Raw genomic sequence first — 72,089 nt, forward strand, 5'->3', positions numbered from 1 at the left:
CTTCTACATATAGCCGACTTGTTCAATTTTCTCATATAGCAGAACATATTCATAACTTCAGTGATCTGGCCAAGGTTCAATTTCCATTCTACCTTCCCACTCATCTTACACAGTTTGGCTGACATCATTTGCATTACGTTTACATGTCCCGTAACTGCCAGCTTCACGAAGGACATGGTTCACTATTTGTATTGTGCAAAGTTTGGATGTTTTATATTCAGTTATGAGTTACTTGAGGGAAGGTATTGTATTGCAGTCATCTTTGTATCACTTGTATTTAGAAAAATTTCAAGAATATAGCAAATGCTCGGTAAACACATTGAAAGAAGGAAGGAAAGAACAGTGTGACCATTGCTTGGGGGCGGGGAGCAGAGGAGGAGGAGTGTATGGAGGGGGGACATACATGGTGATGGGTGGAGATTTCACTAGGGGTGGGGGATGGTGAACACATGATGTGTTGTGGAATTGTGCACCTGAAACCTGTATAATTTTGTTAACCAGTGTTACCCTAATAAATTTAATAAAAAAGGAAAAAAAAATATAAGTAGTAACTTGGGAATAGTTGGGGGGAAATGTAATTAGCTTTTAAGAATTTAATTTAAAGGGCAATTATTTAGCTGAGGAGGAAGGTGTAAAGGATGCATCAATACTTGAAAAGATCTGCATAGATTTGATTATTTATAGATGAGCAGACAGAGCAGCTAGCTGGGAGGAGCTTGCAAATGGCTGTGGCTGCAGGCCAGTAACCAACAGGCTCTGGGAGGCACTGCAGCATTTCAACCAGAAGGTGACGCCTGCTGGAGCAGATGATGAAGAACCTGAAAAATAGCTGATGGATAGAACTAAGTGAAAACTAAATGATCAAATATCTGAAGACCTGAAGCTTAAAATGTAACAAAATCATTATAGGTTGAAGAAAAGAACTTAATATTTAGCCTTTATTCCTAAGTCTTAGGCCATCTATATTATTTTTGGTTTATAGGTATGATTTACAGAACTTTTGATCCTCCTCTTATTTCTTAAAAATTAACGGTTCTAGTGTCACAGACCTAGGTTTTCCTGTAACCCACACTTGAAGTAAGTTCTGTTTCAAACATAATTTTGTGGTGTGATAAATCGACATTCTGTGGTGAATGCAGTTTGCCTAGTATTATCTAATCTTTACACAAAAATGTGGACTGCGTTGGACTGACAAGCACCAATCAGTCAAGATATCTATGACAAGAAATAAAAGTATTTTTTTTTTCAAGTTGTGATGAAATCTTTCTTCATTTTGTTATTCAACTATCATGAGCTCATCCTCACAAAACAACCATGATACAGAGGTGTTCTGATATCAGTGTGAAGTCCTTCTCACACAGCCTTGCTGTGACTAACATTCCTTTTCTCTGCATTTCTTTTCTTGGAATATTTTGTGTTCTGGATATTGTTCTTGTCCTGTGCTGTCCCTTGGCCACTGACAGTTTACACAGAAAGGTGTCCTCATATATCATGGTTCTTACTCCCATGCTTTGCTCATGCAGCTTATTCAAAGTTTGTTTTAAGTATAGTTTTTATCAATTTTATTGTCAATAAGAGTTTCTTCTTGCATTGTGTTCTACAACATGTCTAAGCTATTTACTTGCTATTTCTGAATTTATATCGGGTGTGTGTGTGTGTATCTATCTAATCTGAGTGTCTTATTGTCTTGAACTGCTAGAGTGTTGAAGGTGAAAAAGCAATTACTTTTTATTTATTATCTTAAATGATGGTCACAATAAATTTCAGAATGTTTCCTTAATATTAATACAGAATTGCTATTGGACAGAATGTAGTTTCCCTGACATGTTCTATGTTAAATTTTAAATAAATTCTCACAAAGGACCTTGCTGTTTAATTATTTCATGCTCTCTGTTGTGTAGGATATACTTGCCCAACAACTGTAACAGGTGTTACCAATCACCTGAAGGACAGCTGCCCAAGCCATAGGCTGCATGATTAGAAATATTGATTCCTTCTATAATTTGAATCACCATTGACTGATGGAAGTGCCATGATATGACATATGAAGGGTGGCACAGAACATTCACAAAGAAGGTGGACTATATATTCTGAGCTTTTCAGTAATACAAAAGTCCAGGCAGTGGAGTGGCAAAAAAAAAAGGGGGGGAGGACTTTAAAGTATAATTAACCCACAGGGTAAAATATCCTTTAGCTTGGGGGAAGATAAAATGCTAAAATGCATGTAATCAGAAGACTATCTTAGTGAATGTTGAGCATTGCTGCTTGGGAAGAAGTCTTCCTCTGTCGCCCCTGATTTTCCCAAGTGAACCAACCCCGGATATGTTTTAAGTGAGTAAATAAAATAGTGTACGTTGCTGGGTTTTCAATTATCTGAAGAGAAAGCAGCAATCCACCTGCAGTTGTTTTTTTACCACCTGCAGTTAATGTAATGAGATTCCAAATCTTTCCACATTGCCTGCACAAGAACAGCTTTCTAATAGACTCAATTTTTCAAACTAATTTGGATTTGTTCTATATATCCACAATGAAAAGACTTTCTTACATTGTCCTGAGTTTTGTACATATTTTTGTTGGCCTTAAAAGAGTTTATCTGTAAAAACACACCTTTTAATATAAAAAGCAGTAACACCACCAGCATCGCTGCCATTTAAAATGGGGTGTTTCCGTTGTGGATAGGGAAGTTTATAAACCATTAGCTTAACATATATTATATGTCTTCTGTAAAACAATGATTTCCTGTGATTACATCCGAATACAATCACAGACGGTGATAACACCCTAAAAGTTATTTGAAACTTGGTGCGCTAATATAAGGAACAAAGGATCACAATGCTTTGAGCAGAATGGCTATTTCTGTCTGTCTTGCGATGCTCTCTGGTGGAGAGGCTTCCGCTTTCTGTCTGAACGGAATTGATCTAAACTTGGTCAGTCGGTAGGATTCTTGGTAGTTTAGGATTAGTTGGGAATCAAATGGTTGAGGGTCATTAAGGTTCGCAGAATTGTTTTTGGCCGAGTGTTAAATTCTACCTGTGCCCTTTTAAAAAATGGAGCTACTAATCTGGGGAAGACTCGGGTTAACTTTTGACACTTATAGCACGGGTCCCCATCATGATTTCTATACTTTGTGGCATTTCAATTTATCTGAGCTCTAATCAAAACAGCACCCAGTGCTTCTTGCCCAAAGGCAACTCATCTTCTTGACAAGTTCCATTTCCATTTACCTATTACCATCCTTCTCTCTGGAAACCTTATAATTATCTTTGACACCTCCTCCTCCCTCACCCTGAGAATCAGTCTGTGGCCAACATTTGTAGTTTCTCCCGCTGTCATGTCTCTTTCATCTAGTCTGTCTGTTGGTTTTCAGCGCTAGTACCCAGAGGAGAACCTTATTATATCTTGCCTGGCCTCCTCGGACCCATTTAATTTATCCTCCTGACAATAACCAAATAAATTTCCTGCAATTCAGCTCATATTTTATTACTCCCAATTCAGAAAGCTTAAAGGTCTCCCTTTCTTAAGTTCTCATGATATATCTCCAACCTTCCTTTTTGCCTCCTCTTTACTACAGTATTACTAGTTTCTATACTTCAGGTCATTTAAAGGACTGATTTTCAAAATAGGATCAGAATCCTTCAGTTTATTCTTTCTTCTCTTCTACCCAAAATGCCATTTCTACTTTTAAGCGTCTCTCCAGAACATAACCTTAAATCATAAAAAATTTCTCAACATATTAAGGGAAAGTTAAAATGCCACATTGTAGATATTTCTAGATTTCAGGTACCACTTATACTCAAGTTCAAGCTGCATACATGCCTTTTAACCTCTGGCACATTTAATTATAATTTTCTTTGGCACTTACCCTATACCTTCTTTATTATATTTTAATTTATTTTGAATTTGCTTACCCCCAGGCTTTCTATTTCTCACCTGAGCAGGAAGCAAATTCTTCTTGGGAATCTATTAATATCATGTGGTCCTTTTACAGTAGTAGGATGTAAAAATATATATATTTTCCACTCAGTGGAGGTGTTTCTACCAACTTACATATTTCCTTGATAGAAAGAAACATTTTATTCATAGATAAAGATACATCACTTACATTCAGGACCTACTATTCTTCATTTTGTTAATTTGGCTTATATAGAAATTCTAATAGTACTACAAGATGGCAAAGTCTCATATCTGTTCTTGTAAAATTACTTTAAAATAACTGTAAATGCAAAAATCAATGAAAATAATATGCTGTTTCCATAAAAGAGAAATGATGGATATCACTCATGATTTTCTCAAGGGAAAATAGCATTTAGGAACCTCATTTTCTCCTGATATTTATAATAGAAATGAGCTGAATCCAAGCCATGGAATTCAGAGTAGACACTGCTTCTTTAAAAACACTGAGCAGTGCTATATACATTTTTTTGGTAAAATTTACCTATTGTTTTAATGTTTATTTTTTAATGTGCTACTCATTGACATTTAAGTTTTGGAAATTTAGAAACTGAGACTTACATGTATTCAGTAATCAGGCAAGCTTACAAGAAAAGAGACTATCAGAAATAAGACTTAAACCCTGATCTTCTGTGAAAGAATATATGTTTGTTCCATGCCACTATGGGACCTTCCATGCAAGCCAAAGTAATGCATACGGAAGTAATAGAAATTGTTGACATAAAGCTTATTGATTTCCTACTAGAAAGTACTTTTATTTCAGATAAACTTCTCTTTCCAATAATTCTTGTCCAATAAGTTGAGATTTCATTTCTTCCCATGCTACATTTCCTTCTTCATTCATTAATTTTTTTTTTCTTTGCCAAGTGTTTATTAATAGCTTACTATATGCCAGGAACAGTGTTGGGTGCTACCTGGAATGAAAAACAATGCAGACAATGGGGTCTTTACTTCTTATTTTCTTTTTTTGTTAATCCTCACCCAAGGATATTTTTCCACTGATTTTTAGATAGAGAGGAAGGTAAGTAGGGGAAAGAGGAGAGAGAGAGAAAGAGAGAGAGAGAGAGACAGACAGACAGACAGACATGTGAGAGAGATGCATTAATTGGTTGCCTCCTGCATGACCTCAATTGGGGCCAGAAATCAAACCTGCAACCTAGCTGTGTACCTTTGACCAGGAATCAAACCCGAGACCCTTCTGTCTGGGGACCAGTACTCTAACTGCTGAGCCAAAGTAGCCAGGGCCAATGGAGCCTTTTTTTTTTTTTTTTTTAGCAGACATTATAGTTTGCAAGGAAGGCAAAGAATAATTAGTCTATTTATGGAAGTATGGGCAACCTACCCACTGAAAACATTAAATATGCTGAAAATTTTATTTCAAATTTTATATTAAATAAAATTTACTATGAATGAAGACATACTCAGAGGTCTCAAATAGAGTGAAAGAAGCAAACCATATAGTAACTGTTCCCTTAAATTGGCTTCTATTTTGAGACATTTACTGGACTCAGGAACCGTTGAGATTATATTTTTAATGAACGCATGTGATAACACATGATTAAGAAAACCAAGATAGTGAGCTTCATAGGAGACCCAACTCCAATTTGTTTCCCCAAATAACTACACTCTCAGATTAAAGGTATATTATAAATAGAACACAAGAGAATATTTTTTAAGTATGTCTCTAACTGGGTAGAGAGAAAGCAAAACTTTCTCAGCATTTGAACCAAAAGTTAGTCCTTCCATAGGTTTGCAGCATAAAAGCTCGCTACAGGTTTCCCACAGGAACAAGAGAAATATAAATTAAACAAAGGTAATATTTGCAGCCATTCCACAGGCAATAACTTAAATATTTTAACAAGTACTGATATCAGCGTGATAAAATTGTGGTAGGATTAAAGTTGGTACAGCCACTTTTGAGAGTATAAAGTCAGTACTTTGTAAAACTGAAAATGCCCATATTCTATGGCACAGCAATTTTGCATCCAATTTTTTATCCTCGGCTAAAATCCTATGCCTGTAAATAAGACAACTTACACTAAAATATTTATTGTAGCACTATTTGTAATAGAAGAGAAACTAAATAATTCAACTATTTATTAGTAAGAGAATCAGGGGTGGGGAACCATTTTTTTGCCAAGGACCACTTGGATATTTATAACATCATTCAGGAATCATACAAAATTATCAACTTAAAAATTAGCCTGCTATTGCCCTGGTGGGTTTGACTCAGCCGTTAGAGCATAGACCCTCGGACCAAAGAGTCACCAATTTGATTTTGGTCAAGGGCAAGTACCACAGTTGTGGCTTGGTCCCCAGCCCTGGTCAGGTCATGTGGGAGGTAACCAGTTGATGTCTCTCTCTTTCTCTCTCTCTCTCTCTCTCTCTCTCTCTCTCTCTCTCTTTCTCCCTTTCTCCCTCTCTCCCTCCTGCTCTATCTGAAGACAAATGGGAAAGTATCCTTGGGTGAGAATTAAAAAAAAAAATTAGCCTGCTATATTTGGTCAGGCTAATTTGGTGAGGCATGTGATGTGATGCTAGCTGGTATTGACTTCACAGATCTTACGTGGCCTGTGAGCTGGACGTTTACCACCCCTGATTCAGGCTTGAACACATAAAGGAATAATATAGAATAAAAGTAAACAAAGAAAATATATATGTATATAAATACATATATATGTATGCATATGTTTATTCCTATGAATCTCAAAAATATATTAATAAATAAATCTCAAAATAGCATAAATCAAAAATAGAGTATTAGTGGAGAAAACATAAGTCAAAAAAGAACAGAGTGAACCTTTTATGTAAGTTAATATATTGTTTATAAACACATATATATGTAGTGAAAGTATAAGATATACTGGTGATTGATAGACAACAAATTCAAGTTTGGGAAGGAAAGAGGAGTAAAACAAGGGAATTTATACGGCATTGTTTCTCTATAAATGTCACTTAAAGATGGCAAATATTATCATTCATTAATATTATTATGTAATTTTGGTGTTTTCTGAATATTTGAAATATTTACCATTAATGTAAAATTTTGAGAAGAAAATCAATAGTTAGAACTCATCACATTGATTGATTGTGGGAGAAAAATACTATGATCAATGCAATAAAAACCTTGGATGAGGTTTGATCTCTACTTGTGATTTTAAATATCCTAGCAAATGAAATATAGATTGGAATTTTCTTTGCCTGAGAAAGGGATCTAAAACACTACAACGAACTTTATATTTTATCATAAAATTTAGAATCACTTTCTGAAGTCAGTAATAAATTAAGGTGTGTGCTATCAAGGTGTCTATTCAAAATTATGTTGAAGGTCAATAAAAAGGATAAATTAAAGTTATAAAGAATGGAAAAGAAAAAATTATTATTTGCAGGTAATCAGTTGAATCTAATGACAATTCTTAAAATTAAAAAAAGGTCTGGTCAGGTTGATGGTTATAAAAACAGCATATAAGTATTAGTAGTATTTCTATATAGCAACAATAACTTACTAAAAAAATGCAATAAAAAATGATGCCATTTTCAAAAGCAACACTATTTTACAGTACTGAGGAATAAATTTAACAAGCTATGTTTAAGAAATGTAATCACAATATTATAAAATGCATCTGAAAGGTACAAAAATGACCTAAATATATAGCTATTCTGTGATCTTGAATGAAAAATATAAATATCACAAAGTTGTTAATTTCCTAAAAGCCAAGAAAGTCCCACCAGTGTTTACTGTGGAAAATTAATGAATGCTAGTGGTTCCACATTCTTGCCAACATTTGGTATTTCAGGGTTTTGAATTTTGGCCATTCTAGTAAGTATATAGTGGTATCTCAATATTGTTTTAATATGCAATTCCCTAATGACATATGATGTTGCACATCTTTTAATGCTTACCCGCCATCTGTATGTTTTCTTTAGTGAGGTTCTGCTAAGGTCTTTGGCCATTTTTTTTTTAGTCCAGTTGTTCATTTTCTTATTGTTGAGTTTTGAGTTCCTTGTATATTTTGGATAGTAGTCCTTTATCAGCTATATCTTTTTCAAATGTTTTCACCTGGTCTGTGGTTTTTCCTCTGATTCTCCTGATATTATCTTTCAAAGAGCAGAATTTTTATCTTTTAATGACGTCTAGCTTATCAATTCTTTTTTATGTGGATTGTGGCTTTAGTGTTGTTTCTAAAAAGTTCTTGTCATACCCAAGGTCATCTAGGGTTTCTCCTGTTTTATTTTCTAGGAATTTAACTCTCAACCATTGAGCCATACAGGCCGGGCACTTCCTGGGATTTTAATTAGGATTATGTTGATAATTAAATCAAGTTGTGAAGAATTGACATCATGAAAGATCAAGTTTTCTTATCCATGAACTTGGAATATTTCTTCATTTATTTACTTCTTTGTTTTCTTTTATCAGAGTTTTTTAGTTTTCCTCATATATACATTCTACATATTTTGTTAGATTTTGCCAAAGTATTTCATTTTGGGAGGCCAACAAACTTTGTGAAAAATTATTTCTTATAAATTTTAATAAAGAAAAATGCATGTATAAGGAATCCTACACATAAGAAATTCTTGTGTATTTACTCTGTAAAAAAAATGGACACACAAATAAACCTGTCGATAGAGTCTCATTTTATGTAGCATTTCCCTTAAGAGTAAATATTAGAAGATAGGCATACAGGATGTGAAAATGGAGGCGGAGTGAATAGAAGCTTTGCAGACAATCTCCCAGGACCAAACAAGAACTACAACTAAAATAAAAACAAATCCTCAGAAAAAAGCAACAGAAAAGCAGCAGAACAGGACCTTATAACCAGGGACACTGGTAGGATCTACGGAGGCACGAAAGGATGGTGGACTGGGAGCCCACGAACCGCAGCAGTCTTTGCTGTGAGCAGCGCCCTTGTGGAATAAAGACCAAGCTCACTCCACAGCACAGAGAGCCAGGACAGAGAGCTAAAATAGCCACAGCCACTCACCTGGGGGATATGGCAGAGGGAGGGCAGACTGGGCTGGAACTCTGTGAGGACACTCTGGTTTTGGAGGGCACTCAGACTGTTTGCTGAGTTGCAGCCACAAAGGATGGTGGCCAGGGTGCTCCTTCCCTGAGCTGTGGAAAAAGGAGCAACCCCAACCCCTGCCTCAGAGATTCAGCCTTTCCCAAGTGAGGCAAAGAAATCAAATTGAGGCTCGTTAACAACCAGCATCTATCCCACCCTGTGGAAATTCTCTTATGCATAACACCATGGCTACATTCCAAGGCACTGAGTAACTGAGACTACTAGCAACAAGGAAAAAGCTAGAGGATAACTGAACCTTTCCTGGGCTTGAAAATCTACCCAGGAAAGTAAGACGTGACAGTGGTGTTTAACATGGGCTAACCCAGGATCATCCAAACCCAGTAAAGGGAGCTACAAACAGCAGAACACCAACAGGGAAAATTGAGCAGGTGCCAAAATCCAAAGAGATAGCCAAAGTGGGGAAACAAAGAAACAAATCCCAAATGAAAGAACAAGAGAACTCTATCAAAGATGAGATCAATGAAATGCAGCTAAGCAAATTATCGGAGGTAGAGTTCAGAGACATGATCTAGAGGAAGATCAACAGCATGAATAAGGACATCAGCACCATGAGTAAAGATATAGAAACACTGAAAACCAACCAAGTGGAAATGAAGAATGAAATAAAAATACTGGAAGGACTAACCAGCAGAGTAGAGGAAGCTGAGGACCAGATCAGTGAATTAAAAGACAGGGTAAGAAAAAATCAACCAATCAGAAAACCAAAAGGAAAAACAATTTAAAAAACAGAAAAATAGCTTAAGAGAACTGTGGGACAACTGGAAACATAATAACATTCGAATCATAGGAGTCCCAGAAGAGGAAGAAAATGGGCAAGGGTTAGAGAATATATTTGAAGAAATAGTGACAGAAAACTTTCCTAATGTGGTAAAGGAAGAAGGAATTCAAGTTAAAGAAGCACAGAGAGCCCCAAGTAAAAAGAACCCAAACAGGCCCACACCAAGACACATAGTAATTAAAATGCCAAAAATTAAAGACAAAGAGAGAATCCTAAATACAGCAAGAGATAAGCAACAGATTACCTACAAAGGAAACCCCATAAGGCTCTCAGCTGACTTCTCACAAGAAACACTGAAGGCCAGAAGGGAGTGGCATGAAGTAATCAAGGTCAGGAAAAACAAGGATCTGAATCCAAGACTACTCTACCCAGCAAGGCTATCATTCAAAATAGGAGGTCAGATAAAGAGCTTCCCAGACAAAAAAAGCAAGGGAATATATTAACACCAAACCAGTACTGTAAGATATGCTAAAACGACTGCTGTAGTTAGTAGAAGAAATAGGAAGAAACATGTAATCACAGTAAACAAAAATGGCAATAAATAAGTACATATCAATTATCTTCTTGAATGTGAATTGTTTGAATGCTTTGATAAAAAGACACAGAGTAGCTGACTGGATAAGAAAGCATGACTCACTTATATGTTGCTTACAAGAGACCCACCTCACAGCAAAAGACTCACATAGGTTGAAAGTGAAGGGATGGAAAACAATCTTAAAGCAAACAAAAAGGAAAAAAAAGCTGGGGTAGCAATACTCATACCTGATAAAATAGCTTTCAAAATGAAGGCCATAACAAGAGACAAAGAAGGCCACTACATAATATTGAAAGGATCTAGCCAACAGGAAGATATAACCTTGGTAAACATATATGCACCCAATATAAGAGCACCAACATATGCTAAAAATTTTCTGGAGGACTTCAAAGGAGAAATCAACAGCAATACAATCATAGCAGAGGACTTCAATACCCCACTGAAATCACTGGATAGATCCTCTAGAAGAAAAATTAGCAAGAAAACACAGACTCTAAAGGAAGCGCTAGATCAAATGGATTTAATAGATGTCTATAGAGAATTATACCCCAAAACTGCAGAATTCACATTCTTCTCAAGTGCACATGGGACATTCTGAAAGATAGACCACATATTAGGGCACAAACTAAGTCTCTACAAGTTCAAGATGATTAAAATCATATCAAGCATCTTCTCAGATCACAATGGCATGAAACTAGAAATCAATTGCAACGAGAACATGCAAAGACATTTGAAAACATGGAGGCTAAATAGTATGTATTTGAACAATAAATGGGTTACCATGGAGATCGAGGAAGAAATTAAAAACTTCCTGGGAAACAATGAAAATGAACACACAACAACACAAAATCTATGGGATGCAACGAAAGCAGTTCTGAGAGGGAAGTTCATAGCACTACAGCCTACCTCAAGAATCAATAAAAATTTCTAACAGAGTATCTAACCTCACCACTTAAAGAACTAGAAAGCAAACAAAAAGAAAACCCCAGAGCAAGTAGAAGGAAGGAAATAGTAAAAATCAGAGCAGAAATAAATGACATGGAGACCAAAAAAAAAAAAAAAAATTTTTCAAAAAATCAGTGAAACAAATAACTGGTTCTTTGAAAAGATAAACAGGATTGATGGACCCTTAGCTAGACTCACCAGGAAACAAAAAGAGAGAACCCAAATACACAAAATTAGAAATGAAAGAGGAGAGCTAATAATTGACACAACAGAAATACAAAAGATCTTTAACAAATATGAGAAACAATTATACGGCAACAAATTTGACAATCTATGTGAACTGGACCAATTTCTGGAAACACATAGTCTCCCAAAACTCCACAGGGAAGAGATAGAAAACTTGAACAGACCAATAACAAGAAAAGAAATTGAAAATGCAATCAAGACTCTCCCAGCAAACAAAAGCCCAGGCCTGAACAGCTTCATGGGGGAATTGTACCGAACATTCAAAGAAGAACTAATACCCAGAATAATTCTAATTACAAAACCAGAAAAAGACACTACAAAAAAGAAAACTGGAGGGCAATATCCCTGATGAACATAGATGCCAAAATTCTGAACAAAATACTAGCAAATCGAATCCAGCAATGCATCAAAAAAATTATTCACCATGACCAAGTGGGACTCATTCCAGTGATGCAAGGCTGGTACAATATTCGCAAATCAATAAATGTGATACAACACATAAACAAAAGGAAAGATAAAAATTATATGATCATATCAATAGATGCTGAAAAAGCTTTTGATAAACCCAGCATCCATTTCTGATGAAAACATTCAGAAATGAGGAAATAAAGGGTCTATATCATGACATAATAAAGGCCATATATGAAAGACCTACAGCCAACATCATACCAATGGGCAATAACTAAAAGCATTTCCCTTAAGAACTGAAACAAGACAGGAATGCCCACTTTCACCACTCTCATTTAATGTAGTACTGAAAGTCTTAGCCACAGTAATCAGACAGGAAGAAAAATAAAAGAGATCCAAATTGGAAAGGAGGAAGTGAAAATGTCATTATTCACAGATGACATACTATACATAGAAAACCCCACGAACTCCATCAAAAATTTACTAGACTTAATAAATGAATTTGGCAAAGTAGCAGGATACAAAATTAATGTCAAGAAATTGATGGCATTTTTATACACCAATGATGAACTCACTAAAAGAGAAACCAATAAAACAATCCCATTTACCATTGCAGCAAAAAAAAAAAAAAAAAATTACGTTACCTAGGAATAAACTTAACCAAAGAAATAAAGGACCTATTCACAGAAAACTACAGGTCATTGAAAAAAGAAATAGAAGAAGATATAAAATAGTGGAAGGACATAGATTGGAAGAATTAATATTATAGATTGGAAGAATTAATGCTAATTAATAGATTGGAAGAATTAATATTATTAAAATGTCCATACTGTCTGGCTGGTGTGGCTCAGTAGTTGAGCATCGAACCATGCACCAAGAGGTCACCGGTTCGATTCCCAGTCAGGACATATGCCCAGGTGTGGGCCCGATCCCAGTGGGGGCATGAAAGAGGCAGCCAATCAATGTTCTCTCTCATCGATGTTTCTATATTTCTCTCCCTCTCCCTTCTTTTCTTTCTAAAATCAATAACGAAAAAAAAGTTTAAAAAAAAATGTCTATACTACCTAAGCAATCTATAGATTCAATGCTATCCCCATCAAAATACCAACGACATACTTCACAGATCTAGAACAAATAGTTCAAAAGTTCATATGGAACCAAAAAAGACCTCGAATAGCCACAGCAATTTTGCAAAAGTAGAACAAAGTTGCAGGGATCACATTACCAGATTTCAGGTTATACTACAAAGCCACTGTAATCAAAACAGCCAAGTACTGGCACAAGAATGGACATATAGACCAGTGGAATAGAACAGAGAATGCAGAAATGGACCCAAGGCAATATGCTTAATTAATATTTGACAAAGGTGGCAAGAGACAGTGGAGTCAAGACAGCCTCTTTGATAAATGGTGTTGGGAAAATTGGACAGCTACATGCAAAAATATGAAACTAGACCATCTACTTACACCATACACAAAAATAAACTCAAAATGGATAAAAGACTTAAGTGTGACTCATAAATCCATAAAAATCCTAGAAGAAAATGTAGGCAACAAAATTTCAGACATCATATGCAGCAGTATTTTCACTGATACATCACCTAAGGCAACAGAAATAAAGGAGGAAATGAACACATGGGACTACATCAAACTCAAAAGCTTCTGCACAGCAAAAGAAACAACCACCAAAATGGAAAGGTAACCCACTCTATGGGAGAGCATAATTGCCAATGATATATCAGATCAGAGATTAATTTTCAAAATATATAGAGTGCTCATACAGAAGAATGACAAAGAACCCAATTAAAAAATGGGCAGAGGAGTTAAATAGACACCTCTCCAAACAGGACATACAAATGGCCAAGAGACATATAAAGAAATGCTCAACATCACTAATCATCAGCGAGATGCAAATTAAAACAACTATGAGGTATCACCTCACACCTGTCAGAATGGCCACCATCAACAACTCATCAAACAACAATGTTGGCGGGGGTGTGGAGAAAAGGGAACTCTAGTACACTGCTGGTGGGAATGCAGACTGGTGCAGCCACTATGGAAAACACTATGGTGTTACCTCAAAAAATTAAAAATTGAACTGCCATTTGACCCAGTAATCCCACTTCTAGGAATATACCCTATGAAGCCTGAAACACCAATCAGAAAGAGTATATGCACCCCTATGTTTGTAGCAGCACTATTTACAATAGCTAAGACCTGGAAACAGCCCAAATGTCCATCAGTGGATGAATAAATAAAAAAGCTGTGGTACATATACACAATGGAGTATTATGCAGCTGTAAGAAAGATCTCTTATCCTTTGAGATGACCTGGAGGGACCTGGAGAGTATTATCCTAAGCGAAACAAGCCAAACAGAGAAAGACAAGTGTCATATGATCTCACTTATTTGTGGAATATAATGAATGTAACGGTCTGAGGAATGGGGTTGTTCCAGAGATATGGGAGTGGGATACAGACTAACAATCCCCAAAGAGGGAGGGGGGGGAGCGATAAACCACAGAACTTATATGCATGTGTGTGTGAACAATGGACATAAACAACAATGCTGGGGACAGGGTGGGGAGTGGGGGGAGGGGGAATGAGTGGGGAAAAAGGAGAAACATTTGTAAGAAAAATAAATTAATTTAAAAAAAAGAGTAAATATTAAAAGAGTCTATGTTTAGGAAAATGGATATATAAATTGTGTTATATTTATGAAATGTATTCTTATACATCAGCTTTAATGGTTCAAATACACATGTATCAACATGGATAAATTTAATTAATGATATATTGAATTTAAAAAAGCAGGTATCAAATGATACAAGCAGTAAATAATATATAAACATTTAAAGCACTCAGCTCTTGTGGCTCTGGTTGTGCATTGACCCATGCACCAAGTGTTTGCCAGTCTGATTCCTGGTCAGGGCACATGCCCAGGTTGTTGGCCCAATCCCCAGTGGGAGGCATGCAGGAGGCAGCCAACTGATGTTCTCTCTCATCAGTATTTCTATCTCTCTCTCCATCTCCCTTCTTCTCTCTCTAAAATAAATACAGAAAAAAAAATTTTAAAGCAATACTTTATATCATTTAACATAAATATTATAAATGCATGAATATGGATGAAAAAGATACAGACCAATATCTGAACAGCAAATATCTTTGTGAAAGGATGGAGGGAAAATAATGTATTGAGTGGAAAGATGCGTCTGTCTGCCTTATCTTGCTTTAAAAATAAGCAAACAAAAAAAAATGAATAGAAGGAAATATAACAAATTGTTGACATTTATTAAATCATGAGTCGCTCATGTATTATTTTATTTACTTTTATATTCAATTTATATTTGAAAATAAAGAATAAATATTAAAAATTATATTTATAAATTGTGATGACAGCTAAAATAAAGAAAATACTAGTGGGGAAACAAACAATAGTAAAGCCTGATGTAATCTTTACAATATGAACCGTTTTCCAGCAGATCTGAAAGTTGGATTGAGTCAACGAAGTGAAGATTCAGCAGAGAGAGCCAGATGGGGAAAGGTTTCAGACAAAAGGAATATCATATGTGAAAAACCAAATGTTAGATATTGAGAAGGATTCAATTAAGTACGAGTCAGGTATAGGTGAAGTAGTGATTCTTAAATTTAGCTGAGCATTGGAATTACCTGGGGAGCTTTAAAAACTCTACAGAGGTTTTTTAATCTTAAAATGATTCTAAATTGCATGAGAATCTTTCTAAAGTGCAGATTCTGATTTAGCAGATCAGAATCTTACTGATCTCTGATTTAAACTCAATATTGAAAATAGCAATCAATAATAGTCCTGTACAGCAGCAACTAATTATAAAATGCAATAAAAGTTTCTACTTTCAAAGCAACAATATTTACAGTAACTAGGACTAAATCTAACAATATATGTTGAAGAACTTCCTAATGAAGTTACATGAATGTTCGAAAGTTGTAAAATGGACCTAAACAGATATATTTTACAACCTAGTATGAAAATTTTAACTATCATAAAGGTCATATCCTCAACAGGTTTATTGGGATTGAGCTCTACATTTTGCATTTCTAACAAGATTGCAAGTGATGTTAAAACTACTGGTCTACCATGCAAGTCTACAGTGCAGGGATGCATGTGTGTTTGTAGGTAGAGGAAGGGGAGATAAAAGATTAGGTGTGGAAAGTGTTAAGAGATGAAGATGGAAAATGTCCAAGGGTAAATTCTTAAGGGAATCAATGAATAAGATCTGGACTTGATCTTTAAGGATATTGAGAGAACTGTGACATTTTTCAAACCAAAGAATACTGCGGGCAAATTTTTATCTTAGAAACATCACTTGGGCTACAGAATAGGGGATGGATTGGGGAGGGACCAGTGAAGAAGACCGAAGCGATTGAGGAGGCATTTAAATAATTCAAGTGAGCGAGAATGATACTGTAGAATGATAGGACAAATGTTTTTACATGATTTATAACCCTGTGTTCACTTTCAGCATGATCTTCTTTGCACAAATCCTTGAGGCCAATTAAGGATTTTATCTGAGTTTTTGTTATAAATAGAATTAGTTTAAGAGATGAGATAAAAATAAATAAATTAAACTGCATGCCATATTTGATATTTTGAGCAATGTATTTTCTCCCTATTTAGAATATGTTCCCTTAAGGTGATTTTATATCCTGTTTTGCCTGGAATAATCCAAAATATGTACCTTCTGTCCTAATGTAGTTTTTAATACCATCCTTTTATTATCAAAAGTGATGTATTTGGACAGATTTGTCATTTTTTAAATGAAAATATCTATTATCATATGTTTTTTTGGATAGAACATTGACTTTCTCTACACCAGTTTATTTGAATAGCAGGTACAACTATACTATATCAAAAAAAGCATACCATAGTCAGCCAAAATATATGTGTTGTGACAGCTGGCTAAGTTTACCCCTCTACTGCAAAAGTAATTGGGAATACCTATCCAAGTCAGCAGCTGAAGCTTTACGTACAACTGTCAGCATGTTTGTTGGTATAAGCAATAACCCTAGAAGGTTTTGCATTTGGTTTCTGTGTAGAAATACATCGAATCTCCTTACAGCTCTTACCTCATCTCCCTCCCTTGTTTAATATGCTACAAATGTAACTTCATCCTGTATGTCAAACACATAGAGTTCATTTCTGCATCAGAAACGTTTCAGGCTTTTTCTCTGCCTGCATAATTCTTCCCCAAGTTTTTAGCTGCTCTCAGCCTTCTTGCCCTTCATCTGAGCTTATGTCTGTTCCTTAGATAAGCCTTCCTTAATAACCTGTCCTAACTCATACCCAGTAATTTATTGCATTTACATGTTTTATCTTCTTTATAGCTACTTAGCATATTCATTGTTTTTTGTTTGTTTACTCAAATTACTTTTTAACATATTTACTGTCAGTCTCTGCCTTACAATGTAAGTGCCATGGCAGCAAGAAAATTGTCATATATTGAAGCACCAAGTTTCTTGCATGTGCTTCATTGGCTACCTTGAGAGCATGAGTCCAATGAATATTAAAATGAATGCATGGATTTATACCAGATCTATCATATATAAAGAATGGGACGTAGGCAAGTTATTTAACATTTCTGAGACTCAGTTTTAAAGTCTACAGATTAGCTGTAATAATAATACTTTCTTTAAAGGGTTGTAAGGCTTTAAAATATACATAAATTAAGACATTTTTATTATAAGTAGCATATAGTATATGCTCAATAAATAGCAACTATTCTTATTATTAGCTTCAGGTAAGAGCAACAGCCCACTGCCAAACCATTTTGATATCACTGTTTAAAAACACAGGATGTATAATAGACTTAAGAAAATTGAATATATACTTAATGTTTTAATTAAATTTATTGGGTTACATTGGATTATATAGGTTTTAAGCATATGTTTCTATGATACAAGATCTGTATATTGCACTATGTACCCACAACCCAAAGTCAGACCACTTTCATCACCATATATACATAACTCAAATAACCTGCATAAAAAGAATAGTTTTTGCAGTTGTAGGGAATGACCAATCTAGTTATTTTCAGATAGTCCCTATGTGGTATTTTAGGTCATTTTTACTATATTAAATGTAATCTGATGAAAGAATATACCTATTCATATTTCAGATAAAAGAATAATATTTCTGCTTACCTTACAGGCATGCCTCAGATTTCCTGAACCTAATTTTTATCTTTAATTTGAAAAGAGTGAAAAGAATTTCTCTTCTCTCAGGTTAGGCTGACAAAACTTCAATGGGAACCCTCCCTTATAAATAGGCCCCATTTTTCCCCATAATTTTATTAAATTTGTGCTATATTCTTAAGTTAGTGAATTCATTTTTTTTATAGTTATTTCTTTATTTGAAAATACTCCTTGTAAAGAGTAATGCATTTGTTATGGTTATCTTTTACATTTACACAACAAAATTCCAATTAAAAAGTGAAATAGAAAACAGCAGCTTGCAACCCTTTATCTTGTTATTTTTAAACATAAATTGCTATTTTTCTGTAATTGCAGTAATATAATTCTGCATTTTATTTAGTGGAAGGACTTAATTGTTGAAAGTTAGAGGCTAATTGGAATGTAAAGGTGATGAATGATTGTAATAATGAGGTGAATGTCAGGCCATAAACAATCTTTTTAATCATCAGTATCTCTCCTGCAGATTATCTAATTTGATATCTTGTCTAAAAACAAAAAAACAAAACTGATATTGCAACAGGAGTGAAAAGACTATTTATTCTTCTGTCAGTTTGCTGTGTGAACTAATCTGTCAAGATACATATATTTCATATTTAATGCCCTAACCCTTAGCAAATAATAATAACTTGACCTTTAGATTAAGCACCTCAAAAGTATGTCAGGTTCTTGGACATACCGTGAAATATAAAGGGCAAGTAACTCATGTAAAAAAAATTGGTAGAAGCAATGTGTGAAGCTTTGTATTTCCCATAGCCCTTATGTTGAAGGAAAAAATCAGTTTTTTAATAAGTATTTATCCATTTAATAGCATCAGTTGAAGATATTGGATCATCTTGGAGAGTATTTGGGGAGATGGAAAATGACAGGCTATCAGTGAAATATTAAAATTAAATAATCACGTAGATAACTCATCTTGTACTCAGTAGTTTCAGTCTTTTGAGACAACTTGGTCTTGTCAGAGTACTTATGAAAAGGTGACAAAAACACCTAGTTTGTGAGACCTAAAAGTTCTTGTTTCCCATTCACAAAATGGAAAGAGCTCTGTATACATAGAAGTTTATTATCTCTTCAGTAAAAGAACACACAAATTACCTGAATCAATTAGTACTTGGAATTCTTCATAGCAATGCGTGATAAAGGCATCTCCAGCTCCACTTTATTGAGTACACCAGAAAGCCTTACAAATCATCACTAATTTCCAAGGACAATTCCCCTTCTTTCCATCCTTTGTCCACTCCTCCCTCCCTCCTTTCCGCTCCTTGTCTCCCATCCTCCCTCCCGCTCTTCTTTCCTTTCAAAAACTTCCTCAAAATCTTTCCATTTCAAAAACCTGGACTGTGGCAGAGATTTACAAGTCTGTCTGAAGCTGCTAGGAAAATAAAATTGTTCTTCCTTGTAGGACAGACATTATAAAGGAGATCAACAAAGAAATAGATATAAAATGAAGAACAGATTTGTTGAACCATTATGGCTGATGTAACATTTTCTTGGGAAACATAGTACTGACAACCATGAGGCCTACTGACAATGCACAACAGAGATTAGATTCTGCAGGAAAATCAGCAGAATCAGAATTAACTTTACAGTACAATGAAATTTCAGAGTAAAAATAGTACAGCACTTGCCTTTTCAGCCTCGTCTTAGATGTACCTACTTTTTCAATATTCCTTAGTTCTTACATAAATCCACTGAGTTATTCAAACTGGCCCACTCTTCCCCAATGCAGGGTCTTCCCTTTTTCTTACACCTTACTGATAAAGGTGTTTTTCTCACCCATTACCTCATGTATATTCATTCTGCAAGTCTCAACTTAAACACTGTTTTCTTCCAAAAGCAATTGCTGTTTCTTTCTATTGCTTCAATTCAATTTAATTAATTCTTTTATATTTTTATAGTATCCTATATGTATCTATAAAATACTTGCCAAATTAAAAGTATATATTACTTTTAAGCTCTCTATTGCTGTAGTAGCCTGTAAAATCCATACTGGCAGGAACCATGTCTATTTTGTTCATTTCCACATCCCCAGTACCTGGCACAATTATTTTCACATGTAAGGTGTTCAGTGCATATTTATGGAAGGGAGGGAGGGAAGGAGGATGGGAATCTCTGTATGTCACTGTATAAAAAATTATAAAATAAGTTATATATTTCCATTTGAGTATAGAAAAAATAATGTAAAAATTTGGCCTTAGTGTAACCACAGATGTTTACATGCAAGAAATGTTTGTGATACATATGGATAACTTATATAATGAAATAATCATTATAATTTTATGTAAAATTTAGTAACCCTAAGAAAAAGTTTGATAAATATTCATGCATTTAAGAGTTGGTCTTAGCTAATCAGTTTATGCATGTACATGATTTTTTGCTTTTGAAATTATTTTGCCAAAAGATTCTGCCAAAATAGTCATATCCATTCATACAAATTGAACAGACGATATTTTATCCTTACTTTATTACATGAAAATAAAATGTGGTTATTTCTAGGTTGCTGTAACAGGTGTTTCAATATCTTTAGCCATTTCATCTTTGCTTTTGTGAAGTAAGGATTAACTCTAAAACTTTAGTTTTATAACAATCTTGAAATTTTACCTCTAAGACCTTATGCTTGAAGAGGTCATGACTTCTCATAAAGCTTAAGATCTAAAATATACTTCTGAAAACTGACACTATAGATCAGTTCATTATAAAAGTTATTTCATAATGTCTCTAGGCAATAGCTCATCAGCACAGGCCAATAGAGACATTTACAGCAATATTGTCCTCATAGTTAGGCAGGAAGGAACAAAGGGATGAGGTGAAGAAGAAGCCTTTGACCTCATTCAAGGGAATCGAGCTCTAGTGATAACACCACCTTCCATTGCCATGCGACTTTGGGCAAGAAGAATTCACCTGTCTTTCAATTCTCTCAACAATGAAATGAAACAGCTATACAGTACTAGTTAGAGCTCTTCAATCCCTTCAATTTCTAAAACTTCCACAAATACTTTTCTTTTTGAAGCTTGTGATGATGACATGTTGACATCCCGGTAGACACAGTGAAGCATCACCACTCCCTCTACCGTTCTGTCACTTTCAAGTCTATTTTTATGGGTCAAACTGTGAGGTACACTCACAATTCAGGGTCTAATCCCAACTGATTCTTGGGAGAACCAAAGGGGAGTGTTGATCTCCCCATTTTTTCAGATGAAGAAACTGAATCTGAATTCTCAGATGAAGAAACTGAAGTCAAAGATGGTCATTCCTCATTATCACACAGAGTGTACAGCAGGCTTGAGACATTCACCCCTGGGTGTTGACTTCCATTCCAGTGTGATTCTCAGAGCACAGCACTATCTGTTTGTAAATGATGAGGCTCCATTTCTTGCTGTGGACTCTCAAGCTCCTAATGAACAATTTGTTTTAGCCCTCTAAAGCCATACAAGTAGAAAGAATTACTATTAAACTTTGAAGCATGGGGAAGAGCATAATAAATATATAGAAAGATACTGAAATTAGTAATAATTATGAAATGTACCCTATTCACCAAAATATACATTCTCCATAAAGATTAATTACCCAAAGATGATTAGGTTAAATTTATAAGTATGTAATTTTTTGGATTCAACACTTTTACAATAATCATATTGAACATCCATTAATTATTTCCATATTTTCTATTTCTATAAATTGCTCATATATGCTGTGTTTAATTATATGTACTAAAATAATTAAATTTTTTATTATCTAAATTACACATATCTAAATATTATTATGATTTTTTTTTATTAGTCTGCCTTCCTGGGGTTATTTTGGCTGTGTGTTTAATTTCATTACCATATTTCTTACATATTTTAATGTAATAATGATTGCATTCAGTTACATTTAACTTCATTATATAATTCTTATTTTTAAGTATTACATCTTAATGCAGTCTCTATTTTCTGTATAATTTCTCTTCATACTTTTCTATTTATTGCTTTATATTCTTCATCTTTCCCTGTCTTAGTCAATGTATTTCTATTTTAGATAAATTTTATTAAAACTACTCACAAAATATGTTTGAATATTTGAATTTAGTGAACATTATTAATTTTTATTATATTCCTATGATAAAAATAGCCCTCAAAAACCAAACTGCTATTGCCTACTTTCAAAATAACCCTGTGGAAATTTTCTTTTTTGTTTTTGCTTGAAAGTAAATGCAATTTGTATTGATTTATAAGACTAAATTGGGATTATTTTCTCTGAAGTGAATTGAAATGAAAAATAAGAGGGCCCCCACCCCTCGGTTTGCTTCACTTTCTTTTGCTCATTTGTATTAATGAATTCTTTTAACATTATTTAATGATATTCTGTTACAAAATTGTATTTTATGATTATACCCTGCTTTGTTCTTAAAAGGCCTTGCGATGACTACTATAATTTTTCATTCCTTTTACCTTAGTGGTGAAGGTACATAGCATGATCTCTAGAATCTATATCAGAGTACACAGTATCCTTTACATATTCATCAATGATCCATTAAGTATATGCTATGTACCAACACTGGGCTAAGTATCAACATCATTATGAGCAAAATGGACATAATCTTAACCTTATTTGAGGAGAAGGGAGTACAGAGAGGAGGAAATACTGAATTAAATGTAGCATGATAATATAGTGCTTTTCTAATATGCCACCTAGGGTGGTCCAGAAATACTTCCAAAGAAGGCAATGTCTAAACTGAGCCTCATGAATGTATAGTTATTACCCAGTAAATTCTGAGGTGGTAAAACATCCAAGATTGTTGTAAGCAAAGAGAACAAGAAATGTGGTACACTTGATAAAATAGAAGACATTTTTAGTGGCAAAAGTACATAAAATAAGGGAGGCGGTGATAAAATAAAAGGAGACTGGAGAGAAATTCAGAGATTAAACATCAAAACTCTTGTAAGCAGTTCATCTTAAAGAGTTTTGACTTTGTTACAAGAATAGCAGAAGGCCTTTCCAATGTGTAGGCATAGAGGTGACATGTTCAGAATTAAGTTTAATATGATCTCTAATTGTAACAAGGAAAAAGTATTATTGGGGTAGGGAAAGACAAGAATAGGGACATTAACACCAACTGAAATATTTTTTAATTAATCTAGGCAGGAGATGGTGGTAAAACAGTGATAGTTTGGTTGATTCAGTGCCAGAAAATCAGTCAAACTTTATCTTTACTGATGGAAATAGGCTGCTAAAATAGCACAGATAATCAAGTGCAACCAAATAAATAGGCTGATTCCATCAATACACAGGATTCCTCTTGTGAAGGGACTAGTCATACCACTTCAAGTAACTAATCAGTTTTATAAATGGACTGATTAAATTAGCCAAATGGCCAACCTGTGCATGCTGTAAAGGCAAATGTGTTTCTCATTACCATTTTAGATTTACTCCCAGTTTTTACTTTTCCTGCAGGGTATGTATGGTCATGCCTGGTCTTTCTCCACACAACTAAAAAGGCCAAGAGGATGGTTATGCTGTGCTGAGCAGCACAGCAGCTAGACCACAGTAACGAAGAGTAGGATGGGAGAATATTTGTCAAATGTCATAACAAAAATTAAAACAGGAAACCCAGTAAGATTCCAGAAGATGAACAAAGATTAGACTATCTATTAAGTCATAGGTGGGAGGTAGTAAATGAGAAAATGCTACTCTTGAAAGATTTGGTTCTGAAGGTAGAGTTCTAGATCACTAGCTTGAGTTCAGGCAGTTTATAAAAGGGTTTTGCTTTTTGTCAGTTGAGGAGATTAGTTGTGTTTGTGGTTTAGGGGAAAGAACCAGAAGGAGAGGCTGAAGATAAAAGAAGACTTGATATAGGGAGTGGATTGCAAACCTAAATGTAATAGCAAAGAATGAGAGCAAGGGATCAGAACACACACACACACACACACACACAGAGAGAGAGAGAGAGAGAGAGAGAGAGAGAGAGAGAGAGTTAGCTATGGAGTGGAGGTTTCCACTGACCTGAAGGAAGGGAAGCAAGGGTGATGAGAATAGAGATACATTTAGAAGAGTAAGGGGGAGTTGAGGGAGGTTATACCTCATGACACTGGAGGATACCATAGAAACATAACTCATCTCAACCAATTAGCCTTGTACTAAAGTTATGTAGGAGTCAGAGACTGGTTATATAAGAGTGGCATTGTCTCTGGTGATATTGTGGCTTTTCAGATTTGGTAGCAAGGGGAGAAACAAACACTAGCAGCTAATACAATCTTTTAGAAATGAAAGGGGATGAAATGAGAAATATTTTTAGGCTACCTATTATTTTCTGTTTATAAATATTACTAAATAACATATTAGCTGATAGAAACATGAAGATAATTTGCATAAATTAATCCAAACTGCCATCAACTTTATAAATTGTGGAATATCAAAGGGTCACAATAGATCATTGTACATGCTCCAATTTAATCTCTATTAGCATTAATAGTCCAGCTTAGTGTGAAAATCTGAAAGAGCCAGTCAGTACCATTTTTCCATCAAGAGAAGAAAGATTTAAAACTGAGAAAATAGATATTGGAGTTGGGAGAGGTGGGCCAAAATGTCTGGGGGGAATGAACATAAGTTCCTAGTAAAGAAAGGCTGAAGAGGGCTTGGTTTTACAAGAAGAAAAATAGAGCCATAAAGCATATGAGAATATCCATAAGGATGTCAAATAGATTTAGTAGGAGTGACAAAAATATAAGCAAAAAAAAAAAAAAAAAACCTGAAAGAAAAAAATAATAGGCCTAATTCACATAAACCAATGAAAAAATATGAGGAATTTATATTTTTACATCAAAACAAGAAGAATTTTATGGCTCACATAATTTTATTTACAGAAATGACAGAGATAAAAACTGGAACTCAAATTGATGTCATGTACTCAGACCAGATTTAATACCATCTCCCTTCAATAGTTTCCTGTACTCATTCTCAGCTTCTAATAGTTCTCACTTAGTATCTTCTGACCATCAACCTTGGCTACTGGAACCAATTTTTCTCACCATGTTGATAACAACATTGTACCAATAAAGCAAGACATTAGGCCAAAAAGATACTTGACACACATTCAAAAAGAGATAGGAAATGATCTCAAAGGCCACAGGTAATAATAAATATAAATGTGAAAAGGGTCACCAAACTTGATGTAGTCATTCTGCAATTATTAATTTGTTTCCACTGTGTCTTAAGTCCTGTTCTTGGCCAGAGAACAGTCAGAGATATCTGGTTGTGCCAGAAAGCAAAGTTCTCAGAGACTACTGAGTATTGACAAAAGGATACAAGAGCTAAAAGGAATTGGCTCTCGTTGACTAATGGAAAAATTTGAGCATTAAAAAAAATAATAATGCAATTGATTATAGAAAATTGAATATACAGGAAGTTGTTGGTTCTAATGCTCAACAAGAAAGAAGAAGGAAGGCCTTTTTACTCTCCCCAAAACAGTAACAACTTATTCTACAGCAGGGCAAATAAGTAGGCACACTTTGTTTTTCCTTGGCAATTAACAATTGAAAGAAAATGATTAGACATTTATTCTGCTTTTCCTTTACAAACTCCATTTTATTGTAGACTTCTTAGTTCAGGCCACAGACTAGGTGGCTTAAACAACAAACAGCTATTTCTCACAGTTTTGGACCCTGTGAAGCGCAAGATCAAAGTGCTGGCAGATCTAGTGAGGTCTGGTTAGGGTCCGTTTACTGCCTGGTTTGCAGATGGCCATCTTCTTGTAGCCTCACGTGGTGAAGAGCAGAGAGCAAGTTCTCTGACTTCTTGATATAAAAGCAATAATCCCACTCATGAGGGTTTCACCTTTAAGACCTACTCGCTCCCAAAGGTCATTTCCAAATACCATCACATTGGGGGTCAGATTTCAACATATAATTCTGGGAGAAACAAACATGCAAGACAGAACACAGCCAACTAATTTTAGTTTCCTTAGCTCATGAAAGACAAGGTTTTTTTTGTTTGTTTGTTTGTTTCCCATGGGATTTAAAATAAATTTGGAAGAAATCACAGGATTTGAAAATAATCATTTTGTAACTCTTGATGAAACAACTAATTCAGGCATTAATGCCTGAAACAACTAATTCAGGTATTAATCATCAATTTGTTATAACACTGGGTAAGAGGTTAATTGAAATCTTCACACAGAGCAGCTAAGTTTGTCATCAGCTGAACCCCTGTGAAAATAGCATCGCTAAAAATCTGGCTAAGAGTTAGACAGAGACTTATCTCCCTATCTGTGGAAGGCAGACTGTAGCATCACTAAAAAACAGAGCAACCAGACACTGTTTTCCTAAGGCGATACAATAAAAGCACACAACAAGAGTTGTGAAGTTGTCTTGCCAAAAGTTTATCTGAATCTATTCAAGTCTCTAGAGCTAATCTCCACCTACTGGAAATAAAGAGAGTAGAGGAACAACACCCAGAGAAAGTAACCATAGTAATCTAGAATGAGGGTCATGCGTCTTCATTCTTCAGGATACTGGCTAATTTTCTTTCTAAAGCCAAAGGCATGGGGGACAGAAGGTGACAAGAAGGCTCTAGGGAGAAAAGAACAAAACTAAACTAAACAGCATGTATGGACCTGGCTTGAAACTTTACTTGAACAAACTACAAAAAAAAAAAAAAAAAGACATTTTAGCACAACTGAAGACCTTCACTTAATTATAGAATGGATAAAAAATGATTATAGGTAATAGGTAATAATGGTTACCTAAGAAAATGTCTATATTTTTTAGAGATGCACACTGAACTAGATAAGGATAATATATTGTCTATAATTTCTTTTACTATTTTTCAACCAAAAAAAGGAAAAATTTCTTAAAACTAAGATGAAGCAGATATAGCAAATGTTGATATGATTGGTGTATGGGTGTGTTGCACTATTCCCATAACTTTTGGGTATATTTGAAAATCGCCATAACATTTTTAAAGCTGTTGCAAAAATCTAAGTGGGAAATGAATATGGTTTGGATGTGGGTAGTTGTAGTAGAAAGTGAATAGACCTAGAACATATTTAGTGATAGTCAAAAAGTTGCTGAAGGAATTGACGGTTTAGAATAGTAGAGTTGAGAGAGTAAAATTAAAGAGCTGGATTTGGAGGACACTAAATGTGGACAGATATATAAACACTGATTGTGGAACAGTGGTTAAAGAAAGTATCTGGTATCCAAAAGGACACCAGTTTAAACTCTTAACTCCTAGTGCACAGGGCACAGGAGATGAAGTAGGCTGTGTTCCTCTGACCTAGTCTCAGCCACTGGATGGCTTCAGTTCTCACTCATCCATCAACCGGTCTCAGATCCACCTCATCCATCTTAATTTTGGCTTTCTCCTGATAGCACCAGTTCGATTACTCATAGAACTCTCAAGCTTGATCTGTCAAAAACTGGTGTATTATCCTTACACTCTCCATCCTGACCCCAACTATGCTCCTCCTCCTGTATTCCTTGTTAATAACTTAATCATTTGCCTGACTTTGCCTCTCTCCTCTCCCTTCCCCAAAGTCAGTCACAATGTCCTGTACCTCCAGAACATCTCTGATATCTGTGCTTCTTTTCTACTCCCAACTGCTTTTACTCGAGTTGATTTCTTCATCGTCTCATGTTGGAAAGGCTTTTATTTTTATTTTACTTTTATTTTTTTATTTAATTAAATTTTTTTTGTTACAGATATTTATCCTTTTCCCACCATTGACACCCTCTTCCCCGCCTCCCAGCATTGTTGTCTATGTCCATCAGTTATGCTTATATGCATAAGTTCTTTGGTTTATCTCTCCCCCACCCGCCTCCCCCCTCCTCTGAGTTTGTCAGTTTGAACCCTTAAATGCCTTATTTCTTTCTGTCACTTCTTTCCCACATGACTATCATAATTGTCTTTAAACCTACCATATAAAGTCAGTTAGACCGCAATCAGAGCCAAGCCTTTCTTTCCAGCCTCATCTCTTGTCACACCTGCCTATGCAAGTCCTACAAGTGTGTCCCAGTCAGCCCTTCCCAGATGGTAGTATGTTCCTTCCTTCCCCTGGGTTTTTGCTTAATCTCCTTCTTTATTCCATTCACCTGTAGTAATGTGTAACTATCCTCCAAGCCCTTCATAAATCTTCGCTAATCGCGCTGTGCACTCACACCCAGGCAGAGGACAAATTCGTAGCCCTTCCCTTCTACCCCTGCAGACATTTCACTAGAAGCACTACCACCTTCTTCTGCCGAGTTAGTTAAGTGCACATCACTCTCCCCTTCCATATTGTAGACAAATGGAGGACAGACAGCTTATCTTACCCATTTTTTAATGTTTTTCAATTACAGTCAGTGTACACTATTATATTAGTTTCAGGTATACAACATAGTGATTTGACATTTAAACAATCACACTGTTGTCTTACCCATTTTTATTTCCTTGTCACTCACTGTCAGACATATATTAAATGTTCAGTGACTATTTCTTGAATTGTGTTATAATGTAGATTTTTTTTTGAAAATGAGTATGATTGATAACCTAAAAATTAAATGTACATAAATCTTCCTCCTTTTATCTTATTTAATTAAATGAACATGGTTTAGTCATTCATGACAGAAATAAAACATTGCTAAACTTCATTGGGCTTACTTGAGAATCCTGTCCTGATCTCTGCAACCTTATGAAGGAGATGCTTTGTCAATTGTTGTTGTTTTTTCACTAGCTTGATTCTCCTTTCCATACTTCTGCCTAAATGTGCTTGCATGGGTGTCCGGTAAGAGAAATTACATGTGCAACATGCTTTCTCTCTGTTTGTTAAGTTAATTGGCCATTAGTAAGACCCTGGGGGTGATGGCAGGTGGGTGTGCACCTTCTTCTAAGTTCTGGCCTGTGGTGACTATTCATTGACTAGTTAGAAGAGGTCAATAATGTTAGGCTCTACACAAAAGAATGCAGGGGTACTGATTTTACCCCTGTCCACAAATAAGTCAGATTGTATCTCAACCCTTCAGAGTAAAACACAATATGTATCAGAGCTTAGCTCGTTACCATTTCTGAGAAAACCTTTTTTAACATTTATCAGGGGTCTTCTTTTTCTATTCATGCTTAGTTATGGTATCCAGACTTATGCGGGCTCTTTTCAGTTGTCTCTATTATCACAGGGTAGCAGAATTGGAAAGACAGCATGAGCCTCCGTGCTCGTGTGAGCTTTGTCCTTAAGTCTGAGCTAAATCGTGTCTAGGTGCTGTTTACTTGTGAGATACAGGGAAATAGACTCTTGTTCCATTGCCTTCTCACTCACAGATCCGTGGGAGCAGTTCAATAGGGACAGGAAGGAGACTATAGGAGGGTAATATACATGGAAGAAAGATACTTGCTAACTGCTTTTGATCTTTATCATAGTGATGATGAAGGGTGAAAAAAAATAAACAATGTATTTAGAAATCCCAAGTATGTAGAAATCCCTACAAGAAGTGTCTTAAAGACAGCTGAAATGTGCATTACCTGTGCCACGTGGGATTGCATTATGGGTGTTGCCATTCCACTGAGCTGTTTCTTCTTCTTTGACTGTCATTGTATAACCAAAGAGCAATAATGAAATGGACAATATAATGTTGGTTTATTTGGTATTGAATCTTATTTGTTTCATACTTTCTCTTAGACTACCCAAGTCAATTCCTTAAAACTATAGGAGCATCTCAAAGTATAAATCATTGCATTCATAATAATTAAAAATTAAACTTATCAAATACAATTATTCATGTTCACTGACAGTTCCACATTAATTGTCGGTAAAGTCACTGCCTATAAAGAACAAAGGAGCTGACAAATTATCTTCAGCCTTTTTGTTAAACAATGAAGTAATTTTCATTTTTCTTTTGAATCTGAGTAGGATTCACACAACTTGCATTCATTATTTTTTATTTTGAGAACAAAAAATTGTTCTGAGTGAGAAAAATTGCTTAACATAGTCCTGCCCCCATAAAACTTGAAAATTTTAGTACTGTCACAAAGAATTAAACTAGAATCACTTTCCTGGGCATTTGTAATATCTTTGTGGATATCAAAAGTTGATCATTGAACATACTAATAAATTGTTAGTTTGTGGAATTTGCACCCTTAATTTACAGAGACAATTCAAAGTGATCCTGAAGATGTGTTGATGTGGCAAACTGAGAAATGTCGTTAAAGATGTACAACAACAAAGTGAATTATTTGTGACTTCTTCTGAGAGCACATTGAAGAACAGAAAATGTACTAAAGATGTGGAATTAAGGAACAGACTAACAAACCTCCAAGGGAAGGGAGTGGGTGGCAGGAAAAGATAAACCAAAGAACTTATATACATATATGCATAACCAATGGACAACATTCAACATTGCTGTGAAGAACTGGAGAAAGGGGGGTTGGGAGCAGGGAGGAGGGTGTCAATGAGACAGAAAAGGAGGGACATCTGTAATCGTTTCAACAATAAAGGTATAAGAAAAAAAAATTAACAAGTATACCTGTCCTTTCAAGGAAATCAACTGACATTGTTGCCAATGATAACATTTAAACTTTCAAGTGAAAATTAGAATGTTAAAAAATATGTTTCTGTCACTTTGTACTCTAGAACTTTTCAATTAAAGTATTTTCTGATGTGATTGTGATTGGTTGCAAAAAAAAAAGAAGAAGAAGATGAAGAAATTCCACCTGTAATTCTTACACCAGTGTGTTTTGCTTCAAGCTTAATCTTCAGAGGGTGGCAGAACATTTCAAAAAGATTTTGCTAACTTGTGGCTTTGGCCTCTAAATTTCCTTTAGCTCTTTTTAAATGCAGTCTTATGGTATGTTTACGTGCATTATCTACAGCTATTTATTTGCTTTGGCATTTTGCAGAAAGTCCCAAAGAAGAAATGGCTCCTTCATCCTGCTTATGTGTGCTTTAATATTGAGGTCTTTGAAGAAAGTTGGTTGTCAGTCTGTCATCGAAGATCTTGTTAGAGCAATGAAAACCGTTAGAGGACAAGTCGTTTTCTCTCAGCAGTCACACTTAGATAATATTAGCCTACTTTTCAGAAGCTGCCAGATCTCTTTTTTCAATTTTAAGACCTTTCATTTTTAAATGAAATATAAAACCCCTGCAAATGTTGTTAATAGCAATGTTCTTTCCCTATTAGAAACTGATTTGCTGGTATTGTTTTTAAGTTTTAAAAAAAATTTATATAAAAATTTTAGTTGCCATTCAAGCTATTAAAATTAGTGATATATATATGATATATTTTCTCCATAGAAAGCTCTAGTAATGATTTATGACTAAATAGAATAACTTGTCTAAAAAAACTATGAAATTATCTTATATGCATTTAATCACTTCTTTTTGTTAGTAACTATAAATGTGGTATGTAAAATGTTGTGCCTACAAAAAATTGAATAAGAAAAAAAAGATTTATTATCAAAATAACATACCTATGAAGAGTGGTTGCCAGGATTAAACACTAATATATACATCTGTTTAAAAATAGGAAAGGATTAGCCTCTGTGAACTGTCATCAATTGTGTTGGGCATTGAGCCAAATTCTGTCTTCATGCATGAACAGTTCATACTCAGATACGGGGAGGCTGCTCCTTAGAACTTGAGGCAGTAATTTATCCCACTACCTACATGCAGCACTGCTTATACAAGCAGGCCTGTGGAAGGCTGTTCCTCGTATTCCAGAGAAGTAAACATGGGTGTAATTTTAAAATTATAGCTATTGAGGTTCACAGACTGAAACTGTAAACATAAGTTTGCCTCACTCACGTTGGTTCTTAAAAATTCATAATCCTCCAAGCTTCCCTACATGGTAAGAAATTTTGCTGGAATGTGGAGAAAAAGAAACACTGGAAGGTTTAAAAAGATTTATATTTTTTTCAAATGAGCCATTCCTTTCCTTACATGATTATTCAACTTTTATATTGAGACAGTGTGAATGTCTAAAATGTTTTAACCTATTTATAACAGTATAAATAGTCTTAAAAGCTATGTAAATTACCCTGCTATTAATAAACTAATAACTATTATTAATTGAGTGCTTATCATGTATGATAGGCAATGTTCCAAGAATTTTATGTGGATTATTTATTTGCATTATTTTGTTAGCTATTGCCTGACTGTTCATTAGATAAGCTATAGGGAGGTATACATAATTATAAAGCATCTATCCACCTGAATTAACCAGCTGTGCATCCACATTTTAGGATGGTTCTTGGGCTGTTAAATGGAAACAGTCCAAGTGCCCACCTAGATGAGTGGATAAAAAGGCTGTAGGACATTTACACAATGGAATACTCTGCAGCTGTATAAAAGAAAGATCTCTTATCCTTTGAGACAGCATGGAGAAACCTGGAGAGTACTATGCTAAGCAAAGCAAGCCACTTAAAGAAAAACAAGTGTCACATGAACTAATGAACAAAATAAACTAATGAACACAATAGATCCAGAGACATGGAAGCATGGAACAGACTGATGAACCTTACCGGGTAGCGGGGCAGGGAGGGAAGAGATAGACCGAAGAACTTATATGCATATATGTATAACCCATGGACACAGACAATAGTGCAGTCAAGGCATGGAGTGTGTGGGAGCAGGGTAGAGGGAGTCAACAGGGGAAAAGGGGGGACAGCCGTAATACTTTCAACAATAAAGATAATTTTTTTCTTTAAATGAAAAACATATATCCTGGATCTGGGATAGGATTAAATTTGTATATTCGCTCTCATTTTAAGATCATTTGAAGATTATAGCATATTGCAGGCTTAAAACACTGGTCCACATTTCTACTTTTTAAAGAAGCCAGTATTAAAACCAGAAAAGTAGAAGTGACTATTTTGAGATAGGGATAAGATCTGGCTTTTATTGTATAACTCCAAGTAAACTGCAAGCTTCAGAGGATCTCTGAAAATAGGAGTTAGAAGAAATTCAGGGAGTGAGAAAAAATGACTCTAGAATTTCCAAAGCCACTAAAAATTCAGGGAGGACTAGAGACCCTGCAGTCAGATAATACTTTTATGAAATATACAGGGACCCTCCGTGAATGCTGTTTGCCTATACTGTTATCACTGTGACCTGAAGTGAGTCCAGATACAGTGAATAAAAATCAATTGATTTTATAATTAGAAATATAAATTTAGTAAAAAAATTCAAACAGTACAAAAAGGTATAAAACTGTTTCTCCCTGCCAACTTGAGCTATCTGTCTCTCAGTGGCAAATGTGGTTTTAATTCTTTCTCTATCATACTAGGCATTCTGTGAATAAAGAAAGTATGACCAGGACTTCTGGTCAAGATGGCAATGTAAGTAAACGTGGTACTGCCTCCTCCCACAACCACATCAAAATTACAACTAAACTACAACACAACCATCATTCAGCTCTGCCTGACATTGAGCTGAATGGAAGTCCTACAACTACAAAATTAAAGAAGCAGAGCCATATTGAGACTGGTAGAAGGGGTGGAGGCACTAATGGGCTGGTCCCACACCCACGTGTGGTGGATAAAAATCAGAAGGACACCTCGGCTGGGTAGGTCCTCCCTGAGGACTGAGAGGTCCCTGTCCCACACCAGGCACACAGCTCAGGGTCCCAGTGCCAGGAAGAGAAGTCCCCATAACTTTTGGCTGGAAAAACCAGCAGAAACTGAGGCTCAGGGAGGCTGAGGCTGCTGGATCCCCAGGAAGTTCCTCCTAAAGGGCCCGCGCACAGACTTACTCGGACTTGCTCCCTCTAAACTCGGAGCAGCTTGAAAGGCACCAGAGACATACAGGGAAGAACTGAGCTTGGCCTCATGATGGGCGCTGGAGAAGTAGCTTTCTCCTGGACAGACTTGCTGGTGGAGGCCTTTGTTTCTTTGGTGAGCCCTTCCCCCACAGGACTGGCAGACAGGGGCCATACCTGGGACTCCATCAACCTGGTACACATTTTTTGCCCTGCCCTGGTGATTCCCTGAGGCCCTGCCCACCCAGCTTTCAGGCCCACTCAAGATGTTTTCAAAGGCTTTACCATAGGATTAGCTTGTCTTGGATCCTGCTTCAGTTTCCTAAAATCTCTCAAATAAGCAGCATCTCTCAGCGAGTTTCATACTTCTCATCAAGTGGCCCCAGGCCTGTCACTAGAAGCAGCCAGCCTTGGTTCACAACTTGGCTTTTTCTGGGCACCTCCAAGCCAGCACAAGAAGCAGCCATCTGCAGATCACTTTGTAGCTTATGCTGAGTGGCTCCAGAAAGTACACAGGCAGTGGCTGACCTTGCCCCAGAGTCAGCACACCCAGTGGACAGCTTCAGACCACATCAAAATACCACCACCCAACCACCTCCACAAGTGACACACTCAATGAGTGGACTCAGTGGTACTAGAGCACTGCTGAAGTAAGTCTTGCTCTGTGTGGTGGGCCTCTACATAGTTGATCCTCCAAGATGGTGAGAGGCCAGTGGTCAATGGGCACAGCCAATATTTGCAGCTGATCAGCCTAAGTAAATCCTTCCTACTGACATTCCAACAGTAATGAAGACTCAATTATAACGGGAGGGTGTACAGTGCACACTAAGGGTGCACCTCAAGGGCCCAGCTGGGGTGATCAGGAAGGCTGTGCCACTGGATCCTATAGGACACCTACAACAATAAGCTACCCTACAAAGCCTAGGTGACATAGCAACTCTACCTAAAACATAGAAACAATCACAGGGAAGCAGCCAAAATGAGGAGACAAAGAAATATGTCCCAAATGAAAGAAAAGAACAAAACTCCAGGAAAAGAACTAAACAAAATGGAGATAAACAATTAATTAGATGCAGAGTTCAAAACACAGGTTATAAGGTTGCTCAAGGAACTTGGTGAGACATTCAAGGAACTTAGTGAGATCTTCAAGGAACGTAAGGAGACATCCAAGGAACTTAGTTAGAACATCAACAACATAAAAAAGGACCAGAAGAAATGAAGGATGTACTAACTGAAATAAAGAATAATTTACCGGGAATCAATAGTAGAGTAGGTAAAGCCAAGAAGCAAACCATTGATTTAGAATATAGGAAGCAAAAAACAAAACAAAACAAAACAAAACAAAAAAAACACCCAATCAGAACAGCAAAAAGAAAAAACAATCCAAAAAAATGAGGATAGTGTAAGGAGCCTCTGGGACAACTTCAAGCATGTCAACATTCGCATCATAGGGGTGCCAGAAAAAGAAGAGCGAGAACAAGAAATTAAAAACCTATTTGAAACAATAATGACAGAAAAGTTTCCTAACTTGGTGAAGGAAACAGACATACAAGTCCAGGAAGTACAGAAAATCCCAAATAAGATGAATCCAAAGAGATCCACACCAAGACACATCATCATCATCATCAAAATACCAAAGGTTAAATACAAAGAGAGAATCTTAAAAGCCACAGGAGAAAAGCAATTTGTAATGTACAAAAGAGATCCCATAAGATTGTTAGCTGATTTCTCAAAAGAAACTTTGCAGGCCAGAAAGGAGTGGCAAGAGGTATTCAAGGTAATGAAAAGCAATGACCTATAACCAAGATTACTCTATCCTGCAAAGCTGTCATTTAGAATCGATGGACATACCAAGTTTTCCAGACAAGAAAAAGCTAAAGGAGTTCATCACCACCAAATCAGTATTATATTAAATGTTGAAGGGTCATCTTGAAGGAGAAGAACAAAAATATGAACAATAAAATTACAATTAATACATATCTATCAACAATTGAATCTACCAGCAAAATGAGCGAGCAGAACAGAAACAGACTCCTAGATACAAAGAATTTTTTGTTTGTTGCCAGATGGATGGAGGCTGGGGGGATGGGTTAAAAAGAGGAAGGAATTAAGAAGTACAAATTGGTTATTAGACTGATGAACCTCAAAGGGAAGGGGAGAGGGAGAACAGGATGAGATAAACCAAAGAACTTCTATGCATATATGCATAACTAATGAACACCCAACAGAGTGTGGGAAAGGCAGGAGAGGGGCGGGATTGGGGAGGAGGGGGTCAATGGAGAAAAAAAGGGGGGGGCATCTGTAATAAATTCAACAATAAAGATGAGTTGAAAAAAAGAAAGTATGACAAGTTATTCATTTTCAAAAATGCAAAGGGAGGAATATAAATTGTTGAAAATAGCAAAATGCTATGCATACTGTCTTTTGAAAATTGTTTTAACCAGTAGATACAGCCATTTTTTTTAATGGCTGCATAATATTGTACTTCATGAATATAACATAATTTATTCAATGAATGTCTTGCCATGGCCTCCATGTCAATGTTTGTTCACATACCTTAGAAGTAGAAATGCAAAGTCAAGGTATATGCAGTTTTGTCAATCACATATACTACCAAATTTTCTCCTACAAAGCTGTAACAATTTGCATGCTTATGATGTATGTTTGGGTGTTTCTTTTCCCAATCAGAGGCCAACACAAGGTGTTATCAAACTGTTTGATTTTTGCCAAAACAGCATATGAAAAAGGATCTCTCATTTTTAATTTGCATTTATTTAATTTCGAATGTCCGTGAATGCCTTTTACGTTAAAAGATAACTTTCTCCCCTTGACTTCAGATGTAAAGAGCATGCTGAATTAATATATGTCCATTTGTTTGGCCCACTATCACCATTAGTTTAAGAACAGCTCCTCTATTGATCAAAGTAATTTCTATTCCTGTTATTCTCTAATCTTCTCTCCAAAAACCACCTTTCTAATGTCTGTGCATAGTCAGTCCTTTCTTTATGTCTATGTAAAATATTTAGTGTTTGCGTGCAGAAAACTATCTTAAATTTGCATAAATAATACTGTATTTTATTGCTTATTTCTTTTTTATTTTTATTTTTACTGTTGTTTTTTTTTCTTTATTGAGTTTCAGAGAGAAAGAAAGAGGGAGAGAGAGATAGAAACATCAATGAGAGACAACATTGATGAGAGACAACATCGATTGGCTGCCTCCTCCATGGCCCCCACTGGGGGTTCGGCCCACAACCTGGTCATGTGCCCTGACCAGGAATTAAACCAGTGACCTCTTGGTTCATGGGTCCATGCTCAACCACTGAGCTACACAGGCCAGGCTTTCTTACTTATTTCATTTCACTCATTTGGCAGTTTGTTTCTTTGCTTTATTTTTATGTATTCATAGTTTTTAGATTGTTCATGATGCTTTCTAAGGTATACACTGTGATGACTTAATATATGTATGCATTTTGAAATGATTACCACAACTGAGTTAATGAACATATCCATCACCTCACATAGCTCCCATTTTTGTGTGCATGTGGTAAAACACTTAAAATCAATTCCCTTTGCAAATTTCAAGTATACGATACTATATTATTAGCTACAGTTACTATGCTATATATTGGATTCCCTGAACTTATTTATCTTACATAAATAAAGATTTGTACCCTTTGATCGACATCTCCCCAATTCTCTCACCCATCATTCTCCTCTCAGGTTCTGTGAACTTGACTTTTAAAAAAAATTTTTATTCCTCACCCGAGGATGTTTTTCTATTTATCATCAGATAAAGTGGGAGGGAGGGAGAGAGAGAGAGAGAGAGAGAGAAACACCGATGTGATAGAGCCACATTGACTGGTTGCTTCCCGCACGACCCGACCAGGGTCAAGAACGAACTGCAACTGAGGTACGTACTCTTGACTGGAATCGAACCCGTGACTCATTGGTCCACAGGCTGATGCTCTAACCGCTGAGCCAAACTGGCCAGATGTCTCTCCTTTTATCAAGTGTAGATTTCAATGACACATGATCTTTATGCTGCATTGTGAGCCCACCACAAAGTCAGATCATCTTCTGTCACCGTATATTTTGTTCCCTTTACCCTTACTACCCCCACTCCCTTTCCTCCAGGACCACCGGCTGCTGTCTGTCTATGAATCTCAGGTTTATATCCCACATATGAGTGAAATCATATTGTACTTAGCTTTTCTCATTGACTTATTTTGCTTAGCATAATAGTCTCAAGATCCATCCATGTTGTCACAAATAGCAGTATTTCATCTTTTCTTATGGCTGAGTAGTATTCCATAATATACATGTACCACATATTCTTTATCCAGTCATCTATCAAAGGACATGTTGGTTGTTCCCATGTCTTGGCCATTGTGAATAATGCTGCAGTGAACATAGGGGTGCACATATCTTTGCTAATAAATATTTTAAAATTTTGCCCGGTTGGTGTGGCTCAGTGGACTGAGCATCATCCCATGGACTGAGAGGTCCTGGTTTGATTCCTGGTCAGGTTACATGCCCAAGTTGCAGGCTTGATCCCTACTGGGGGATGTGCAGGAGGCAGCTGGTTGATGTTTCTCTCTCATATCGATGTTTCTATCTCTCTCTCCCTTTCTCTCTCTGTAAAAAAAAAAAAAAAAAATCAATAAAAATATATTTTTTAATTGTTTTCAAGTTTTTTGTGTAAATACCCAAAAGAGAGGTTGCTGGGCATATAGTAACTCTATACTTAATTTTTTGAGGAACCGCCATACTGTGTTCCATAGTGTCCGTACCAGTTTACACTCCCACTAGCGGTGAATGAGGGTTCCTTTTCCTCCACAACCCCTCCAACACTTGTTATTACTTGTCTTGTTGATAATAGGCATTCTAACAGGTGTGAGGTGATATCTCATGGTAGTTATGATTTGCATTTCCCTAGTAGCTAGTAAAGTTCATATATTTGTTAGCCATTTGTATGTCTTCTTGGGAGAGGTGTCTGTTCAGGTCCTCTGCCCATTTTTTGACTGGATTGTTTGTTTGTTTGGTGTTGATCTGTATGAGTTCTTTATATATTTTGGATATTAACACCTTGTCAGAGCTGTTGTTTGCAAACATCATCTCCCATTTGGTTGGTTGCTTTTTGTTTTGTTGGCCATTTCTTTTGCTGCACAGAAGCTTTTTAGTTTGATAGAAACCCATTCATTTATTTATTTGTTTTGCCTTTATATTCCTTGCCTTTGGCATCAAATACATAAAATCTTCTCTAAGATGAAGGCCGATGAGTTTAGTACCTATGTTTTCTTCTACATAAACATAAAAGAAAATTATTTTTGACAAAACACACAGTAGAGAAAAGAAAGCCTCTTCAATAAATGGTGCTGGAAAATTGGAAAGCCACATGCAAAATAATGAAACTAGACTCTACTTTGTCCTCATATAAAAATATTAATTCAAAATGGATCAAAGACCTAAATATAAGATCTGAAAAATTAAATTACATAGAAGAAACTTTTTAAATAAATTTTTAAAATATGTTTTAATGATTGAAATTATGTATTTTTATGTTATTCTGTATAATGGAATTCTATGGTATGGACTACTATGTAATAGTATTCTAAGTAATTCCACCATATGGACCACTATGAAGCCTGTCTTCCTTCAGTGAAATAGAAATGTATGTCTAATATTGAATTATCTTTGAAATATTTGGAAAAGTATAACAAAACTTGTTTAAGAACAAAGTATATAGTAGGAGTCCACTATGTAAAATGGACACACAATGTTCTGTGTTTGAACATACAGAGACATATCTAAAAGTAAATGTACCCTATTTCATAATGGTCATCTAAAGAGAAAGAGTGAGCCTGGCCGTTGTGGCTCAGTGGACTGAGCATCATCCCATGGATTGAGGTCCTGGGTAGATTCCCTGTCAGGGCACATGCCCCATGTTGTGGGCTTGATCCCCAGAAGGGGGCATGCAGGAGGCAGCCAGTTGATGTTTCTCACACTGATGTTTCTGTCTGTCTCCCGTCCTCTCTCTCTCTAAAAAAAATAAATAGAAACATGTTTGTTTTTTTAAAAAAAGAGAGAAAGAAAGGGTGAGGTTAAGGTGGTGGTGAGGGGTATGTGTGTAGTTGGGGAAGGCTTTTATTTTCTATTCTATCTATCCTTTAGAATATTAATTCATCATATTTCATGTAATTTGAAAAGGACTGTTTAAAAAGTGATAGTCCAATGCAGTAGCTGTTTAAAATTATTGACATTCAAAGATACCTTTTAGTAGAAAAATAAACAAGACGATTTTGGACATTGTGTAAAACAGGTAAGATCACTCTCTTTGTCTCACATACAAGGGTTTACTTTTGAGTTGTTGTGGTCAGATATGCAGCTTAGATCTCAGTCTGGCATTTCAGTTATTTGTTTAACCTGGATGTCCTGACTGCAGAAAAGCTGACTGGTTGCTTCTCAGAGGGATGAAGAAAGAAAGATCAGCGACACTCCCTCTCCTTCTGCATTAGAGCACCGCACCACAGGAAGAACATCCCAGGCAGCGGGGCTCGAAGTCCTTTTGTGTGGCAGTAGGAAAGCGTGCCCAGGGCTTCATTGTGTTTGGTATGAAAGAGCAGAAAGAGTCATCAAATTGTCTGAATAGAAGGAACATTTTTATTGAACCATCTACTGGGCTAAATTAATTGAGCAATAGAACATGACAGTTCAATAGGTGAGATTATCAAAAGAAAACTACCCCCTTAGGGCAAAGACCCCAGATGGGTGCCTGAGCCTTCCTGAGAAAAGTGATTGCTTCATGATAAAAATATAATTGCCCCCTGATGTTACATTGCCCTTTAATGAATCCCACCCAGCACCTAAATATGACAAATAGGAAGGGATGGTGTGCCAGAGGGTTGGCAGTTACATCTGATGTTAAACTATATGAGGCTGCACAGCTTTGAAAATAAACTGTCTTTTGTCATTTCCTTTCTTGGTTGCCTCAGTAGGACTTTGATTAACGCAAAACTGGAAGAATGTTGCATTTTATTTCAAATGACCCAAATAAACTAATCTCAGAAAAACAATAAGCCAAAAAGATGTTTTTGTGGTAAAAGCATGCAATATTAAATGGAAGGTGAATCAATTTAATTATTCCTTTACTAATTTGCCATAAATATTAGTAATTACTAAAAGGCCAGAAAAAATGATAGAAGTTGTCATTTAATGGAATCACAGTTCTCATTTGGTGTACAAGATATACACTTTTAATATTTAAACAGCTTAACTCTAATCAGCTAGGATTCTTCCAACTGGAAGGAATTGAAAGCTGTACTCACACTGGCTTAACCAACAATGGCATTTATTGGTTCACATGTCTGGAAGTCTAGAGGTAGGGCAAACCTCAAGGTTAATTTAATCTTATATTTTCAGTGCTGGGGTGTGTGTGTGTGTGTGTGTGTGTTTCTCTAGACCAACACTATTCGATGGAAATTTCTGCAATAATAGAAATATAGATATCAGCACAATACAATGGTAGCCACTAACCGCATGTGGCTATTGAGCACTTGAAAAGTGCTACCGTAATTTAGAAACTGAATTTTAACTTCATTTAATTTTCAGTAAGTTCAATTTAAATAACCTCATATAGCTAATGGCTATTATATTGAATAGTGCAATTCACACTATGCTCCCTTACACACCATGTGACAGCATCATAATGTGTTGACTGCAGTTAATCAGACATGAAATTATTCATATCAAGACAAGGAACAGTTACGAGAGTTTAGTCAGAAGAGAAAATATCTTCTTTTTACATTACATTGGCTAAAATTAGATCACAAGCCCATTCCTGAATTAATCACTGGCAGAAAGATGCTCTAATCATTAGTGCTCTTGAGTTCATTACTGTTACAGGAATAGAGTTGCCTTCCTGTGGTGTCTATAGGCTGGGTGATGATGATGACACCTAAACGATATTGGTATTTGAAAAGTTGGGGGAAGATAATTGGATGCTGGGAAGGCAGCTGACCATATTCTTCCTCACCCTGTAAAACGCACTTTGTACCAACCAGTCAGAGTGGGGCGAGCACCTGTGTTCTCATTTCCGCTGCTGCCTCACTCCGAACCCCGTTACTCTGCTGCTCTGCCAAAAGTTGCTGGGGAAAAACTGTCCTTAAAAGGGTTACTAACAGGGATAGCAAGTTGCCCCTCTTCTATCTTTTTGTGTTCCAGTTGTGTTCCTTAGTAGTGAAAAAGAAAACATCTGGGCCTGAACTTGCAAAAATCACTGACCTCACATCACAGTCTCATAAAGCTCCTGCCACTTTGTTTTGAGGTCACCGTACTCCGTTTCTTGCGGTTGTTCACCTTGCTGTCTGTCAGCTCAGATATTTCAAATTCATGGCATTCTCTTGCCATTCTCCAGATCCTAACTTCTTAGATGTCTCTTCTTCCAGGAAGACTCTTTTTATTTATCTAAGACTGAATTAGGTAGCCTTGTTTTGTGGTTCTATAGCATTTCATTTTTATCGTATCTTAGCCCTTTTCATACTCTACTGTTTACTCTATTTGCTTGTCTTCATATTCTACTGGACTGAAAGGTCTACAAGGGCAGAGAGTCAGTTTTGTTCACTTGACTATCCCTCATGTCTATCCCTAATATCACAGGCATATAGAAGGCCAACACTAACTATTTGGAATTAACTAATAATGCATGTTGAATAAATGAACTGCTTAATAAATGAAGAGAGTGTATACACCTATCATATACAATCACATAATACACACAATTCTAGTCCTAAAAATTCATACATATGCACTTACACATTTATATAGAATGTTTCCACTATGTTTTGATATTCCCCAAATTAGGAAAATATATTATTTTGTAAATTAAAAATAGCTTGTTAGCTTCATTCCAGATTTTGCTTCACAAACATTGACAAGACTCTCTTCATTTAGAAGCATTCTGAGACGTTGATCTTTTAGGATCCTAAACAATTTCATTTTCAGCATCTGTATGGGATACAGCAGAAATATTTCTTTCAAGATAGCTTATCTCATGTGAAAGGCTGGAAATCTTTTCAGAAGTAGATGAGCCACTGAGGCAGACCTTGAATAACCAGGTATAAAATTTCTAGAATGACACTTGTTCTGATTTTATTTAATGTAAGCATGCTTTTCCACCATGGTTTGCTTTGTACCGACTACAAAAACCCAATCCTTTGTCGCTCTGCATCATTGATGAAAACTGTGAGGAGTTAAGACACAATTCAGCAAAACGAGCTGGCTCCATGGTCACTACTCCTGCAGATCTGCTGGGACATATACTGTTCAGTGTCCCCAGCAAAAGAAAGCTACAGCCCTCGAAGCTCTTCCTCTGTGGAGGGGAAATTTATTTCTGAAATGCAGAAGTACTCTAGGTACATTCCATCTTCTCATAAGACCATTTTAGCTCTTTATTCCCATAGAAAATATGTTGAAGGCACACTGAGGATAACTGAGCATCTAGAAATATAACCAAGAAGGCTATATTTGGCTATAAAGTTCAGAAAAGGTGCTTATGTAACAAATTTGTTCTTCCCACTATGAGAGCCCATAAAGGAGCTACACTACAAATTTGTAAGCATCTACTCTTGATTTATGGGATATATACACATCCTGATGCTTAATATATATATGTAAAAAATAAATCTGAGAAGGTTTTGTCAACAATTATACATCACAAACTACAATTTCTGCCTTTGATACAAAATAATTAAACTATAGATTATCGGGTGGATAAGAAAGCTGTGGTACATATACACAACGGAATACTATGCAGCTGTAAGAAAGAAAGATCTCTTATCTTTGGGATGACATGGAGGGACATGGAAAGTTATTATGCTAAGCGAAATAAGCCAATCAGAGAAAGAAAATATCACATGATCTCATTTATTTGTGGAATATAATAAACAAAATAAGCTGATGAACAAAATAAACCCAGAGACATAGAAGTAAGGTTCAGACTGACAAACTTCAGAGTGGGGTGGTGGGGTGGAGAGGAAAGAGATAAACCAAAGAATTTATATGCATGTACGCATAACCAATGGACATAGACAACAATGCTGTGGCAGGATTATGGGTGGGGGGGACAGAGAGGAGGGTGTCAATGAAGGAAAAAGAAGAAACATCTGTAACAAAATTAAATTAATTGATAAAATGTATATATTATTGGGTACCAAAAAAAGAGTACTTTATGTAGTGGTACAAAGATTAGTTTGAATAAGATTATATAAGGAAGCTCAGTCGTTAATAGTAAAAAGGGAGATGATTGAAAAATGTAAGCATTACTTACAACATTTAGTATGTTTTTATTTGTAAAAGTACTCATGTATTTATTAATACCCAAGTACAATGTTCCAGACATAGAAAGTTCTCTGTCCATGGGTAGGCCATGGTCTAGTAGATGAAAAAGCCAATAGAAAATAATAATTATACAATGTAGTCTATATTTTTACATAGAAGTGTGTACCAAGTGAACACATCAAGAATGTGTTATAATGACTCATCTTGACTTTCAGAAGTAGATGAGCCACTGAAGCAGACCTTGAATAACCAGGTATAAAATTTCTAGAATGACACTTGTTCTGATTTTATTTAATGTAAGCATGCTTTTCCACCATGGTTTGCTTTGTACCGACTACAAAAACTGGGAAAGAAGTGGTATTTTTGCAAAGGACTTTAGTATTGTGTGATTTTGGTAGGAGTAGGTGGATGGAAGATTCTTAAGGAAGAAGATTTAGAAAAGCATTATGACACTCTGCATGATATAGTTAGGAAATAAGGAAGACCTATGCAGACAGAGAAAGATATACTTGAGAACATTGCCAGAGGATGAATCTGAAAAGATACTTAGGACAGAAATGTGAAGAGTTTTATGTAATCTAAGGACTCTGAATTTATTCTCCATATAATAAAGCAGACTTTTTGCCCCATATGATACATAATGTGTACATTTTGAATTTTTTTTCTGGCAAAAAGGAAGAGAAAAACATGAAGCAGGAAGAGATTGAGCAATTAGAGGAAATTCGAAGCATTGTAGTAAAGGAAGGCCGGAGAGAACAAGCCGACACAGGACACCTGGGGTGTAAGCAGTCTTTCTTGGAAATATGGGGTGGCAGTCACGAGAAGGGAGTCAGGGATGGCTAAGGAAACTGGCTAAGTGGTAAAGACTTCATGCTAAATAGGAGATGCAGGGGAAATGTACATATAGTTAAAGAGAAAGGAAGTTTACCTTTGGACACCCTGAATCTAGGGTAGCTGTGGTGCCCCCAGCGGGAGATACTCAGTGGGCTGATGTAAGTACCGACTGGGAGTTTGAGAGCAAGATTAGAGCCAGAGATACAGAGACAGGATTAATAGCTATACAGGTGAGGGTTTCTTCTATGACAGCAGATGAGATTTCCTGGAGAGAGCGTGTAAAATGAAAAGGGAGATCTGGGGTACAAACTACACTTACGGGATTCACCCTAAGGGATTTAGTAATTAACAAAGAGCGCCTGTGGAGTCCCGGAGAGGACAGTTGGAATGAGTAAGGTTTGTTTGTTTTTCAAAACTAAGAATGAGGAGAAATCTGCAAGGCCAGAAATGATCAATAAAATAAACCAGATTAAATAGAAATAAAAAGCCCTTGGGTATGGATGAAGGGAGGCCTCTCGTAATATGTGTGACACTTTTTCGGTTGGGTGCTGGAGACAGAAGCTAGAGTACAATGAATTCGATTATTGATCACTACTCTAAGAAGGCTGGAAGTACAGCTCAAGGGAGAGGACAAGGGAAGGTGGGAACACTCACGGACATTCTCTGGCTGTGAGTACCTATTCATTGTGAGAATACCTATTGAGGAATGCCGAATTACAGAGCCTGAGCCAGAATATCGCTTTTAGCATTGTTAGATGTTCTTAATTTCACCAGTTGCGTCAGCCTCTCCTTCACATCCTCAATCTGCTAGTTGGAAATAAAAAAATATCAAATGACTAAGTACCTCCTGTAGACTGGTATTTAATATTTTAGCATCCTACCCTCTTGAATATGCACTGACTGTGACGGCATAAAGAATTATATATTTGACAGAGTTATGGGCAAGTACTTACCCATGATCATTAGTGTCATCATCACAGTCATAACATTAAAAAAATGGGCTATGGATTTACTCTGAAGAAACCTCATTTTGCTTTGCCTTCCACTAGCTGACTATATTATTTCATTACTGAGGATACAATGAAAATACACTCTGTGAGCTCTGCTACAATTGCCTCCCAACTCCTTTGAAAATCAGTGTGCTTTCCCTGAAATTAAAATTGAAACAAAATGTGAGATAGATGGCTCCTCTCTAAGACCAAAGCTTGGAGTGTGTCTTTCTATGCACCTCTAAAATGAACCTGCACTTACATGTTTTACATACTTTGAATCGAAATTAGACTTTGTTGGGTTCTACACGTTTAAGCTAGTTCTGTGCTTTTTAATGTGGATACCTGCTCACCCTGAAGGAATTGGTCTACTTTAGCCCATTTAGTCAGCTATTTTCCAGCGTGAGTCAGTGTAGGCCTGATGCATGGAGAAATCATAAACCTAGCAAAGCAAGGACGTTTTAGCACACCTCATACTGGTAGTGTATCCTGGCTCCAAGAGCTGAAGTGAATCTTACCCCATCATCTGAACCAAACTTCTAGGGGTGAATTCATTTTTACTTGCTGTTATTTCTGAGGTTGAATAATTAAGTAGCATGTGCAAATTTATATTTTAACTAAGAAGCGGGGACCAAAGAATAAATTTGCTGTCTGTTAATCACAGATCATGCCCACCACAGTTCACTATCTTGCTGTTCTGTTCTCAAAACTTTTCTATTCATCCTTCTTAAGCAGCTCAGTCCCCAGGACAAGCCTGCTGGCATCCTTGGCTTTGCAAAAGATTGAATCTTAGATCTTGTGCACTAATCTAAACCGCACACACTCTAATTCCCCTGAACTCCAAAATATTGCTGTTCTCATTGAACAATAAATATAAATAGATATTTAGTCTTTTTCAGTTTAAAATTTTTATTTGACTTAGTCATTTATCATAACTTGGATCTCACATATTTATTACATCACATAAATAAGCCTGATAATACACTAACACAATAGAAAAATAAAACCTTTAGATGCATATGTTTTTTTTTATACCTGCCTGACTGAGCTATCAAGTATTGCAGCTTTCATATGCAGCTTCTCACATGGCTCCCAATGAGCCCCTCCTCCTAGTACGCATGCCCCTGGATGTAATCTTTCAATTATGGGCTAGATCTAGTGATTTTCTTCTAATAAACAGAATATGGCAAACATGATGGTTATCACTTCTGTAAGTAGGTAGTAAAAGACAGGACTTCTATTTTGTTAGCAGGCTCTTTCCTTCTGTCTTTGATGAGCAGAAGCTATAACGAAGAGGCCCACATGTCAAACATAAGATGTGCTTTAGCCGATAGCCAATAAGAAACTGAGATCCTCCTGCCTACAGCCATGGGAAACTGAGCTCTGTCAACACTACATGAGTGAGCTTGGAGGTGGTTTCTTCCTAGGTAGAGCCTTCCAGAGAGAGCTCAGCCCTGATGACGGCCTTGTAAAAGACTGTGAAGCATGAGGCCCAACTAAGATGTGCCCATATTTCTGACCCACAGAAACTGTGAGATAATAAATATAGGTTGTTGTAAGGTGTTAAATTTTGAGGTAATTTGTCTTATAGTAATAGATAATTAATTCATCAACATTCATTTAAATGGCAATTGTGCAGGAATATCCAAATGCTAAAGAAAAACACAGAAGTAAGCACAAAATGTTTCTTAGCCAGCTACTGATCCTATACTTTATTCTTCAACAATAGTCTCATGTCCTCATTCAATTCTTACTTACTTTCACTTCAGCTAAAATGCAAATATCAAACTTTTCAGATTTTCCAGCAAATAACAAATGCAAATTTTAAAACATGGAGGTGGAAATTTCAAAATGCAGCCAAACTCCAGTGGTTAGGGTGTCCAATGGGATAAAAAGGACAAGAAAAGATTTTGAGGCTAAATTTTAATATAAGATGATTTAATGTACTGAAAAATAAAGTTTGAAATTCTCTGAGATTAATATATTTAACACATTAAGATCTTAATTATAATAATGTCTAATGGAAGTCTAAAACATAATTTTAAATAAATTCAACATAATATGTGTTTAAATAATTTGTAAATTAAATAAACTTTGGAAAGATTTATAACAAAAGTGTTTACATTGGCATTGAAAATAAACTATTTACTTGATGGTTTATACAGCAATTTCTTCCTGAATGAAGCTAGATGAATGAAGTGTTGCTACATAGTAAAAGAATTCTGTTTGGAATAAGTCATTATATCCATTTCCTACTTGCAAGAAAATGTAAACCAGAAAGAGGAGAACATTACTTCTATGTGAAGACCTCCAATGAACAGAGTATAGTTTCATTGGTTACACATTCCATGCCCTAATAAACATCACTGTCAGAAAATTCTCATATCTAATATAAATCTCTTTAGTTTCACTTCAAGCCCAACTTGTTGTGCTCTGTGAGCTGAACAGATGGAAGACAGTTGGCTGCTGAGCTCTGTGAAATCCCTTAAGAGACTTGAAAACAAGCTTCATGTGCTGGAATCCTTCACATTTATTGATTCACAGCTCAGGGCTATTTCTTTATTATTATTGAATTTATTGGGGTAATATTGGTTAATAAAATTATATAGGTTTCAGGTTTGCAATTTTATAACACATCATCTGTATATTGTATTGTGTGTTCACTGTTCACCACCCCAAGTCAGGTCTCCTTCCATCACCATTTATCATCCCTTTACCCTCTTCCAGCGCCCCCACCCCCTTTCCCTCCGGTAATCACCGCGATGTTATATGTGTTTATGAATTGCAGGGTTTTAAATAATGACTATGCCACTGCTCACCCTTATCCCAACTCCACTCTGGAGGTGTTCTTTAATTAACCCTCACTGTATAGTCTTGAAAAGTTAGGAGTCTTAATACTTTGAGAGTCCAGAAAAACAGTTTTTCCTATAAATTCCACTCATAGGGTAAGAGACCTATAGCTCTGAAGATCCCAAACACATGTATTCCAACTTTCACATGACATTTATTCAAATACTTGGAAATCACTCCCTAATACCTACTATTTTCTTCTAAAGAAGGAAAATCGCCCTGGCCAGTTTGGCTCAGTGGTTAGAACGTCGGCCCATAGACCAATGAGTCGCAGGTTTGATTCAGGCCAAGGGCACGTACCTCGGTTGTCCCCGGCCCTGGTTGGGTTGTGTAGGAGGCAGCCAGTTGATGTGGGTCTGTCACATTGATGTTTCTCTCTGTCTCTCTCTCCCTCCCTCCCACTCTAGCTGATGATAATGAAAAAGGTATTCTCGGGTGAGGAAATAAAAAAAAAAGAATAAAAATCTTACTCTTCCTTCTACCAATTCATCCTGTGTAACATGAACTTGAGATCTTTTCATCTGGACAGATTATAACATTATTTCTCTGCTTTTATCAAATTCCAGTTTTTATTTTACAAGTATTTGCTCTTCATGTTCTTTTAGTGGGCTATGACCTTGATTGATAGTAATGATACAATTTTTTGTCTTCCTATCATCAGTTGTTTTCCTGCTTTATTTTCAGAACTTTGTATTATAAAAGAACTAAAATGTTGTGTTTGATTTTCAAATACAAAATAAATATTATTATATTGAATATTCCTTTCAAACTATACATCTGTACCTCTGATTTTGATACTACCATGGTACCTACTTCTGTTTTCTTCCTTTCACAATTGCTATACATCAATTTAAAATCTTTTCTCTGAATAGGTGACACTATGAGTTACATATAATACTCCAAATATTATTTGAAGCATAATAGAGTTCTAGGCGGTATTTAATTCTATTAATATGACAATATGTTCATCAGAGCAACCAACCAGGGAAACTCACTCGAGTTTTGGTGTCCAGAGATTTTATTGGGGTTTCATTATGTAGGCATGGTTGATTGATCCATTGTCCATGCAGTTTAACTCAATCTCCAAGTTTATTCATCCTAGGTGATACACAATCCCCATTCTAAGTCATATTGTCAGCCTTCCTGACATGACCAACCCCCAAGCTAAGACAGCTCAGTGTGGCCAGCCCTGCTCTGAACAAAAACATTCCTGTCAGGTATGACATGATTACCTGCCAGAAGCCCAGAAAAAGGCAAAACCTTTCTTTTGACAAGGGACATTCTTTACCACACAGTGACAATGTCGGCTTTTTAAGTAGGTAGTAGAACATTAACATTTATGCAATTATTGATACAGTTGGATTTATCTCAATCATTTTGTTATTTGCTTTTTATTTTGTCCTAATTGTTATTTCTCTTTTCATGACTTTTTTGTATTAACTGTGTATTTAATTTTAAGATTCCATTTTATCTCCATTATTAATTTACTAACTACATTCTCTGTTTTTATTTTTAGTGGCTTTAGGGTTTACAATGAATGTATTTAACTATAACAGTCTAGCTTCAAATATTACACAATTTATGTATGAGATGTGAACTTCATATCAGTATACATTCATTCTGTTCATCTTAGCCTTTACCAGCTTCATACATCTGACACTTAAATATGGTGGAAGACTTTTGATACATTCTTACACTTTTCTCTCTAAACAGACAGTTATCTTTTAAAAGTATTACATAAAAATGTATAATTACTTTTTGTTTATAATATTGGTAGATATTTCTTTCTTTTTATAATTCCAAATTTTTATCAGGTATCATTTCCCTTTTGTTTTGAAAACTTTTAACCTTTCTTTCAATGAAATGATTGTTGGTTACAAATTCTCACAACTTTTGATTAAATGGAAAAAGTATATTAATTTTGTTTTTATTTTTGAAACACAGTTTCACTGGGTCAATAATTCCAGGATACTTTTCACTCAGTGTTTTAAAGATATCATTCAACTGCTTACTATCTTTCAGTTCCCATTGTTTCTACCAAAAAAATCTTCTATCATTTTGTTGTTTTTGGAGTAAAGTATGTTTATCACTGGGTGTTTTTAAATTTTCTTTTATTGTTTTTTTTAATCAGTGAATTCACTGTGATTGATTGAAATGTGAATTATCATTGTTTCCTTTACATTTTGTTTTCTTGGGTTCCATTTGGAAAAGTTTTATATCTTATTATAAAAACCTTATTATAAGGTTTTTCACTCTTGTGATGGTTAAAAAATAATAATAATAAGATTTGCATACTTGTATTCTGGCGATTACTATGTCTAAACCAGTGGTTATTTTCCCAGCCCTGATTACTTTCCCCTACATAAATGAGTGTGTCAGTACTCAACTGATAGACCTGAAGGAGACCTTCTGTATATCTCTGAATTTCTCTCTTAGGATCTCTTTTCTTTCTATTACTCTGCTATATAAATTCTAACTACTTTTATCTTCTCAAATTCCCAATTCTTTCTCTTCAATTTGAGGATGCTGTCTGGCCTTGCCCAAGTTCCTCATGTATGCATTATGTTCTGAAAAGTATCTCCGGGCAGTAAACTGAGGCAATTGGGGCAAATGGGATTCATCTTACTTTTTACTTGCTCTCAGAGATAACAGTTCTTAATTTCCAGATTTCCAATATCTTAAAACCATTGTTGAAAATATACTTTTGTGAAGTTGTTTTTGTTTTTTTTTTTCATTATTTCAGGTAAGAAGTCAAATCTACTAACTTTAATTCCACCTTGAACAGAAGCATAAGTCTTATCTACTTTTTTTTGATGTTGAACAAAATATGTGGAAGCAAATTTCTCAATTTTCTGCTTGGTATACAGGAAATAAACATAAAACATTAGGCAAAATGTCCACAGGATGCTATGTATTTCCTCTTAACTTGAATGCAGTGGACTAATAAAGTGATTAGTTGGGAGTTTATAGTTTTTATTTAATTTTTAAGTAAAAATTGAAAATATTTATTTAAATATAACCTTACGATAAAAACATAATCTTGAGCAAATTGAAACTATGCAATACTTTTAAATTAGCACATATGGGGTAAAAGGATTTTTAAAAAGGATTAATTACATTAAAATATCAAATTATAAAGAGGAAACAAAAACAAGAAAATATAATAAAATCAAAATAGGATAAAATCTCATTTTTGAAGTTTTCATAATTTATATAGTGAGCCAACTTCCTCCAAATATAATCTTCTAGATTGAATTTTAAAATGTTAATAATCAAACAAGCACAGGTCAAAAAGTAAGGAATTGCAAAAATAAGACCAACAAATAAAAATAAATAATATTAGAAAAGTCGAATTTAAAACTAAAGAGACACAGTTAATAAATAAATTAGACACTATCAGTAAATAAATTATAATAGTAAAATCATTTCTGCCACAATGAAGCTGAGTTTTTCATACTCAGAGGGAAACAACATTAGACTTTCTAAATTGTAATCAACGTGAAAGATGTCAACCTAACAGTAAGAGAAAAAATAAAAAAGATGCAGATACTTTAAACATAATAACTCTAATATATCCATTTATTTGTTCACCCATATGTTTATCTATCCTTTTTGTCTCTCTGCTGATGTAGACCACGAAGGTGCACCCAGATCTAAACCATGAGGAGTGCAGAGCCGCCTTTCTGAGTTGAACAGACAAAACAGAGAAGGAGAGTCTCAACCAGGAAGAGTAGCATTTGTTAAGTAAGACACAAAGCGGTACAAAGAATTCTTTATTCAAGGATGAAAGTACAGAGCTAAATCAATATAATGGGAATATGCTCTCAGGAGAAATTCTTCTGAAGAGATAGGTAAGGAACCAGATCAGAGGGCCTGACAGATAGATTGCTTAGGTTTTTATCTTGTTGACAGGGAGGAAGTGTTACAAGTGTTAGATTCTTGGGTTCCTCAAGACGGAAATCAAGAGGAAACCCCAGCGAAATTCCCAGGCAGCTTTTATTAAGCATAGGCTCCAGCACAAGGGAGGCAGCACCGAAGATGGAAGGTCCTCTGAACTGGCTCAGGGGCTGACTGGCTTGGCTGCGCTGGAGACAAAGGTTGGCATGAAACGGCTGACTTTTTGAAAGCGGACGATTTGAAAAAGGCAGGCTTGCAGAATCTTCATTTCAGGGTTGGTTGACTTTCTTTGCAGCTTCTCTGCCTGGTGACTACTTTAGAGCCCGTGCTCTTGGGGTGTGATGGGGAACTGCTATGTTCATTACCGGCACCCTAGGGAGGTCCTACATCGTGATCCAACCCTGAGCACTTGAACAAGTGGGTCTGTAATTGAAGCAGGCAGCCCGAAGAAAGATAAAAACTGCTGACTCTAAGTTGTTTGAGTAGGGAGTAGAAGGGTGGTGATATTTTTTTGGTTCTTCTGGCTACCTGGTGTTACCTTGGGTTCCTGGCCATGGTATTTGCCATCTCCAGGCCCAAGTCCCTGTGCTGTGGTTGTACACCTCACGGGCTTTGAGTGCTGCCTGACTTAGCTCCAAATCTAACTGATACACTCACCCATTGTGTAACCTTGCGTAACGACTTAAACTTTCTAGCCCTCAGTTCTTTCATGAGTAAAATGGAAGTAAACATACTTCACATTCAGGGTTGCTGTGACAGCTGGGAGATAATGTGGTTTGGGGCATATTCTAGCCAATCAGTGAATATTAACTATTTATAATATTTGTTATATAATATATAATATAATTGTTTATAATATTAGCTATTCTTTTTTAAAGCAGAAGAGTGGTAAAAATGTTCCCTTAAAAATTGTTGCATTTTCAACTGCATATAACACCAGAGAAAGAAGATAATAAAAATACACATTTTATGGTTCTAAAGTAGAGGCGTTTTGGGGGGTGATGGGACACAGTGACTGAGTAAAGGGGGAATAAAGTAGAGAGAGGACAGCAGATTAAGTTCATGTTTTCTCACTTGACTGATTCCTTTAAAAACGGCTGCGTTTGCAGAGGAGGGTCCAGGTGTAATGTTAACGGCAGTACTTGTGCAGCACATACTGTGAGGAATCCAGTGATTGCTGTAAAAGTGTGACAATCATTTATGCTTCGCAATCAGCATACGTGTTAAGTGCCATTTCCAATTTACAAATAAAGACATGGAGAGACAAATTGCGTTGCTCAAGGCCATCAGGCTGATAGATGGCAGAGTAGGGATTCAAACCCAGGCAGAAAAGTTTCATTAACAATGTTTTAACGACTTGACTCTATTACTGAATACCAAAAATGGTATGGAATATGTAGAGTGGATGAGGAAGTGAATCTTTGCGCCAAAACATTTAACATATTGGTCTCAGTTTCCTCATCTGTAAATCGTGATTGTAGGAATAGATAGTTTATGATTACCTTTCATTTATAAGATTGTATTACATTTAAATTGAGAATGGTGAATGGAGAACCCAGGGATGTACAGATCGTTAGCTACAAAGCATAATATGGAAGATCAAATTGTAAATCCAGTGAGTATTTCCATTATTGGAGTGAAGTGCTTTTTTTAAATTGCTGCTTTAGATTTCCTGTTCACAGTACATATGAGAGCAGACACATAGGCAAGGGTGGAGGTGAGCTGGCTTTCTCTCCATCTCTGTTCTTCCCCTTCTTCCTTTGGTCTTTATTTCACAATATTCTGCTACCACCTGAAACAATTTCCACAGCAGAAAAAAATACGACCATTAGTGATCTCTCTTGGAGTTTTTTCCTCCACAAAAACACACATAAACAATGGGTTGTGTGGTTAAGTATAAAGAATGTTTCAGAGAGAACAGTACAATAAAACTGAAGAGACAACTACGCGATGGAATATGAATTATGGAATAAAAACCGCCGTGGCTATTCCACTACCATTAACTTTCTGTTTATTGATATCTGTCTTTTTTCTTTGTTCTTTGTGATCCATATTTGGGAAGTAGAAATAAGAATAAGACAGAGGAAGGGACTGCGCAGTGAAGCTAGCTACAAGAGGAAGAGAAGGCGAATGGAAAAAGGCAAGAGAAGCTGACAAATGGAAAGAAAAAAAAATATGAACAGAGAAAATGAATGCAATGACAAGAGGAATGAGTTATGAGAAACCGTAAGCCCCCAGTAAATTAAAATCTTGAGAATAAGAAAATACACAGTGTTAAGGCTTTTAAAAATAGGTGCTTATGCAGCTGTTTTATGTTCCGGGTTCTGATGTTAAGAAGGATTTTAATAACATCACTTGAACGCTCCAGACTGTACCATCAGCGCAAGAATAATTGATGAGAGTGCTGCTATTGCCATGCCTTAGTATCCATCTAAATGTACACAGATGATTTGTTATGCAAAGAAGATGTAAATGAACCCATTGTGACCACAAGGCAAGCGGGGATGACTCAGCGCTATCACAGCCACCCAGGGCAGGCAGTTAGGGAACAGTAAAGCAGCAGTAACTACCGAGGGTGTGTTATAAAAGAAGCCAGGCTGGAGGCTGTGAGACTGGCCCAGATGCTGTGCAAGGTGGAGCTCTTATTCAAATGTAATTCTATCTATGTCCCATAAACCTACAGTTAATTTATCTTTTTCCATCAAGATCCAAATCACACATAATATAATTGCCTTTATAAGTAGACAATCCATCACGACTAATGATGCAAAGATGAACCGGATGGCCAAAGGTCTGATATACTTATCTTTCATAGAATAAAAGAAAAGAACACCTCACCAGTATATAATAAGTCTCTACTAGGTAAAAATGTTTTGAATTCTTAACATAGTTCAATTTTAATCAGCATACACTGGCCATCTTTTATCTAAAACTGTATTGAATTTCAGCAACGTTTATTAATTCAACATATATCATCATATATTAATATCAGTTTTTCTACAGGAAAATGCTGAAATGGGATTAGATGCCCAGGTCAGCCCACATAAGCATTCGCTCCTTTAGTTCTCACACACAGGGACACCCTTTATGTGCCAGGCGGTATTTCCTGTGCTTGGGACACAGCAGTGAACAACAGGGATGAGCCCTTGACCACAGGCAGCATTAAGTAAACAAACCAATAAATGTATAACCTTGTCTTAAGTGATGTGAAAAAAGAAATAATAGACAAGGACGATTCAAAGTGATAGCAGTCACAGTTTCGATAGATTTAAGACAGGTTCTGTGAGACACTAGCAGACACGGGGACAGAGTATGAAGTTCAAGATGTTTATTTGTTCATATCACCTCTGAAATGAAGCAGAAGTAGAAATGGGCCTGAGAAGGAGTCAGGTTGTGAAGCAAGCTAGACAAAGCCTCAGCCAACCCACTAGGGAACTCTTAAGTCAGTACTGATCATTAGAATGTCCCCATTTATAGGAAATCTCAGGCCTGCCCTGGCCAGTTTGGCTCAGAAGTTGGAGGCCTTTTTTCCTCTGCCTTACTCAGCCAACGAATGTGAACTGCCCCAGAAAAAGCATGACCTTGAGTGGACTATTTTCTGCAAAGGAGGCAGGCCCTGCAGGAGCTGAGAGCCAAAATCTATGCGCTGACTGCACTCCCCACAGCTGAGCAGGGTCTTCTTCCTTGAAGTGAGGTCTGGATAGCCCATCTTCATGTCTCCCACAAGAAGATAGCAGGAAGGTTTTTTTTCTGAACAGAAAACTGGACTTCGCCAAAACAGAAAAATATGTTTTTATAAGTATATGTGAAGCCGACTCCCAGTTTCCAGTTCCACATGTAAAGAGCTTGGAAGTTGCCATCCTAACAAGTAAAAAGCTGAACAGACTGAAAAATTAACTACTCTTCCTGGATTGCAAGAGAGGGGTGGACACAGAACAAACTACTGCCCCCAGGATCGGAGAGACAGACCGGCAGATATTGAGAGTCGCAGCTTACCAGAGCAGAAACCCCAGCAGGACCAGTGTCAGGCAGGGAAATCTAAACTATAATTGATGAATTGCTGGAGGCTCATTGTGCTCAAGTCTGAGAGTTAAAAGCTCCAAAGGGACCCACATGGAGAGAGCAGACAGGATATGAGTATATTAGACATAACAATCAAAATATTCACTAAGCCAACATCTTCTAACAAGCAAAAGTGCTATCTGTCTGAAGCAGCCCAGGGGACTGACCACATCTGGTGGGAAGTGACCCTACCCCACCTTAACACAGCTGTCTGGAGCAGGCTTGCACACCTCACTCAGAGAAAGCTCATTCCCACAGGCACAGTGCAGAACTAATGGCTGGCAAATCAGATTATTGAATTAGAAAATTCGACTTTGAAAGATGACAATAGAGACATTAAAGGGCATTGAAGTCAAGAAGTAAAGAGAGAATTCAGGGGCAGGATGGATACAATTATATTCAGGAGAAGCTACTTTTAAACTAAAGTTTGAGTCAGAGAAAAGATATAATGTGAAAGAGGAAAAAATTTCAAAAAGGTAAAGAGACAATCTGTGCAGAGACACAGAAAATAGTTGAACAGGGCCAATGGCAGTCAAAGTGAGGATCTTGGGGTTCCTATGTACATAGCTCATGTTACGAAGCATGACTGCATGGCATTTCCTGTCTTGTGGATCCTGGGAGATCTGCTTCCGTGCTCTTTGTACCAATATAATGCATTGGACATAGCATGAGTTGATTTTGGTTCCTTGAATCTAAGATCCCATCTGAACAGAACTCTAAGAAAAGAAGCGGTAAAAATTTTCCACTGGGACAGTGGGGACAGCAGACAAAGGGAGGTGTGGTGGGCTATTGCTCGGCATCATTTTGCTACTCCACCCCATCAATTTTATGTCTTCATCTTCTTTTGCATTTTTAATTGCAAGTTTATATAAGGCCTGGAAGAATGCCATCGGATCATTATTTTGATATGAGATCAAGGACAAGATACTCATGTTATCACTGTCAAAGTAAATAAAACTTTATATTCTCTTTTCCATCACCCAAGGTCAGATCTGAAAGTATCTGAGTTCAAATGTGAGCTCTGTCTCATGACCCAATGACTAGTGGCTACCTCCCCATCTGAGAAATGGGGATAACTAATACCTTTTCTTTTCAGGTTGGTCGTGAGGGTTAATAGCTGCAACATGGCACTTGGTATTTGGTTCGTTGTATCCATTCATATTAACAACTAGAAAGAACTTAATTCCTTTCATGATTTTAGGTCTTGGGAGAAGGAAAGAGGTGAATAATTGTGGGTGCAGATCCTTCTTCTGCACAGCAATCACCTGAAGTTAGTGTTGAGGAGGAAAAAATTATCCTCTCTCAGAAAAAATATCTGCATGGAGAGGAACTCTTAACATTCATACATAAAAAGGGAGCAATGCTGTATGTTGTGTTCAAGCGTGGAGCTGCCTGTCTTTCTGACTCTAGTCAGCCCAAGAAAGTTTTTCTTGACATCTTGTTACTCAAGAATTGAAGCCTTTTAAAAATGACCCAGGAAATGAAATTAACTTTTAGTCTTTCCTGAATATCACAGATAATATTTGCACAGGCAAAAATAAGTTTACTCAACACTTAAGTAATTGGTTTCCTCTTGAAATGCTTAGAAGTAATTAATTGAAAAATACAGAATTTTAAAAGCATTGTAGCTATCATATTTTAATTATGTAGAATAGACATAAGCAACCTTTGTGGAACATCTTATCATTGCCAGGTGGCATAGCATATTAATTATTCAGGAAAGTACTGACTTATTCAAAATGTTGTACTTTTATAGTTTGTTAATAATTATGTTCTACTCTATTAGACTAAGTTGTTGCTTTATATGAGATTTTCCTTCAGAGCCAGGACACTCAAAATTTCAGTTGTACTTCCTTATACTCATAGCTTCATTTGAACAAAATAATTAATAAACTGACAAACATATATTGTAAGTTGATCACAAACTTAGTCATACGGATTGGCCACACATTTGACTCGTCTCCATAAACCAAATCCACTTCAAAAGAAAAGACACGTAGGTACCAATTCTGAGAAAGTAAGCAGAAAACTGTGCAATATGTTCTGGAAAATATTTCTGAGGATGATGAACTCTGAAACAATTAAACAATAGAAATGCAATGGAAACGCATCCCCCCAAAATGACAACTTTGAAGGGTATGATGTTTGTTTTGATGAAGAAATTTTGGTTTTTTGTTTTGTTTTTATGTCACTCTCCTCTATACTCACAGTTTCCGTTGCATTGGCAATAATATTTTTCACAGCCTTGTTCACTCTGAATTCTCAGGCCACCCACAGTTGTTCGAGCGTCCCTGCCCTTGCTGTGTTTGAAGCAAACATTTGAGGGTAAATTCGCCTGGTAAAATGGAATTGGGGCAAGGCATGGCATTGGGATCTGGTCCCAGTGTCCCTCCATTCTCCTGATATCTGTCTTCTGCCTGGCGTTGGGTGTTGCTGTGTTATGCTTTCATACCCTTGCCTAATACTTTGGGGCGGCTGGCATAATTTCTGATCACAAATACAGCTGTCATTTGCTCCTTTGTGACTAAGATATTTTATCCTAGCTTTTCTGGTTTTCCAAAACTTTAATGAGGTGGCAGAATCTATGCAATAAAGTTAATGTTTCTATTGCTTGAATTACTTTTATTTCTATAAATAAATGAAATTCCAAACAAAAATCTAAACATGGACACACCTTTGTGGTCTGATTCTTCTTCTTCTCCCTCTTCCATTTTCTTCTGTTTTTAAAAATTAAGTTATAAATGACATATAACATTGTTTTAATGTACAACATAATGATTTGACAATCATATATTGTGAAATGATTACCACAATAGTCTACTTGACATCCATCATCACACAGTTATGAAAATGTTTTCCTCCTCCTTTTACTTACTTTCTCTTTCTCTCTCCTTAAAATTATGTCACATGGCTGCAGCTAGATATAAGAGAAAAATTATTATTTAGATGTGCCAAGCAACAAAATCAAGATTCTATTGGCAAGAAAGAAGGGAATGGATGTTGAGCAAGATATTGAGTGTGCTGCACATATTATATTCACTATGTTGTAATTATTTTTATTTGTCTCTCACTTGAATCAGAAGCCATAACTTAGTGCCTAGAATAATGCTTTGAACATATCAACTGTTCGGGAAACATTGGTGGAATTTTAAAATGTAAGTTTTAACAATTTTCTATGTTGTTTTTTTTCTCTGACACACAAAGCTAACTTGGTAAAGCAACAAATAGTATAGATAATCCATAGAAAACAAGCTAAAACTCTGTACTAGTTCAGAAAAGTACTTGTTGATTTATTCTACTTTGCTCAGTGAGTATTATTTAGCTTCACAGGACTACTATAAAATTCAGCCAAATTATTAGTACATATTAGAATAGAGTTTTTTATAAACCATCATTTTTAATAACCCCAAGTAACTGGCTATAAGCAACAAAAAGGAAGAGTAGCTGAAGCATTCCAATGTGCAGAAGAAAGAATGAACAAGACTGAGAACACTAAAGGTGAGAAAACTGGCAGTATTTGAAAATAATATCTGTACAAATATACTTTCTAGAAGTTCAGATTTGGGGTAGATCATAGAATAATTAAGGAATGTTCAGTTGGTCAGATCATAAGGGGTCATTTTAGGAATATATAACTTTTGGAATATATTTAATGAATATGAATATTCACTATTCTTAGACATATGTTCTTAAGAACGTTTGGACTATGTTGAATGACTATTTCTGAGCATAGCTAAGTCTAGAAATTGACCAAGGACTGTATCAAGGGAAGATCTGCCACAAAATGCAATAATTATGCTTGTTATCAATAACTCTTATAGTTTTCATTTTGGATATCTTTATAAGGAAATTTTATCTACTTATTTGCCAGAGCTGTCATCTAGGAATGAAGTATTATATTTAGAGATAGAGCAAAAGAGAGAGTGTGTGTACTTTTCTGTATATCTTTATCTATTTATATATCTCACAGATAAGGAATTTTAAAGAATATATGGATCCATGATTTAATAATTATCCATAACACTAGGGAGTATCCAGAAACATAATCCCTGATGTGTGATTAGATTATTGTTTATATGGATTTCAGTCAGAATTAAGAAATTTCATCTAATGTTCTAATAGAACATATATCTCCAAATGGCATGTGATGGCAACAGTCATTGATGCATGAAGCAAAGTGTATGATACTGTATCCTGTGCATAATACTGTTTAACATTGCTGTAGGTATAAGATTAGGTAACAATTGTAACCTAGTTTTTTTAATATATATATGTGTGTGTGTGTGTGTGTGTGTATATATATATATATGTATATATATATATATATATATATTAATACTAATAATTTCACTTACACAAGTAAGTTAGGGAAGAACAGAGATTCTGTCCCCATCTCCCAAAATGCCTAGTTCAGTGGTAAGAAGAACAAGAACTGATTGTGTAATAAAATTACATAAAACTTTTATAAAAGTGTGGACAGGGACCTGCTCCTTTCCTGGTTATTACAATTAACTGTTGCCTCCATTTTCTACTACTGCAATGACAGTCATCTTTAGATCTTACTCAGAACATGTGACTGTTGTCTCTAGGCCTTGCGAAGACTCTTTCCTTACTACAATCTGCTTCATAAGCATTACATAGAAACATGAACAGCATGACAGTCACTGTTCAAGACCTCAAGACAATTAGTTCTGTTTGCCTGATTTACTTGATAATAAAGTAATTATAATAGAAAATGACCATATTAATCAACTAACATTTCAAATATATATTTTTTAGGTTTAATAATTGGTGTAAGACTTAACTTTCTAAGAACCACCTTCTTATCTCTGTATCCATCTCTGGCTTGATTTCTCTCTATTCCCTGTTCTCCCTTAATTCTGTTTGTTTTTGTTTTTGTTTTTTTGTCCCTCTAAAATACCTACACACATATATATTATTGACAAAATCATCATGTCTGGGGACCTTTGCACAAACAGTGCCTAAAACAATTCAGCATCAGAGATTGTTAGAATTAATAATTTCAAAATTATCAGTATAGAAAAAAAAGAATGTATATGAAGAAATGTCAAAATACTGTTAAGAGGTAGGTAACTTTTTAAAGGACCTGTGAGGAAGATACATATGGCACTATTCTATAAATTGTTGCTTTTTACAACTTTGAATGTCTTAGTGTTTGCTTTACTGATTTAATTACAATTATTATGGTTAGTAATGCCCTTAAGCAAAGCTGTAAAGGAGGTGAAAATAATTCTTGGATCCTCACCTTCCACTACTTTCTGCTCATAGCCATTACTGCCTAGAATCTCACCTTTAATACCTGAACCAAGCCTGGCCTCCCACAATGCTCTGGATGCTATGAAATTTAACTAGTGAGTTTAATTCTTTCATTTACTTTCTAGTCGTCCTAATGGTTCATCTAAATCAGGGGTGGGGAACATCTGGCCCGCAGGCTGTATAAGGACCGTGAAGTCAATACCGGCTAACATCACACGCCTCATCATATTAGCCTGACCAAATGTAGCAGGATAATTTTTTTTTTTTTTTTTTTTTGGTATTTGCTCCTAGCAGAAACCGAACCCGGGACTCTCTGGTCCACAGGCCGACGCTCCAACCGCTGAGCCAAACTGGCCAGGACTGTAGCAGGCTAATTTTTAAGTTGATAATTTTATATGACATGCAAATGATATTATAAATATCAAAATAGCCCTTGGCAGAAAAAAGGCTCCCCACCCGTGAATAGACCAGGAATCTCCAAAACAAGTAAATACCATGGGCCAGTATATAATATCATAGAAAAGTAAGGTTTGTATAAGACAACTTTGAATGGTTTGGACTGAGGCAAACTGGGACTTAGGCCGTGTCGAAAGTGAAAAGCAATTTTGCAGCCAGAGCCTAATGATATGCTGCACAAATGAAGGCTTGGTGTTGTAAGAACTTTAGATTTTTTAAGAGAAGCCAGAAATGTGGGTTCTCATGAGAAAATTCCAATCCTTTTGAAACATTATGCAGGTGTAAACAGAAATCTAGCTGGAGTCAGAATGTGTCACTTAGCTTGCCACTGCTGTGATAAATGATTTTCAAATAAAGTGATAATGGTTAATAGTTGCTTAGTCTTTAAGCTCAGTTTAGTGAGAGAGACTAACACTTAAAAATAATTACAGCTTTGTGATGTGTGATAAAATTTGTAGAGGCAGTGGATCCAGGGAGCCCAGAGTGAGGGAATGGGACGTTTACCAGCCTAGAGTATTCCAGGGAGTGGATCCTAGAGAAGGTGAATCTAGATAACAGAAGGCGTTTACAGAGAACAGAAGATAAAGGGTATTTCAGTCATAGATTTGCATGTGGTAAGAGACAGACACAAGAGAGAGTACCATGTGTTTGAGGAAATAACTTATTTGAGGTTCTTTCCCCAAAGAAGTGGAATAGAAAATTCCAGACCCAGAGACATAGAAGTAGGGTTCAGACTGACAAACTTCAGAGGAGGGGGTAAGAGGGAGGGAAGAGATAAACCAAAGAACTTATGCATATAAGCATAACCAATGGACATAGACAACAATGCTGGGGGGCTGGGGAGGGTGGGAGGAGGGTGTCAATGGGAGAAAAAGGAGAAACATCTGTAACAAAAATAAATTAAATTAAATTAAAAGAAATTCCAGACATGAGATTTGGTTTTGATAAAAACAAAATATTGACTTCCTGAGGCCATAGATGAAAGATAAATCTTGTTTTTCTTTGTGACATGTTTATATTATTTGGATAGGAGGTTCTCTTGTATTCATCTTAATAATTTTAAAACATCAACCCTCCTCTATTTCCATCTCCAGGTGATTTTGACATGACCTTGCTACTTCTTTAAATTAAAAGATAATCATCACATAGTTTTATAACAATTTTATAGTCATAGAAGTTAAATATTTACATTTGTAAGATGGCAAGGTTACTCTTAGCAGTATTTTATTAAAAGACATGTTGCTTATTCCAACATTTTTACTGTTTTTAAAAGTATATTAATCTTCCTTGCAAGTTCAAGTGAGATAATTGAACATGTGGTTATCTCAGTCATAGGGCACACATCTGTGGAAATGTAGTCAGCCAAGTTGGAATCCCTTCAAAGTCTTCATTGAAAAACTGTTTATATTGATGAATGTTTCATTCCCCCTACAGAAATGACTACAGAAACTAAGGTATCTATAAATAGAAAAACCCAGATGAAATCATGTCACATCATGTATCATACCAGGAATAATATATATAAGTCAAAAACGTTGTGAAAATAATTAACAAAAGTGGAAGCCACATATGTTAATAAAGAAGGGGTGCAGAGATAAAAGCAAGGAGAGAGAAATAAATGTGAAGTAGGTATTTTCAGCCAAATTTTTCATTGATAGTAAAATGATTTATATTAATATACTCAAAGGCTTTTGTATATGTACAATTATATTCACATTCACAGAAGCTATTGCTAGAGTTTATAAACATGTCACGAAGAAAAAACAAGATTTATCTTTCATCTGTGGCCTCAGGTAGCCAGTATTATGGTTTTATTTAAAAACAAACTATTGTTTAGCAATTTGAAAGTTGTTTTCAGGCACTCTTTATAACTTATTTTATGAAGGATAATTTCATAATATGATACCTACCTAACTATATCATATACATATTTGCAAAAAAAGTTTCGGTTTTAGTTCATCAGCTTATTTTTCTGTGTCTTTTTTGCTACATTCTTCTTTTAGAATGTGTTAATTTAACTAGTAGATTTCTATTTTGTTTGGATTTTTTTATGGCATTTCCAGCTTATAGATTGATTAACTATTCCCATTATTTACTAACTACAAGAATGCTGATCAATATTTGCTGAACAGAATTAAGTGTGCAGCACCAGATAAGAGAAACAACTGTACACTCATGGATGTTTCTGCAATGGAAACTGTTTTAAGGTGTCAAGTGATTTGTATATGTGGATATGTACCTCTGTAGATATGGTGGTATAATCAATATGTCCTATTAAAGACAAAGTCCTGACACTGAATGGTGTCAGCTAGTTAATGGTGGAAAGAGAGTGGTAATACCGTTATGCTGGAAAGATATGTGTGTTAAGTGATGATGGTCTGCACTGTACCAACATTTTCTAGATGAAACCTCTGTGAATCAGCTTCATTGAAGCTTCATCTTCATTTAAATACTTAGATGAGGGTCAGGTGAGCAGACCAGTGTGGCCTGGTAGAAACTTCCCAGAGATTGTTTATTTTATGTATCTGTTATTCCAGGATTGCTTTACTTGTTGAATTCCATAGTTTTACTTATGTAAGGAACAGGAGCAGCAGCACTAAATTCAAAGAGCCAAAAAAGAAATAAAATAAAATAAAAATAGCAGAAGTTAAAAATGAAATGTAAATCATGCCCCATAAAAATCAGAGTATTACTGATTAATTCTTTAATAACTTGAAAACACCTTTCTCTTTTTGAAGACCCATAAATATAGTTCTTAGAGTAGGACAGGGAAGAAAACATCATTTTCTTGGTGTCCTCCATCTCAGTCAAGACAAATATTCTGCTTTAGAAAATTAATAAAAAGAGTGGTTACATTAAAAAAAACTTTTTTTCTGTGAATCTTTAACATCACCAGAGTGAATTTTCCTTCTATATCTAATTCAAATTAAATTTAACTTGAGCAGTTAATGTAGGACTGTCACTTTACAAACATAAGGGACAGAGAATAATATAGTTTACAGTGAGTTATACAAATGTAAGGTATTTTTTCTCTTTTAAATCCTAGAGAAGATATTTGAATAAATCTTAGATATATTCAGGCACAACAAATGCATTTCCCACAAACCCATCTCCCAGACAATCAAAGACTACCAGTTAAATGATTTAATTTTGTGTATTTCTATTCTGCCCTTTCCCCAGTTTGTTGTCCATGTCCACTGTTCATGCATACATGCATATAAGTTCTTTTTAATGAGTTAAGTTCTTTAAAGATAAACAGAGCACTTGAAGAAGAAAAAAAATGGCATATGGAAAAACTGTTCTCCCACTTATTGCCAAGAATCGCTATTTTTTAAAGCAGTAATTGTTAAACTGCTATGTGCAACAGCCATACCAGAATGGTTTCATAAAACACAAATTGCTCAGTCTTAATTCCAGAGTTCCTAAGCCAGTAGATCTGAAGTGGAGTATATTTCTCATGAGTTTCTAGCTGTTGCTTCTGCTGCTGGTCCAGGGACCATACTTTGAGAACCAAAGCAACAAAATATCATTTTAAGGCAGGTTAACATCATGGTAGAGTCATAAGATTATGTTTACTTTCTGCAGTTTTGAAAAGGGATATGTGACAATAGTGGCTATTTCAAAGAATATGTCATCATATAGCTGATTGCTTTGCACATGTGTGTATACATACATTTTATTCAATAGAACCATTTCTAAAAGGCAAAATAGCTGGGTTCTAATACTGTTTAATTACTTGGAGATTTTTCTTGGAAAAATTAGTCACTTACTCTGTGCCTCAATTGCCCCAATGTTACAACGGAAATAACAATAGTTTGCCTGCTTTGAAGCACAGATCTTGGAGAGGCAATATCTTGATCTTTATTCTAGATTTTTAAAAAAAGTCTATAATCTACATTATATAAATAGCATTCACATCACTTGATAATCCGTAAATAGCATTTTTCCACTTGATAAAATTCATAAATGTTCAACATTGTGGCCAAATAATTGAGACCAAGTTACTAAAATTTTCTATTCCTTAAATTCTACAACCTGCCTCTATTTATTGTTTCTGGGATTATCCCTTCTATATTACAAAAGCATACCTTCTAATTATAATATTCCAGAACTGGGAAACCAAATAAATATCATATCAACATGTTTCATTATTTTATAAATCTGATTCTTCCACCTCCACCTTCATTCTTACTCCCAAGTTTTATCTCTTTAAATTTCGTCTTTTTAAAACACCCAGACACCTTTTCTAGTTGTATCTTCTCTGAATCTGTCTCTGTACTATTATTTTTATTCGTAAGATATGTTCCACAGAACTGCATTTAATATTCTAATTACTATTTGAATTTATTGGGGTGTCATTTATAAATAAAATTGCACAGGTCTCAGGTATACAATTCTATAATACATCATCTGTATATTGTATTGTGTGTTTACCACCCCAAGTCAGGTCTCTTTCCATCACCTTTTATCTCCCTTTAATTTCTTCTACCTCTCCCATCCTTCCTAACCTGTGGTAATCACCATACTGTGTCTGTATCCATGAGTCTTCCTTTATTTACTTTGCTTAATCCCTTCACCCTTCTCACCCAGCCACCAAGCCCTCCCCTCTGACAGCTGTCAATCTGTATCCATGAGTCTGCTTCCACTTTCTTAGTTTATTTCGTTCATTAGATTCCACATTTAAGGGAAATCATATGGTACTTGTCTTTCTCTGACTGGCTTATTTCACTTAACATAATACTCTCCAGGTCCACCCAGGCTGTCACAGAAAATAATATTTCCTGCTTTTTTATGGCTGAGTAATATTCCATTCTGTAAATGTACCACTGCTTTTTTTCCCCATTCATGCACTGATGGGCACTTGGGCTGTTTTCAAATATTGACTATTGTAAATATCACTACAATGAACATAGAGGTACATATATTCTTTCCAATTAGTGTTTCAGGTTTCTTTGGATATGTTCCCAGAAGAGAAATTGCTGGGTCATAAGGCAGTTCTATTTTTAATTTTTGAGACAACTCCATACTTTTTTCCACAGTGGTTGCACCAAACTGCCTTCCCATCAGCACTGCACACCAGTTCCCTTTTCTCCACATCCTCGCCAAAAGTTGTTTGTTGATGTATTGCTGAAAGCTGTTCTGACAGGTGAGGTGATATCTCATCGTGGTTTGAATTTGTATTTCTCTGATGATTAGTTACAATAAGTATCCTTTCATATGTCTATTAGCCATCTGTATGTCCTCTTTGGACAGTGTCTGGTCAGGTCATTTGCCCATTTCTTAATTGGATTGTTTATTTTTTTAGTGTTGAGTTTTATGTGTTCCTTATAAAGTTTGGATATTAAGCCCTTATCAGATGTATTGTTGAATATGTTCTCCCATTCAGTGGGTTGTCTTTTTATTTTGTTAATGGTTTACTTTGCTGTACAAAAACTTTTTGGTTTGATGTAGTTCCATTTGTTTATTTCTTGTTTTGTTTCCCTTGCTTGAGGTGATACATCATAAAAAATATTGCTTGAGAATTGTTCGAGATTTTTTTTTTAATATGTTTTTATTGATTTTTTTTAGATAGAAAGGAAGGGAAAGGGAGATAGAAACAATGATGTGAAAAGGAAATATCTATGGGCTGCCTCCTGCATTCCCCCACTGGGGATCAAGCCCACAACCCGGGCACGTGCCCTGATCAGGAATCAAACCAGGGCCTTTCAGTCCATGGGAGAACTCTCAATCCACCGAGCCACACTAGCTGGGCAGAGGAAATATTCAAGATTTTACTGCCTATATTTTCTTCTAGGATTTTTATGGTTATGAGTCTAACATTTAAGTTTTAATCCATTTTGAGTTTGTTCTTGTATATGGTTAAGAAGGTGGTCTAGTTTCATTTTTTTTGCGTGCATGTGACCAATATTCCCAACATCATTTATTGAATAGACTATCTTTAACTCATTGTATGTTTCGCTTCCTTTGTTAAATATTAATTGATTCTAAAGGTGTGGGCTTATTTCTGAGATTTCTATTCTGTTCCATTGATCTATATATCTGTTTTTATGACATACCATGCTGTTTTTTATTACTATAGCCTTATAATATAGTTAGATGTCAAGTAGCATGATTCCAGCAACTTTATTCTTTTTTCTTAAGATTGCCGTGTCTATTTGGTATCTTTCATGGTTCCATGTAAATTTTTGGAATATTTGTTCTAGTTCTGTGAAATATGTTATTGGTTTCTTGAGAGGAATTGTGTTGCATCTATAGGTTGCTTTAACAAGTATAGACATTTTAATGATGTTAATTCTTTCTGTCCATGAACACGATATGCTTCCACTTATTTGTATCTTCTTCAGTTTCTTTCTTCAGTGTCTTATTATTTTCTGAGTACAAGTCTTTTACATCCTTGGTTAAATTTATTTCTATGTATTTCCTTTTTTGAAGCAATTATAAATAAAATTGTTTTCTTAGTTTCCCTTTCTGATGGTTCATTATTGGTGTATAAAAATGCAACTGATTTCTGGATATTTATTTTGTATCCTACTACTTTACTAATTAATTTATCAGTTCTAGTAGTTTTTTGATGGAATCTTTAGGGTTCTCTATGTACAAAATCATGTCATCTGCAACTAATGACAGTTTTACTTCTTTTCCAATTTGAATGCTTTTTCTTGTTTGATTGTTGTGGTTAGGACATCCAGTACTATGTTTAATAAGAGTGGTGAAAGCCAACATCCCTGTCTTGTTTCTAATCATAAGGGGAATAATTGTAGTTCTTACCAATTGACAATGATGTTGGCTGTGGGTTTGTCCTATATGACCTTTATTATGTAGAAGTATATTCTCTCTATTTTCACTTTGCTGAAAGTTTTTATCATAAGTATGTGCTAGATTTCATAAAATGCTTTTTCTGCAGCTATTGCTATGATGATGTGGTTTTTATTCTTCATTTTGTTTGTGTGGTATATCATGCTTATTGATTTGCAAATATTGTACCAACCTTGCATCCCTAATAAATCCTATTTGATCATGGTGATGACCTTTTTAATGTATTGCTGGATCCTGTTTGCTAATATTTTGTTGAGCATTTTAGCATTTATGTTCACCAAGGACATTGGCCTATACTTATCTTTCTTTGTAGTATCTTTATGTGGTTTTGGAATTAGTATAATGCTGGCCTCGTAAAATGAGCTTGGGAGTTTTCACTCCTCCTGAGTTTTTTTTTGGAATACTTTGAGAATGATAGGTGTTAGTTCTTTTTTGAATGTTTGGTAAAATTCATCTGTGAATCCATCCAGTCTAGAACTTTTTTTGTTGAGAGTGTTTTTTTTATTTTTTATTACTGCTTCAATTTCACTAGTTGTAATCTATCTCTTCAGATTTTCTTATTCTTCCTGATTCTTTCTGATTCTTGGAAGACAATATGTTTCTAGAAATTTATCCATTTCCTCCACAGTGTCCAATTCGTTGACATATAGTTATCCATAATATTTTGTTACAATCCTTTGTATTTCTTTGGTGTCAGTTGTTACTTCTCTTCTTTCATTTCTGATTTTATTCCTTTGGGTTTTCTCTTTTTCTCAGAATGAGTCTGGTTAAAGGTTTGTCAATCTCGTTTATCTTTTCACAGTACCAGCTCTTAGATGCATTATATTTTATTCAAGGATAAAAATGTTTGCTGGTTAATTTTTTTTAACTATGTTTCCAGTTATTCTTATAACTCTGTTTGCCTCATGTTCTTCAGACAGTATTTTTAGAAATATTTCTACAAGACAAAATAATTATCCTTACAATATAATGTGTGTCTGTGTAACTCCTGTTTGCTAAATGTATTATATTATACTAATCCACACAGATATTTAATTTCTATCCTTCTGCCAACTCCTATATAAGACTCAGTTTCAGAATTTACTCCTCCACTAGACATATCATTTTCTTTAAATATTTAGTGGTATTTGAAGTCTTGAAGTTTTCCTAATTGATCTTTTTTCAAGTCATTGTAAATATGTTCAGGTAGGTCCTGGTAGATCACCAGGTAGGTGATACCTTATGTGTTAGTCGGGGTTCTCCAAGGAAATGGAACCAGTAGAAAGAGAAAGTCAGAGCAGGAGTGAAGGAAAAGGAGAGTTGAGAGGGGGTAAGGAGAGAAAGAAAGAGAGAATGATTGTAAGTAATATGTTCATGTGATTGTGAAGCCTGGCAAGGCCATAATCTACATAGCTGATGTCCCACTTTGAATCTGAAAGCTGGGTGACTGTACAACCAGGAAGAGCCAATGTTCTAGTTAGAAGTCTCTCCAGAAGCTGAATTCTCTTACTCATGAGAACGTCAGCCTTTTGTTCTATTCAAACCTTCAACTGATTGGATGACATCCACTCACATTATGGAGGGCAGTCTATTTTCCTAAATCTACTGATTTAAATGTTAATCTCATTCAAAAACACTCTAAAAAAACATCCAGAATAATGTTTGACCAACTATCTGGGCAGCCTGTGGCCCAGCAAAGCTGACAGATAAATTAGCCATTACACCTTGGTATCTTTTCCTCGGATTTTGAATGAGCCTATCTCTCCCAGCCTTTGTTTTGTTTTGTTGTTGTTTTTGCCTGAAAATTACTCTGTCTTCTATAACATTTGATCACCCCATTCCGTGTTGATGAACCAATTTCAATACCTTTAACAATACAACTGCGTATTATTTAAATTCTGAGTGAAACAGCTCATCTCTTTTCCTACAAAGTTCTGTCAAATAATCTTGATAATTAATAGGAACAGTTTTTGTTTTGTTTCTAAAGAATACTGTATTGCCTTTCCATTAAATTGCTATGCATATTTAAATGTAGAATCATCTCGACTTCTATTATAGTTCCAGATGATCAGGTATGGAGGTGAAATTAGCACATTGTATCCATGATTTGTACTTTTCAGGGACTTCTCTGGGTGAGAATCACAATAACTGTTAGCTTGTACTGGTCCTGTGTCAGAGTGTGGGTTTGGGAGAGGTATCATGACAAGTGATAAATAATGAGTTACTTTAGCCATTACAATCGCTTATATTTAAATTGGTTGTTAATTTGATAGACAGCAGTGGTTCCTAAATAAGCTGATCATCAAATCAAGTGAGAACTTGCTAAAAATACAGTCACAGGCTCTACTTGTGGATATATATATCGGAGTCTCCAAGACGGAGGCCCTCACATCCGTACTTTAAAATACTGACCTAATTATAATGATAAACCACTGATGTGGAGAATATATAAAATTACAAAGTTTTATTAATTTTTAGATATTTTTTATTTTCAGGATTGTTTGGAACTAGACCTTCAGCTAACATATTTTCATAATAAAAATTGAAATAAAGAATCCATTGATTTCTTTTGTCAGATCCTTTTATTTTCAACAGTCAGCTTTTCCACCATCATTATTATATTTAGTCCCAGTGATCCTTGAGCTGGCATCTTACTATTGATTTATTTTTTTAAAAAAACTTTTATTATTTTCTTTGGAATACCAAGCACAGTATTCCTTCAAGTCA

This window comes from Molossus molossus, unplaced genomic scaffold, assembly GCF_014108415.1.
Source record: "Molossus molossus isolate mMolMol1 unplaced genomic scaffold, mMolMol1.p scaffold_m16_p_3, whole genome shotgun sequence".
NCBI lineage: Eukaryota > Metazoa > Chordata > Mammalia > Chiroptera > Molossidae > Molossus > Molossus molossus.